This window comes from Lampris incognitus, chromosome 2 (assembly GCF_029633865.1).
Source record: "Lampris incognitus isolate fLamInc1 chromosome 2, fLamInc1.hap2, whole genome shotgun sequence".
Lineage (NCBI taxonomy): Eukaryota > Metazoa > Chordata > Actinopteri > Lampriformes > Lampridae > Lampris > Lampris incognitus.
Window position 1 is genome coordinate 120,903,155 of NC_079212.1, and position 72,089 is coordinate 120,975,243.

The 72,089-nt window shown below is 43.9% G+C and overlaps 3 protein-coding genes across 3 annotated transcripts; 2 read left to right on the top strand and 1 right to left on the bottom strand.

Annotated features, from left to right (window-relative positions):
* Positions 1-29,779: 29,779 nt before the first annotated feature.
* Positions 29,780-30,697, bottom strand: ppp1r3db (protein phosphatase 1, regulatory subunit 3Db). The gene has a single exon (XM_056301557.1). It carries the CDS (start codon positions 30,695-30,697, stop codon positions 29,780-29,782), a length of 918 nt encoding a protein of 305 aa, XP_056157532.1.
* A 3,775-nt stretch (positions 30,698-34,472) lies between these two features.
* On the top strand, positions 34,473-35,717 carry fam217bb (family with sequence similarity 217 member Bb). The gene has a single exon (XM_056301559.1). It carries the CDS (start codon positions 34,473-34,475, stop codon positions 35,715-35,717), a length of 1,245 nt encoding a protein of 414 aa, XP_056157534.1.
* Positions 35,718-44,151: 8,434 nt separating this feature from the next.
* On the top strand, positions 44,152-54,063 carry pdrg1 (p53 and DNA-damage regulated 1). Its single transcript, XM_056274700.1, has 5 exons — positions 44,152-44,425; positions 49,064-49,139; positions 50,648-50,722; positions 50,856-50,936; positions 53,158-54,063. Exons 1-5 carry the CDS (start codon positions 44,342-44,344, stop codon positions 53,238-53,240), a joined length of 399 nt encoding a protein of 132 aa, XP_056130675.1. The 5' UTR covers positions 44,152-44,341; the 3' UTR covers positions 53,241-54,063.
* The last annotated feature ends 18,026 nt before the right edge of the window (positions 54,064-72,089 follow it).

Consider the following 72,089-nt stretch of genomic DNA (forward strand, 5'->3'; position numbering starts at 1 on the left):
CACTTCCTTTTGTTATGTGACCTTTATTTGAAAAACTCTGGTCTCCCATGATGCTGTGCGCCGCTGCGAGAAAACGGCAGAACAAAACTGAAAGTTGAACACGATGGTCATGTTCGTTATGCACAGAACGAATTCACAATTTATAATTCATTGATCATCATCATTTATTTAGCACCTAGCTGGAAGGCGAACAGGTATGAGTGCCGATTGACTGTTTAATTCGAATTTCGTTGTTTTTATTTACAATGTGTTCTTTGTGATTTGGAGATCGCTAATGATAAGCTAATGCTAGCTAGTGCTATGCACCCCGTACTGGTGGCTAGCTATGGGGGAAACGTGGTCGCACATATAATTTAATGATTGTTTTATGTATATGCTTTCAGCTCTTACGGTGGTTCTATGGTGTGTCTACGGTGTGACTAGTAAAATGCTGCAATAAATGGTCTGATACCGCACCATGGACCCATCAGTTGTTATTGGAGTGCATCGTCTGAATAAAGTCCGGCTGGAATGCTACACCTAGCATTGTTGACCTATCAATCCTCACCTCTGGCATGTGCAGCATCGCATGCGGAGCTCCTCATGAACCGTAAACTGTGCAACACACTGCCATGAATGCCTGTGAAAAAGGAAAACAGGGAACTGACACAGAAACATATGCAGCTTAAGTGGGAACAGAAAAAGATACACGACAAGGCTGCCAGGAGTCTGAAACCTCTTACAGAACATGATGTGGTCAGAAACGAAGAGCCCTCTGCATGGAACAGAAAGGCAATGGTCCTGAAAGAAGTAAGTCCAAGGTTATATACCACTAGGACTGAAGATGGACAGGTACTGTGGAGAAACCGCAGGAGTCTGCTTTAAGACTCAGGAGACATTTCAAGAACAGGCAGGTGCTGAAGTGACATCTCATGCATCCTCCTGACATGCACCCAACTGAGTTTCCTCCACCTACCCCAATGACCGAAACACCAGCCATGCGCAGGTCTAGCAGGCCTAGAAAACAGAAAGTTGTAATGGACTTGTAGGATTAAAAACAAACAAAAAAACCAAAAACAAAAACAAAACAAAACAAGAGACTTGGAGTTTGGTTAGAAATATCCGACAAGACGAGAGTGTGGTGTTCTTTGAAAACTTATCAGAAAGTTACATTGAGTTGGGATACATGGAAAGGAAATAATGTGACTTACCTGTTTGTTGTTATACAGTATACCTGTACTGAAAAGAAAAGTGTTAAAATATTGTTTAATGTTTAAATGACTAGGTGTGGCAATAGCTTAATGTGACTTAGTCGTTTGTTATTTTACCTGAAAAGGAAAGTGTTAAAAATGTGGTGTTGTAGAGCCGAAGGAACGGAGAAGACCGTAGGTTCACACTTTAGCCGTGTAGGCAACTTTCTTTAATCCACGGTAAATCAGAGACAACCAAACCACAGCTCGACTGAGCGGAGGTGGCAAGAATCCCCAGAAAACTGGCTGGACAACCATAACTTAACCCTGCGTTAACCTGCCAGGGCAACCATGACTTAACCCTTAGTTCCTGGGTTGAATTCTGTCCCCAATACGTGTCCACCACATGAGCCCCCCCAGAATTCGCCCTAGTAATCGAAGTCAGGCAGGCGCGGGGGGACGACAGGCCGTCCGCGGCGGCTCCGGATAACAGGGGCCGGAGTGTCTCCGGGAGGCATTGACGCGGGCCTGTGGAGGTCGGCCTGAGGAGCAGAAGAGGCAGCTCGGGCCTCCACGGGGGGAGGAGGCGGAGCCGGGGGACGACCGCGACGAGGAGGTTGGGCTAACTCCAACGGCTGCGTCAAGTCCAGGTGTGCGGGTTTAACTCGGTCCACTGAAACATGCTCGGCCGTGCCCCCAAAATCCACCACCAGGTGCTTAGTTCCCCATTCCAGGACGCGGAAGGGGCCGTCATAAGGGGGTTGCAGAGGGGGGCGGTGTGCGTCGTGACGGATGAACACGTAGTCCGCTGACTGCGGACCTGGGGGCACCTGGGACACCGGCGCGCCGTGTTGGGCGGTAGGGACGGGTGTGAAAGCTCTGACCCCGTCCAGCAAGGAGGCTCGTTGGTCCACAGCTGACCAGGGACGCGTTGCATTGGGCATGAAATCGCCTGGGACTCGCAGCGGCGTGCCGTACACCAGCTCCGCAGAGGAGGCTTGTAGGTCTTCCTTCGGGGCGGTCCGCAGGCCCAGCATGACCCATGGGAGCTTGTCGACCCAGTTGCAGTCCTTGAGAGTAGCCCGAAGCGCAGCCTTCATGGACCGGTGGAAGCGCTCACATAGGCCGTTCGCCTGAGGGTGGTAGGCGGTAGTGCGATGAAGCTTGACGCTCAGAGCCTCACCCACAGCATTCCATAGCTCTGAGGTAAACTGTGGCCCGCGGTCAGATGAAAGGTCGGAAGGCGTACCGAAACGTGAGACCCACGACCCAATAAAAGCCCGGGCCACATCAGCAGACGTCGTGGATGCCAGGGGAACAGCTTCAGGCCAGCGCGTAGTCCTGTCCACCACAGTGAAGAGGTAGGTGAACCCCTGGGAGGGGGGTAGGGGACCAACCAGGTCGACGTGGACATGGTCAAATCGTCTCTCCGGCACTGCGAAGCGTTCCAGGGGCGCCTTAATGTGGCGGTGTATCTTAGCCCGCTGACAGGCAACACACGAGTCGGCCCACGCTTTCACGTCTCTCTTAAGTCCCTCCCACACAAACTTAGCAGAGGTCAGGCGCACGGATGGCTTACCGCCTGGATGAGAGAGGCCGTGCACAGCTTCAAATACGGGGCGTCTCCAGCTGTGCGGGACGATGGGCCTGGGCTGTCCTGTGGAGACGTCACACAGGAGGGTGACACCTGTGTCGCTGAAAGGAACGTCCTGCAGGCGGAGCCCCGTGTCGGGGGCCCGGAGACGGAGGATGCTCGGGTCCGTGGCCTGGTCAGCGGCCATCTGTGCATAGTCAAGGCCTAGGTGGACCGCTCCAATCACTGCCCTAGAGAGGCAGTCAGCTACCTGGTTAGACTTACCAGCGACGTGCTGGATGTCGGTAGTGAATTCCGAAATGTAGGAGAGTTGTCGCTGCTGGCGAGCGGACCATGGCTCGGCCGTCTTGGACATGGCAAACGTGAGGGGCTTGTGGTCCACGTACGCAGTAAACTCGCGGCCCTCTAGCAGGAAACGGAAATGCCGGACGGCGAGCCAGAGACCGAGGAGTTCCCAGTCAAAAGTACTATACTTGCGCTCTCGGGGTGTAAGCTGGCGACTGAAAAAGGCCAAAGGCTGCCAAGCCCCCCCCACCCACTGTTCGTGAACCGCACCAACAGCATAGTCCGATGCATCCGTGGTTATGGAAATAGGCACTGTAGGTGAAGGATGCGCTAGCAGGGTAGCCTGGGAGAGCGCAGCTTTAGTCTCGGTGAACGCACGGTCCCGCTCTGCTGTCCAGTCGACCGCCTGGTTGGGGGACATGCCTTTCAGCGCCTCGTACAGTGGCCGGATGATAAAGGCGGCTCGGGGAATGAAGCGGTGGTAGAATGTCACCATCCCGATGAACTCCCTGAGCGCACGAGCTGTTTGGGGGCGCGGAAAGGCCGCCACCGCTTCCACCTTTGAGGGCAGGGGGACTGCCCCGTCCCCAGTGATGCGGTGCCCGAGGAAATCAATGGCTGTCAGCCCGAACCGGCACTTCGCCGGGTTGACGATCAGCCCATGCTGGCTGAGGCGTGTGAAGAGGGCATGAAGATGGGACAGGTGTTCTTCCTCGGAGGCGCTGGCGATGAGTATGTCGTCCAAATAGACAAAGATGAAAGGAAGGCCACGGAGCACTGAATCCATCAGCCGCTGAAAGGACTGGGCCGCGTTTTTGAGTCCAAATGGCATTCGTAGGAATTCAAATAGGCCAAATGGGGTAGTCACCGCTGTCTTGGGGATGTCTGAGGGGTGCACGGGAACTTGATGATAACCACAGACCAGGTCGACTTTTGAGAAGACGCATTTGCCAGACAGGTTTGCAGAAAAGTCCTGGATATGCGGGACAGGATAGCGGTCGGGCGTGGTGGCGTCATTTAGTCGGCGGTAGTCCCCGCATGGGCGCCAACCTCCATCAGGCTTAGCGACGATGTGGAGTGGGGACGCCCACGGGCTGTCAGAGCGGCGGATGATCCCCATGCGTTCCAGGTGCTCAAACTCAGACTTGGCAATGGCGAGTTTGGCGGGGTCGAGACGCCTGGCTCTGGCGTAGACCGGGGGCCCCTTCGTAGCAATGTGATGCTCCACCCCATGCTTAGCGGTAGGTGCAGAGAAGGTAGGCTGGGTGAGGTCAGGGAACTCAGCGAGGAGGCGGTTGAACTTGTCTGCCTCTGAGAGAGAGTTGGCTAGACCTGCATAGGCCGCTTCCCTCCGCGTACATGCGAAGGAGGAGAAGGTTAAGGCATCGACCAGATGGCTGTTCTGAATGTCCACTAGCAAACCGTAAGCGCACAAAAAATCAGCTCCGAGGAGGGGAAGCGTTACATTGGCCATGACGAACTCCCACGTGAAACGTTGTCCACCAAAACACAGTTCTACAGACCGCACGCCGTAGGTGTGGATAGGGCTGCCGTCAGCCGTCGCCAACTGGGGGCCCCGCTCCCCGCCCATGATGTCGACGTCAGTAGCAGGGAGCACGCTTCTCTGTGCGCCCGTGTCACAAAGAAATCGCCGACCGGAGATGGTGTCGAGGATGAAGAGTAGCCTGCTCGTATCGCCAACACTCATGGCCACTACTGAGTGTTGGCCCTCTCGTTTCCCGTCGGCCTGTAGTTGCAGGGGGAACGGCACCGTTTAGCTTTCGCACCAAATCGAGCGTGGTACATACAGAGTCCAGAGGGCTTGTAGCGGTCTGACGCTGTGGCGCCACCGTCGGGCCACGCCCGCGATGTCGGCGGGGGGCCAGTGAAGGTAGGAGCCAGCACCCCGGCATGGGAGGAACGTTGTGTAGCGACGAAGAATCGGTCAGCCTCCTTTGCCAGCTCACGGGGATCAGTGATGGTGGAGTTAGCGAGCGCAGTCTGGACGTGGGGCGGCATGTTGCGCAGAAACAGCTCCATAAACAGGAAACATGGCTTTTCTTGACCCAGTAGGTTTAACATCCTGCTCATTAGCTCCGATGGTTTGCCATCTCCCAAGCCCTGAATTGCGAAGAGGCGACGTGCTCTCTCCGTTGTTGACAGTTCAAAAGTTTCAAGGAGGATATGTTTAAGTGCGGCGTATTTACCATCGGCCGGTGGGTCGGTTATACAACCGCTTATCCTGGAAGCCGTAGCGCACCCCAGCGCTGCCACTACGTAGTAGTACCTGGTCTCGTCTGCTGTTATGTCTCTGAGCGCGAACTGTGCCTCAGCCTGCGCGAACCATGTAGCCGCGGAAGACTCCCAAAACTCCGGCAGTTTCATTGCAACGGCGTTCGTAGCCATAATGTGTGTGGTTTCAGAAAACTTATCCGAAAACCGACGTCGGGGTCACCAGTGTAGAGCCGAAGGAACGGAGAAGACCGTAGGTTCACACTTTAGCCGTGTAGGCAACTTTCTTTAATCCACGGTAAATCAGAGAGACAACCAAACCACAGCTCGACTGAGCGGAGGTGGCAAGAATCCCCAGAAAACTGGCTGGACAACCATAACTTAACCCTGCGTTAACCTGCCAGGGCAACCATGACTTAACCCTTAGTTCCTGGGTTGAATTCTGTCCCCAATACGTGTCCACCACAGTGTAATGTTTAGATGACTAAGTTTGGTTATAGCTTAAAGTGATATGACATCAGAATCTGAAAATTCCTATTGATAGGCTGTGATCCGAGTTGGAATGTGACCATGGAGAAATTCAGTGGACGAAACAGCGTGTCTGCGGCCGCTCGAGAGAGATCTGTGATTGACTGTAGATGGTGTCCAATGTCAAATTGTGCCGGTGGATATGTAGACATCAATCAATTTACATATAGGGTGTGTCCGTAGCGAGATGCTATGAAACCACGGAGAAGCCGTTCTTTCACCCCCATCCTGCTAGCTACTTGGCTCGAGTTTGTACTATTTTGCTGAGACTTTATTATCGATCTTGCTACGATGTATTGCTATCTATCTATCTAACTAACAGTTATTTGTATCACCGAATCCTCCTCTTCGAAACTTAATCCTCGCAGAGGAACTCCCTCTCGCTCTCGCTATCCGACAATTTTTGTAAATAACAAGTGACGAGCGGTACCGAGCCCCACCCACCCAGGAAGACAGTAGCCGATAGATTTGAATTCTTAAAACCACACCTATTTTCGGTTGTGATTCAAGCCCCCAATGTTAAAAAAATGTGTTCAGAAAGGGCATGGCAGTCTCTCTTTAACAGTCTCTAGACTTTATACTTACCTTGTATTCTTATTATATATTTTTTGTATTAACTTCAAAGGAAGGAGGATGTAATGATATGTGCCCATCCGGCCAGTAGGTGGCAGTATTGGTATATTTTGATTATTGTAGAGCAGGGGTCAGGAAGCCATAAAAGCCAAATATTTCTAAATATATTTCATTGAGAGCTATATAGTATTTTTAACGTATAATAAATTAAATATGTCTTACTTTTAATGCGACTTCTGGTGCTGCATGGTTTTGCTGATGGCCTTGTAGTCTGGTTCATACGTGGTGAGGTTGAGCTTCATGCAGGCGTTGAGGCTTCCATCAGTTAAACGTGAGCGTAGGTTGGTCTTAATGTTCCTCATATGCGAGAATGACTGCTCACATGCATATGTAGAGCCAAACATGGTCAATACGGCAATACTCACACGGTGCATTGTGTGGTATGTCACAGGAAGCTCGTTCCAAGTTTTAAGAATCAGCTGGTCTTCAGGTTGAAGATTGTTCATTTCTGTCCACTTGTGTTCCCTCGCCAGCTCTGCTCGCTGTCGCGCAAGACTTTCCAACTCTCCATTAAGTGACTTGAACTTACTCATCCACATGTCTGATGCCTTCAGGTCAGCAACTTTCAGCTCAAAGTCTCCGATAGAGACCCCGGGGATGCATGTCAGGTCGATTTTGTCCACTGCACACTCATGTGGATGAGTGATGAACTTGAAAAGACCAGTGCGCGCACGAAATTCTCCAAAACGTGCTTTGAATGACTGCAGGAGATTGGACGTAAAGCCAGCTAGCTGCTGGAGATCCAGATGTTGAGTGGAGTTACTTGCTAAGCATGCATCTCTAAATTGTTGCAGTCTTTCAAAGTGCAGAAGACGACCTGTTTCAATGTCCCTGAGAAAGACTTCCAGCTTGCTTTCAAATGCAAACACTGCTTGTTGAAGGGATGAGATTGTATTTCCAATACCTTGCATTTTCACATTGAGCTGGTTCAGATGGCCAGTTATGTCTACGAGATAGTGAAACTGCAGGAGCCGGTCAGTGTTGTCTAGCTTAGGATGCTTGACGCCTTTCATTTCAAGAAAAGTCCGGATTTCACTCAGGCAAGCTGCAAAACGGCTGAGCACCTTCCCCCTTGACAACCAACGCACTTTGCTGTGTAAAAGCAGACCGGGATAATGATTCCCAACTTCTTCTAACAGAGCTTTAAACTGGCGATCATTTAAAGCTCGGGCAACAATAAAGTTGACCACTCGAATGACCAGCGACATCACCTCACCAAAACTTAGGATGGCTCTCTTTTCATGTTCACGGAGAAGCGCTACAAATCCTTTGTTCTTCCCCAACATACAGGGTGCACCATCAGTACAGACAGAAATAAGTTTATCCATCGGTAGTTTTTTTTCTTTAGCAAACTCCATGAAAGACGTGAATAAATCCTCTCCTCTTGTTGTCCCTTTCATTGGCAAAACAGCCAAGCTTTCCTCACGCAGTGTTTCACCTGCAGCATACCTGGCAATTATACTGCACTGAGATAGATGGCTAACGTCTGTTGACTCATCTAACGCGAGAGAAAAGTATGTCCCGGCGTTTATGTCCTTAATTTGTTTCCTCGACTTGATTTGCCATCATGATGCTACGATCGTGCACAGTTCTTGCTGACAGGGGCATGTCTTTTATTCGTTTGATTAGCTTGTCTTTATTTGGGAAGTCATCAAACAGTTCATTGGCCACATCAAGCATGAATGTTTTGGCATACTCGCCATCTGTGAATGACTTTCCATTCCTTACTATTGCCAAAGCCCCCGCAAAGCTAGCGGAATTCCCGTCACCTTGCTTGGTCCACACACGTAGTTGCTGCTGACTCGTCTGCACTCTCCGCTGTAGCTCCTCGCATGCCCTTTTCCTGCTGTCCTCCGCTGGATATTTCCATGCAAATGAAGCATAGTGCGTATCGAAGTGCCGCTTTATATTTGACCGTTTCATCGATGCAATTTTATCATTGCATATTAGACATACTGCAGATCCTGCTCTCTCCACAAATGCAAATTCCTCTGTCCACGCAGCCTGGAATGCACGGTAATCATCGTCTTTTTTTCTTTTCGCCATCTTTTCCGTTACAAGGGTTGAAGCGGATAAACTAGTTGGCTATCTGATAAAATTGATTTCTTCACCTTTACAATGACCCGGACATGCTCGCGAGCCATTGGTTCCAGACCCGACCCACGGGTGACCCGTGACCCGTGAAATTTATCTTCAAAACTAATTTCTGTTTACTTTAAAATGACACAGTATTATTAAGAAATATCACAAGTATTTTAAAATCAGTTCCAAACTGATTTTGAAAAAAAAAATTTTTTCCAATTCAAAATTGTCTGGGAGCCATATGCCGTCACCGGAAGAGCCATATATGGCTCGCGAGCCATAGGTTCCCGACCGCTGTTGTAGAGGGTTAAGGTTCATGCGCAGAACGTTCTAGGGTTAGAACATGTGACAGCCATGGAGCAGACAAGACGTGATTAAATACACAGACAAGATTTACTTTTCAGCTTGATTTATTACATAACAGAACATTACTGAAACTCTCTGGACTTATGAGAGAAAAAATTCTCCCGTATGAAAAAAGAGATATCTGGTCGTCGGGTGGCGTGACGGTCTTTTCCGTTGCAACAGGGGGATCTTCGAGTCGAATCCCCATGTTACCTCCGGCTTGGTCGGGCGTCCCTACAGACACGACTGACCGTGCTGTACCCCAATTAAAGGTCTGCGTCCTTCGGAGGGTGCATTCTTCGGGCGATTACGTCATAGCGCTGCGCGAAGGCTGTCCCAATTCGCAGGCTCCGTCAGATACAAGCCCACAAATGCGGCATTCTTTCCCTCTTTTCGAAGGATGCACTGCTACTATCCTTCGCGGACCTCCATATCCCCCCAATAAAATAAAATAAAAATAATGGACGGTGGACGAATGTTTTATTTTTTATATATATTTATTGAACATTGTTCATATTCTTGAAGAAAGTTCATTATAAAACAAACATGGCAAATATACATTCCATCCAAAAATACATAGATATATCCAAAGTGCCAAAGGGAACAGTATGTAAACATTTCTATACAGTATATCAGGAAGTACATAGAACCCAGCCACTGAGGATGCACAAGCCAGTGCATCCTTAGTGCCGGTCCCAAGCCCGTACAAATGGGGAGGGTTGCGTCAGGAAGGGCATCCGGCGTAAAATCTTTGCGAAATCAAATATGCGGATCATAAATAAGACTTACATACCGGATCGGTCGAGGCCCGGGTTACCAACGACCGCCACCAGTACTGTTAACCAGCAGGGTGTCGGTGGAAACTATGCTACTGTTGGGCGAAGGAGAAGGAGAGGGGGAAAGCATGTCCAGAGCCAGCTAGAGAGGCGGAAGGGTAGGCATGTGGAGGTGAGAGTTGGAACTTTGAATGTTGGCACTATGACTGGTAAAGGGAGAGAGCTGGCTGACATGATGGAAAGAAGAAAGGTAGGCATACTGTGTGTGCAAGAGACCAGGTGGAAGGGGAGTAAGGCCAGGAGTATCGGAGGTGGGTTCAAACTCTTCTACCATGGTGTGAATGGGAGGAGTAATGGGGTAGGGGTAATTCTGAAGGAAGAGTATGTCAAGAGCGTGCTGGAGGTGAAGAGAGTGTCAGACAGAGTGATGAGTATGAAGCTGGAAATTGAAGGTTTATTGCTGAATGTTATCAGCGCATATGCCCCGCAAGTTGGGTGTGAGATGGATGAAAAAGAAGAATTCTGGAGTGAGTTGGACGACATGGTGGAGAGGGTACCCAAGGAGGGGAGAGTGGTGATTGGAGCGGACTTCAATGGACATGTTGGTGAAGGGAACAGAGGTGACGAGGAGGTGATGGGAAGGTATGGAGTCAAGATGAGAAATGTGGAAGGACAGATGGTGGTCGATTTTGCGAAAAGGATGGAAATGGCTGTGGTGAATACATATTTCAAGAAGAGGGAGGAACACAGGGTGACGTACAAGAGTGGAGGAAAGTGCACACAGGTGGACTACACTCGCTGGCCACTTTATTAGGTACACCTTGCTAGTACCGGGTTGGACCCCCTTTTGCCTTCAGAACTGCCTTAATCCTTCGTGGCATAGATTCAACAAGGTACTGGAAACATTCCTCAGAGAGTTTGGTCCATATTGACATGATAGCATCACGCAGTTGCTGCAGATTTGTCGGCTGCACATCCATGATGCGAATCTCCCGGTCCACCACATCCCAAAGGTGCTCTATTGGATTGAGATCTGGTGACTGTGGAGGCCATTTGAGTACAGTGAACTCATTGTCATGTTCAAGAAACCAGTCTGAGATGATTCGAGCTTTATGACATGGCGCGTTATCCTGCTGGAAGTAGCCATCAGAAGATGGGAACACTGTGGTGATAAAGGGATGGACATGGTCAGCAACAATACTCAGGTAGGCTGTGGCGTTGACACGATGCTCAATTGGTACTAAGGGGCCCAAAGTGTGCCAAGAAAATATCCCCCACACCATTACACCACCACCACCAGCCTGAACCGTTGATACAAGGCAGGATGGATCCATGCTTTCATGTTGTTGACGCCAAATTCTGACCCTACCATCCGAATGTCGCAGCAGAAATCAAGACTCATCAGACCAGGCAACGTTTTTCCAATCTTCTATTGTCCAATTTTGGTGAGCCTGTGCGAATTGTAGCCTCAGTTTCCTGTTCTTAGCTGACAGGAGTGGCACCCGGTGTGGTCTTCTGCTGCTGTAGCCCATCTGCCTCAAGGTTCGACGTGTTGTGCGTTCAGAGATGCTCTTCTGCATACCTCGGTTGTAATGAGTGGTTATTTGAGTTACTGTTGCGTTTCTATCAGCTCGAACCAGTCTGGCCATTCTCCTCTGACCTCTGGCATCAACAAGGCATTTTCGCCCACGGAACTGCCGCTCACTGGATATTTTCTCTTTTTCGGACCAATCTCTGTAAACCCTAGAGATGGTTGTGCGTGAAAATCCCAGTAGATCAGCAGTTTCTGAAATACTCAGACCAGCCCGTCTGGCACCAACAACCATGCCACGTTCAAAGTCACTTAAATCACCTTTCTTTCCCATTCTGATGCTCGGTTTGAACTGCAGCAGATCGTCTTGACCATGTCTACATGCCTAAATGCATTGAGTTGCTGCCATGTGATTGGCTGATTAGAAATTTGCGTTAACAAGCAGTTGGACAGGTGTGCCTAATAAAGTGGCCGGTGAGTGTATATCTTATGTAGAAGGCACCATCTAAAAGGGATTGGAGACTGCAAGGTGGTGACAGGGGAGAACGTAGCTAGGCAGCATCGGATGGTGGTCTGTAGGATGACTTTGGAGACCAAGAAGAGGAAGCGAGTGAAGACACAGCCGAAGATCAAATGGTGGAAGTTGAAGAAGGAAGACTGTTGTGTGGAGTTCAGGCAGGAGTTAAGACAGGCACTGGGTGGTAGTGAAGAGTTGCCAGATGGCTGGAAAACCACTGCAGAAGTAGTGAGGGAGACAGCTAGGAAGGTACTTGGTGTGTCATCAGGACAGAGGAAGGAAGACAAGGAAATATGGTGGTGGAATGAGGAAGTACAGCAAAGTATACAGAGGAAAAGGTTGGCAAAGAAGAAGTGGGATAGTCAGAGAGATGAAGAAAGTAGACAGGAGTACAAGGAGATGCAGTGTAAAGCAACGAGAGAGGTGGCAAAGGCAAAGGAAAAGGCGTATGGTGAGTTGTATGACAGATTAGACACTAAGGAAGGAGAAAAGGACTTGTACCGATTGGCTAGACAGAGGGACCAAGCTGCAAAGGATGTGCAGCAAGTTAGGGTGATCAAGGATAGAGATGGAAATGTGCTGACAAGCGAGGAGAGTGTGCTAAGAAGGTGGAAGGAATACTTTGAGGGGCTGATGAATGAAGAAAATGAGAGAGAGAGAAGGTTGGATGATGTAGGGATAGTGAATCAGGAAGTTCAGCGGATTAGCAAGGCGGAAGTGAGGGCAGCTATGAAGAGGATGAAGAGTGGAAAGACAGTTGGTCCTGATGACATACCTGTGGAGGCATGGAGATGTTTAGGAGAGATGGCAGTGGAGTTTTTAACTAGACTGTTTAACACAATCCTGGAAAGTGAGAGGATGCCTGAGGAGTGGAGAAGAAGCATACTGGTACCGATTTTCAAGAACAAGGGCGATGTGCAGAACTGTAACAACTACAGAGGTATAAAGTTGATCAGCCACAGCATGAAGATTTGGGAAAGAGTAATAGAAGCTAGGTTAAGAGGAGAGGTGACGATCAGCGAGCAGCAGTATGGTTTCATGCCACGAAAGAGCACCACAGATGCGATGTTTGCTTTGAGAATGTTGATTGAGAAGTATAGAGAAGGCCAGAAAGAGTTGCATTGTGTCTTTGTAGATTTAGAGAAAGCTTATGACAGAGTGCCGAGAGAGGAGGTGTGGTATTGTATGAGGAAGTCAGGAGTTGCAGAGAAGTATGTAGGAGTGGTGCAGGATACATATGAGGGAAGTGTGACGATGGTGAGGTGTGCAGTTGGAATGACAGATGGGTTCAAGGTGGAGGTGGGATTACATCAAGGATCGGCTCTTAGCCCTTTCTTGTTTGCAATGGTGATGGACAGGTTGACGGACAAGATCAGGCAGGAGTCTCCATGGACGAGGATGTTCGCGGATGACATTGTGATCTGTAGCGAGAGTAGGGTGCAGGTTGAGGAGAGCCTGGAGAGGTGGAGGTATGCACTGGAGAGAAGAGGAATGAAAGTCAGTAGGAGCAAGACGGAATACCTATGCGTGAATGAGAGAGAGGACAGTGGAATGGTCAGGATGCAAGGAGTGGAGGTGACAAAGGCATTTGAGTTTAAATACTTGGGGTCAACTGTCCAAAGTAACGGGGAGTGCAGTAGAGAGGTGAAAAAGAGAGTGCAGGCAGGTTGGAGTGGGTGGAGAAGTGTGTCAGGAGTGATTTGCGACAGAAGGGTATCAGCAAGAGTTAAAGGGAAAGTTTACAAGATGGTTGTGAGACCAGCTATGTTATATGGTTTGGAGACAGTGGCACTGACGAAAAGACAGGAGGCGGAGCTGGAGGTGGCAGAGTTGAAGATGCTAAGATTTTCACTGGGAGTAACGAAGAAGGACAGGATTAGGAACGATTATATTAGAGGGACCGCTCAGGTTGGACGGTTTGGAGACAAAGCAAGAGAGGCAAGATTGAGATGGCTTGGACATGTGTGGAGAAGAGATGCTGAGTATATTGGGAGAAGGATGCTGAATATGGAGCTGCCAGGGAAGAGGAGAAGAGGAAGGCCAAAGAGGAGGTTTATGGATGTGGTGAGGGAAGACATGCAGGTGGCTGGTGTGACAGAGGAAGACGCAGAAGACAGGAAGAAATGGAAACGGATGATCCGCTGTGGCGACCCCTAACGGGAGCAGCCGAAAGTAGTAGTAGATATCAGGAAGTACATAGAGATTGAATGTCACATGACAAATATACGTTCATGTATTATGAAAATAAGGGTACAAACAATAATAAATTAAAAACATGACATACACTAATTGAAAATAATAAAACATAGTCCATCATACAAGGGGGAATTAATAAGGATATCAGTCTTCTGATTCAGTGGGAAAATGTCTTAACACCTCATAAATCTTTAGAGCTTTTGTATCGGTCATTAGTTTTAAAGATTTCAAGTATAATCTAAATTCATTTAAAAAAACAACAAATTTGGGTGATGACTTAAAGTATCTATTTTTATGAATAAAGAATTTGGCTAAGCAGAGGATTACATTACAACAGAGTTCATCGTTTTTGTTTTGCAAAATCATACCGAATGTTATATTGTCTCTAGAAATCGAAGTTGGAAAGGACAAAATCCTTTGCTTTATCCATCTGTGAACGTCAAGCCAGAACACAAGTACCACACCACATGAGAAAAATACATGGTCCGTAGTTTCTATGTCATTCTCACAAAATGAACATATATTATCGTCAAAACCAAACTGTGATCTAAGTAGTTCTTTGGAGGGATATATGTTATTCATAATTTTGAAGTGTGTTTCCTTCGCTTTGGGGGGGATAGGAAATGTTAGATACATTGTTCTCAATTTAATAATTGAATTTTTATCAAATTTGTGTAAAATGTCATTTTTGTTTTGTCTTTCAGGGAATAAGTTTTCAGTGAGACAGTTTGTAATAAAATGATTATCACATTTTTTGTCCAAGATTAAAAACCCTTGGATTGACAGTGGGGCCAATCGTGGCTGTATAGGTTGGTGAGTCATTATATTTGTTATCAGAGATACAAATTATTTGGGGAGTGCTTTATGTAATTTAGTAAAGTCTGATTTGGAAGGCTTGAAAGTATGTTTTGTCTGGAATTGTTCATAATTTTATAAATTACCACTAGGATCCATTAGATCAACTATTGACCATATATTTTCCTCATACCAATCCTTAAAGAATAAAGACTTGTTCCGATATAATATATATCTATTATTCCAAAGTACAGTGGTGTGGGGTGAATAGTTATGTACATATAACATTATCCAATACAGCAGTATCTGTTTATGGAACTCTGATAATGAAACAGGAAGTTTATCAATATTATAGTCAGTTCTGAGTATAAATTTCAATCCTCCAATTTTATTGAATAAGTGATTTGGAATACAGTACCAGAAGGAGTTACTATGTTTGATCCAAGATTTTAGCCAATTTATTTTTAAAGTTCCATTAAGGCAATCAAAATCAATAACTTTTAGTCCTCCATCCTTTACTTCTTTAACCATATGAATTTTCTTTATATAGTGTGGTCTGTTTCGCCAAATGAAATTTAGATTAATCTGATTGATTGATTTGATTAATTTTTTGGAATGGCGTGAGAATAGGCTGGGTAAATACACCTTGATAAGCATTCCATCTTAGTTAAATAAATTCTGCCAAGAACTGATAGGTCTCTTTGGAGCCAGATGTTTAGCTTTGATTTACATTCCTTTAACTTATTTTCTACATTCAAAGACTGACTTCGTTTTTGGTCTTTTGAAAGGAAAATTCCCAGGTATTTGATTTCTGATTTAATAGGAATATTACAGATTTCTTTTAGTGGGGTGTCATGTACAGCCAATAGTTCACATTTTTTTAAATTTAGTGTTAATCCTGAAGCTTTAGAGAATTTTTCAACTTTTTCAATAGTTGTTGGAATTTGGTGTCTATCTTTTAAGAAAATTGTCGTGTCATCTGCTAGTTGGCTGATGATAATATCTGTACCTAATACATTTAGTTGTTTAATATCATCACAATTTTTGAGGTACATTGCTAACATTTCTGTAACTAGTATGAATAAATATGGAGAAACCGGACAATCCTGAGGAATCCCTACATTAACCTTAAAACGGGGGGTAGTGCCAGCAGGTAGTATGACACAGCTGGTAATATTCTGATACAGTCCACTGACAAAATTCCTAAAATTAACTCCAAATCCAAAATGTTCAAGTACCAAGATGATAAATGGATGCTCCACAGAGTCATACGCTTTATAAAAATCTAAAAACAGGAGAAACCCATCATCTTCAATTTGGTTTCTGTATTCAATAATGTCCATTACCAGCCTTATATTGTTGTGGATTGATCTTCCTTTTAGAAAACCTGATTGCGTTTCTGCAATAAGATTCGAAATCCATGTTTGAAGACAAGTAGTGAAAATGTAGGTTAGGAGTTTGTAGTCTGAGTTTCTAAGAGTGATGGCCCTTCTATTATCTATAATTCTGGGGTCTTTTCCAGGTTTTGGAATTGAAATGATAATCCCTTGTTTCATTGTAGGTGGAAGTGTGCAAGTTTCAAATATTTCCATGAAAACTTGATGTAGTAGTTCTCTAATATCTTCCCAGAAATGTCTGTAGAAGTCACCTGTGAGGCCGTCTGACCCAGACAAGCGACTAATAACTGCATCAAGTTCTGCAATTGTTATTTGATGATTGCAAGTTTGTTTGAAACCATCTTCAATTTTGGGAATATAACTTGCTATATCCTTTAAGAACGCATGACAATCCTCATTAGAAAATTTAGAGCTGTAAAGCTGGCTATATAATTTATGGATTTCCGAGGAGATTAATTTTTCATCTGTGGTTTCTATATCATCAGTTATCAAGGATTTAATGTTATTTTTTTTCCTGCCTTCTTTTTTCAAGGTTACAGAAATATGCTGAGTTTTTTTCACCCTCCTCTATCCATTTAGCTCTAGACCTAATAAAGGCTCCTTTTGCTTTCTGAGTGTAGATTTCATCCAAATTGGGTTGAAGGTTTAATATTTTCTGTTTATCATCTTCAGTGGGATTAGGTTTATTGCAGTAAACATTAAGCTGTTTAATTATATCTAGTTCTTTTCTTTCAAGATCTTTTTTAATTTTTTTACTGAATGAGATGGTGAGTTGGCATATTTTATATTTTAGGAACTCCCATTTCTTGACAGGCGTTGATAGTTCTTCAGAGTTTATGATCTCTTGAATCAATAGTTTAATTCTTCTACAGTAATCAGAATTTTTATTTAGGCTGGAGTTAAATTTCCAATATCTGTGAGAATAAGTACTCCTGTTTTTAGGTTTAACATGTAGAGAAATAATGCTGTGATCAGTAAGTGGAGCAGCCGAGATATCAGAGTTGATATCATAGCACAGCAAGTGGCTTGCAATTAACTAATAGTCAATTCTAGATTTTAAATTTGAATTTGGGCTGAACCATGAGTATCTAAATATTCCTGGATTTAAATATCGCCATGCATCAATCAGATTTTGTTCATTGCAAAAGTTAGAAAATATGGAATTAGGGTGACTTGCAGAATGTCTAAGAGGATATTTATCAAAGAAATCATCCTGGACTAAATTCAGATCCTCTCCAACTATAATATTATCAGTTGAGTATGACAATTTTAAGTTGTCTAATTGTAAGCTTATTTGATCAAATAGTCTTCTGTTTTCTGTGCTATTGTTGTAGCCATAAACATTAATCAGGATGAATTTCAATTCATCTATGTTTAGGGTAAGAATCAACCAGTGGCCATGTTCATCTGCCTTGTGGGATATAACCTGACCTCTGAAGTTTTTTAGGAGGATGGCAACCCCTGCTGATCTTGAAGTGCCATGGCTGAAGAAAGCATCATCTCCCCATTGTTTAGACCAAAATAAAGTATCCTCAATCTTGGAGTGAGTTTCTTGTAGAAAAACAACTTTTGCATTTTTCCCTTTACAGAATAAGTAGAAGCTTTTCCTTTTTGTCATGTCTCTTAGACCCCTTGCATTAACAGAAATGAGAGATATATCATTTTTTAGACTAAACATAGAACACAGAAAACACAGAGATAATTAACTGAACTGTTAAAGAACAAGAAAAATGGTTTATCTGCTAGTAGTTACTGAACTTTGTGTAACAAAACCCTAAGCATTTATTCTATTTATAACTCACTTGTTTTAGGAATCAACATTCCAGGTTATTTAGGTCTATGGTGTGACTCTGTCCGTTAATGAACGCATATGGGCCACGGAAAAAAGTCTTCAGACCTGCCCTCCTTGCTTGCTCAACTTTCGGCCAAACAGCTTGCCGTGCCTCCTTTCTTCTTTGGTGAGATCTTCTGCGAAGCGGACGTTGAGATTCTTGCAGACTGGGTGAAGTTTGGTGGTTCGCCAGAGTTCATCCCTGTACAGCTGTCCAGTGAACTCCACGATGATCTGACGAGGGCGGCTGTTGTTGTTCGGCCCCAGACGGTGCACAGAGTCCAGGATGAAATCCATCTTCTCCTTCCAGTGTGGAACAATCTTCCCGATGATTTCAGCGACGAGCTGTCGTGTATTCTCCTCCTTTTCTTCTTTCAGGCCGTTAAGTCTTAAGTTCCATCTTCTCTTGTAGCGCTCCAGTTCTGCAGCTCTCTTTTCCACCTCTGTAGCTCTCTTGTCCTGCTCTGCGTTCTTCACACGGAGTTGTTTTATTTCTTCATCCAACTTTTTTTTAACCTTGCACTCTGTTGTGTAGTCGGTTCATTCATTGTTCATGCATTGCAATACCACCACGCCACCAGAGGGCGCAGTAGCCTAATGATTGTTGCTGAGTGTAGTGCGGTGCTGAGGGTGATGAAGAAGTGAGATAAAAAGAAAGGAGTTGAAAACGCACGGTGCTCGTCTCTTGCCTCGTTATTATTTTACAGCTATACTAATGTGATAAAGTCTAGTATAGGACAAATTGGCGACGAGAAATGGCGACTGCAGCTGTGCCCTTACCTGCTTTATTTCTGCCGTGTGCCGGACAACCTACAATTCCGTTCGACATGTGGGCTAGGATGTTTGAGAACTATCTGCTAGCCATTGATGCGGATGGTGATGACTGGCCAGACACGAGGTTACGTGCACTTCTTTTACATTGTCTGGGTACAGAGGGCCAGCGTGTGTTTTATACACTTGCAAATGCAGGTAGGACTTACAAAGAAGCAATGATGGCACTGCGTGCACACTTCAACCCAGCCATAAATGTTGTGGTGGAACGTCATAAGTTCAGACAGAGAATACAGAGACCGCAGGAGTTCATTACAGAGTACGTTGCCGCATGTGGGTTTGACAACAATAGAGACGAAATGATACGTGACCAGATCATCGAGCATATCCATTGTGCAAAGATATGCGAGAGACTGCTAGGACAAGCAGATGCAAATTTGACACTTGAAAAAACACGCCAGATTGCATGCCAGGCGGAAGCTGCCATCGGGTATGCGCGCACGCTAGGTTCAGAGTCCCAGGTGCCCGTGCAAGCTGTAACGGCAAAGCCTAAACGTCCATTCAAAAATAAAGGGAATTACAACCGCTCTGCAGAGCCTGCAAACGCCACTCCAAGAGAGGACAGATGCTGTTTTAGGTGTGGGTCGTCTACTCATCTTGCAAATGCTCCAGACTGCCCTGCCCTGAAAATGACTTGTCGGAAATGCAATAAAGTAGGTCATTTTGCCAAAGTTTGTAAATCTTCTGAAAGGTCAGGTGAAAAGTCTGCCAAAAAAGTAGGTGAAGTTGTTGTGCAAGTGCTGGGAGCTAATACAACCCAACCAGCTCAGAAAATATCATGTGAAGTGACTATTAATGCCAAGTCAACTTCTTGCCCAGTAGAGCTAGTGGTGGATACGGGCGCCGCTGTGTCCATCATTCCTGAACACGTCTACAGAGAGCATTTCAGCGATGTGCCCCTGACAGAACCAGAGGTTAAGTTAGTGTCATATATAAAGTCAGACATCCCAGTAATAGGCTGTTTATCCGCTACAGTGCAGCACGAAGATACTACAGTTCCGGCTACACTATACATTGTGAAAAAGACAGGTACCGCTGTCTTGGGGATGGACTTATTCAGGGCACTGAGACTTTCTATAGTAAATAATACTGTGCTCTCAACTGCGGCTCCAGTGAAAGAGGTTAAAACTGGACCAGTGAAACTGGGCTTAGCCAAGGGTTTTGTCCACCGTGTTAGAGTGAAGGAGGGCAATGAAGCAGTACAGCCCGTCCAACAGAAGCTGAGGAGACTTCCCCTCTCCGTGAGACAAGCTGTCTCCACAGAACTTGAGAGACTGTTAGAAATGGACGTGATAGAGAGGATTGATGCATCTCCATGGGTTTCACCCATCGTGGTCACGCGACGGAAGAACGGTGCGGTGACACTGTGCGTGGACTTACGTGAGCCTAACAAGGCTATAGTGATGGACAGTTACCCACTTCCACACATGGATGACTTGTTCTCCGAGATGAGCGGTGCTACTGTATATTCTTCCATAGATCTCGCAAACGCATATCAAGTCCTTTTAGCGCCAGAAAGCCGGGACTTAACCGCATTCATAACGCACGACGGACTTTTCAGGTTCAAACGGGTCCCATACGGGCTGTGCTCCGCCCCATGTGCGTTCTCCAAGATGATGTCGCTCGTACTTAAAGGCCTCAAGGGGGTCCAGTACTACTTGGACGATGTCATAGTGTATGGCAAGGTCAAGGAGGACCACGACTGCAACCTGCAGGAGGTGCTCGCCGCTTATCAAGGGCGCCGGCCTCCAACTAAACGAGGAAAAATGCCAGTTTAACCGGTCCAGCCTGCGGTTCCTTGGGCACACGATCTCTGCCCAGGGCCTGCAGCCACTCACCGAGCACGTCAGAGCCATTACAGAGGCTCCAGTGCCAAGTGATGCTACAACACTTCGCTCATTTCTAGGGCTCACGGCGTGGTACCAGAAGTTCGTAAACAACTATGCGTCGCTCGTGGAGCCTATGCGAGCATGTCTGCGTGAGGACACATTTCAGTGGACTTCAGCAGCTCAGGAGAGCTTCGAGGCGGTGAAGGACCGTATTGTAAACAGCCCAGCGCTGTCCGTCTTCGACCCCAGCCTCCCCACCTACGTGTCTACGGACGCATCCGATTATGGCTTGGGGGCCGTACTGACACAACTACACCCGGATGTGACAGAACGTACAGTTGCATATGCCTCACGCACACTTAACCCCGCTGAACGCAAGTACTCCATTGTTGAAAAGGAGGCGTTGGCCTGCGTGTGGGCCGCTGAAAAATGGAGGACCTTCTTATGGGGTACTAGGTTTACACTACGCACGGACCACCAGGCTTTGACCACACTACTTGCAACAAAAGGCCTGGGCCGCGCAGGGATGCGTATTGTGCGTTGGTCTGCGAGACTACTGTGCTTTACATACGACGTGGAGTACCGTCCTGGCTCACAAAACCAGGTGGCCGACTGCTTTTCCCGGTTGCCCCTCCCTGCAGACGAGGATACAGAGCCAGTGACCGAGCCGGAGCTTGTTGCTCTGTTGGACACAGAACTGAAAGCTCTTTCAGTAAAAGACTTTACGGAGGCATGTGAGGCGTGCCCTGAGCTCACAGCTCTTAGAGCACAAATAAACAGGGGCTGGCCTAAGACAGCTAAGTCCCTACCAGACGAGCTCAAACCATACTTCGCTACGAGAAATGAACTGTCAATACAGGATGTGATTATTTACAGGGGGCCTCACCGACGACTTGTGCCAGTTGCCCTACGGAAGCAGCTGGTGGACTTGGCACACGAGACACACCAAGGGGTGGTCCGCACCAAACAGAGGCTGCGGGACTTATACTGGTGGCCCAGTATGGACACATGTGTGCAGGAGACTATCCGCTCATGTGGATCGTGCCAGATGAATGATAAAAGTGCCAAGACGCATTCTGCTCCTCTCCAGCCCATCCCACTCCCGGATGCCCCATGGCAGAAAGTGGGGATAGACATAGTGGGACCGTTCGAGTCAGCTACTTGGGACTGTCGCTTTGCTGTGACGCTGACTGACTACTACACAAAGTGGCCAGAGGTCGCTTTCACTTCAACTATCACTACCGCTGCAATCACTACCTTCCTGTCTGCTGTGTTCTCCCGGTTTGGAAATCCTATCAAACTGGTGAGTGACAATGGAACACAATTCACCTCTACCGAGTTTGCAGACTACCTTGCAGCGAGAGACATTAAACACAGTAGCGTGTCTTTACTATCCACAAGCGAATGGAGCCGTGGAGCGCTGGAACCGCGTTCTCAAAGAAACACTACTCTCTGCTGAGCAGGAGAGAAGGCCATGGAAGCCATACGTACAGGATTTCTTGTCCACCTACCGTGCTACCCCACATGGCACCACCGGGGTGTCACCGTATGAACTCCTGTACAACCGACTGATGCGCACCAAAGTGAACATTGGCCCTGCACGAAAACCTGACCCACTGTCGGAGGAACAACTACGCAATCGGGTTGCTGCCAAACAGGAGGCATCGAAAACCTACACTGACAAGAAAAGGGGAGCACGTGTACCTAAGATCAAAGAGGGAAGCTTAGTCAGAGTGAGGAAAACTTTCCAGGTGAAAAAGGGACTGTCTAAGTTTCAGAGACCTACCCGAGTGATACGCAAAGCTGGTTCGAGTGCTTATGTGCTAGAGGATGGGTGTACATGGAACGCTGCCCACCTCTCTCTGGTCCCTGAAAGCGGAACAAACAGGGAATCTGATCCAGAGCCAGTTGCCAACCCTGCTCCAGTGCCGGAGTCGGCCCGACAACCTGAGCCGCCTCAACAACCAGTTGGCACTGGGGTCATGGACAGACCTGTGAGAGTAAGAAAGGAGCCTGCTTGGCTGAAGGACTATGAACACTAGTTAGTCCAATGGACGGTGAGAAATGAGGAGAGAATAAGTGGATGTGAAAATGTGAAAAAAATACTGTTGATACTAAAATGTGAAAAAAAACAATGCTGTGACTAAGAAAAAAAAGAAATGTTTGTTTTGCACTGATTTTGATTGATACCAGGTTACTGTGACTTTAGTGCCTTGTGATTGAAAGTGCCTATGTTACACTGATTAACATTTTTGGGATTACAGGTTCAAGATTTCCTGCTTTATTTTATTTACAGTAATATTGCAGTGGAACTGTGGTTCATGGTTATTGTGGTTCATGGTTATTATAAAATTTATATTGTGGGAAGTTGTGTTGATGCTGATAGCACTTGAGTTATTGTACTACTGATGTCTGTGACATGGGACATAGCTTCTTAAGAGAGGGGGAATATGTTGTGTAGTCGGTTCATTCATTGTTCATGCATTGCAATACAACCACGCCACCAGAGGGTGCAGTAGCCTAATGATTGTTGCTGAGTGTAGTACGGTGCTGAGGGTGATGAAGAAGTGAGATAAAAAGAAAGGAGTTGAAAACGTACGGCGCTCGTCTCTTGCCTCGTTATTATTTTACAGCTATACTAATGTGATAAAGTCTAGTATAGGACACACTCTTTGATTTCGGCCGAGTTAAACTCGACCGCTTTTGCGATGTTAGCAATGGTCAGTGTGTTTTGTTTCAACTCCGTCTTGAAATCCTCCATCATGTTGCGGAGAGTACCGATGGCAGCTAAGATAGCAGCATTCGAGGTATCCTCGGCATGGGCTCCCGCAGTTGTGGCCTCGTCTCCTTTTTGTTTTTGTCTGAGAACCTGGCGGCTTAGCAGGAGATGTAAGGGTGTTTTTTGTGCCTTTGGCGTTTGTCTCCATGTTCTCTGGATCGCAGTATTCGTGCATTTGGAGAGCCTTTAGCTTCGCGTTAGCTTTAGCCATTTTTAGTTTAGTGTGTTTAGAACGTGACCGAAATGACCTACTCAGTTCTAAGAGCGACTCCGATAGATTCCAACGCAAACAGAGAAAGTTTCCCGTGAGTTTTTTGTCCAAGTTTGTCGGTTTCAGGGTTTGTTACGTGAGCTGTTTATTCCGCGTCTGCTCCCTCCGCCATCTTGCTGCTTTTTTTTTCTTCCGGTGGACGAATGTCTATTCAAAGCATCAAGCAAGATTTCACTTATAAATGTAAGTATTGGGTTTCTACTCATTTGAACATCAAACGCCAGATATGTTAAACTTCCGGAGACCTTAAAACCTCAAAATTTCTGTTAAAATACGTGACGGAGAGGCTGTGGCGGAGCCATAGCGGGGGCATGGGGGCAGTCGCCCCAGGGCCCACAAGGTCGGGAGGCCCCGTTTGGAGCTCTGTTGCCGAGTTTACGAGCGTCCGTGAACGCACCGGGTCTCGGGACTCCGACGCATTCAGTGACACACTCGTAAAGTCGGCTAATGATAAAAAATGCAGTGCAGTATGGGGCCGCTATACATAGATATTAACGGCCCCTATAAAGGCTATTGCCTTTTTTACGACTAATCATGAATGCATCGGAGCTGTGATCAAGCTGTGATTGGTTGTGAGGTATAACTGCGTCACACTGCCGGAAGGGGGAGTAAGCATTTTTACACTTGACAGCTCCGCCCCCTTTGTGCTAAGACCCACGCTCCGCCCCTGCGGAGAGGCTCTTCTCTCTGCTGTTGGATGGAGAGGCTCTTCTCCCTGCTCGAGAGGATGAGAGTTGATAGAGAGGCGTTGATTTTATTTTTGTTTTTTTTGTGTGTATTAATTGTTATGAATAGGTTTATTGTGCAAAATGTTAGATGTTTTATAAATTAAAATATTGTTACTTTCTTGTATGTGCTATCTATTCTTTTTACTATTTACAACTAAAGTACAACCGTTTATAAAAGGGTTAACAAACATTTCACGGACAAAAAGGACCTTTTTTTCTTTTATTATAATTAATAATTAAGCGACAGTCTTAAAATTTCCAACTATTTACAAATTAGAGAAAAAAATTGATATTTACAAATTACATATTTAAAATTACATATAATTAACATGATTAGCTGAGTAGGAGTCCCTGGCGGTGCTGCTGGGCTGGATGGAATGCCACAAGAAAGACCCTGGTATCTTCTGGCTGCCAGTGGGACTCATCAAGGGCGGTCCCCAGAGTTTGTTTGGGGGGTGCATGTATCCACTGTCCACCACATCATCCATCTACCTATCTAATAATATTACCATATGTTAAAAGTTTACCTCTCCACGGTCCTCTCTCAGCCGGATATAAATCAGCCGCCGGCTACGACGGCGGCGCATCTCCTCTTCCTCCATCTTGAGGCAAATTAAAAAAACAAAAGCGGCAGCTCTGTCTCCATAATTTTTCAGTAGTAACTTCCAAGAGTAATCGTGACGTAAGGATAAGGTGACGCAACCAGGAAATCCACCGAAGGCTAGACCGTCCCATTTAACAACCGTTGACGCGGTATACGGAGGAGCCTCCGGAGAATTCGGCTTCGTAGACCGCGAAGGCTGCACCCTCCGAAGGATGCAGACCCTGAATTGGGACACAGCTCATGTCTGCGGGTGGGAAGCCGGATGTGGGTATGTGTCCTGGTCGCTGCACTAGCGCCTCCTCTGGTCAGTCGGGGCGCCTGTTCAGGGGGGAGGGGAATAGCGTGATCCTCCCACGCGCTACGTTCCTCTGGCGAAACTCCTCACTATCAGGTGAAAAGAAGCGGCTGGCGACTCCACATGTATTGGAGGAGGCATGCGGTAGTCTGCAGCTCTCCCCAGATCAGCCCCTCCCCAGATCAGCAGAGGAGGTGGAGTAGCGACTGGGATGGCACGGAACAGTGGGGCAATTGGCTGGATACAATTGGGGAGAAAATGGAGGAAAGAAAAAACAAATTCCCAACAATTATTTCAAATGAAAATGTCTAAAAATTTCGGTGTTGTATAATTTTGAAAGATGCAATATTTTGGCCCCGAGTAGTTTCTTGGGGTATAAAAAAACATGGTGAGTGTGAGTATTAGCTGCTCAGCATTCACGGCCGAAGAATTTCTAGATTTTTTTCTGCAATAAGGTTGATGAGATCGTAAACAAAATTAGTTCTTCAATTCCAGCTACCCCTACAGATCCTGTCTTACCAAATTCATATCTATACAACGAGTCACTGATAGCCCCTGTTATTACAGCTTTTGAGACTATCTTTCCTGATACTTTGACTAAGTTCATGTCAGCTTCTAAACAAACTGCTTGCCTGCTTGACCCCTAACCAGCAAAACGTTTTAAAGACCTCTGGCCTTTTCTGGTGACCTACAATGCTTGACATTGTTAATTTATCACTTACTACTGGCATTGTTCCCAGTAGTTTTAAGACAGCTGTGGTTAAACCTCTACTTTATTTTATTTATTTTATTTGTTTGTTTGTTTGAATAGGGACAGTGCATATTAATGAACATTGGTATCACAGATACACATGTAAACATGCCGGGTTGTAGCAATATTGCTAATTTACATCTGTTGTCCCTAGGCAGGGCAAAGCAAAAAATAAAAACAGATGTGGTACACCACAACGCAATACAATAAAACTAGAATACACAATAATACATACAATACAGCATTATACACCCCACAAAACCTTACACTGCAATACAATACAATACAACATAATACAATGAAACACATAACACACAAGTGAATGATATAATCAGCAGGACAAAGCTGGACTGAGCTTGCACCGATCAAAAATGATCACAAACTTGGTGTAATTTGAGCCATTATTTAAAATGGGCTTTAAAAGTGGGAAATATGGGCCATTCCCTTATTGCAGAAGGTATGTTGTTCCAGATCTTAGTGCCCTTAATTGATAACACTGACTGAAAGTTGTGCATCTGAAGGGTACCTCACAATACCCTCTAGTGGAGGCCCTTGTAGTTATTCTAGTACTGTTTATTCTTATTTTAATGTATTCATGTAATGGAGGTGGGGCAAGACCATGTAGTGACTTGTATACAGAGCAGGCATATTTGAATGTTTTAAAATTCTCGAAATTTAGTAGATTGTGTTTCTCTACAATATTGCAATGGTGGAAAGAAGGCTTTCTGTTGAAGATTTTTATGTCTTTTTTAAAGAGTGATACTATTGGTTTGAGTGTTGTTGCACTTGTAAATGACCAGTTTGTAAAACAGTATTCAAACTGCACTTCGATCCAGGGTCTCTTAATAACTATTGACCAGTCCCTAATCTTTCATTCTTTTCTAAAGTACTAGAGAGAGTTGTGTATCAACAACTTTCGACCCATATAAAAGAAAACCATCGATATGAACCTTTTCAATCAGCTTTCAGGCCCTGTCACTCCACTGAAACCACTCTGACCAGAGTAGTGAACGATCTTTTACTAGCTATGGACTCTGATTCCACTTATGTGCTTCTACGACTGGACCCCAGTGCAGCCTTTGACACCATTGATCACTGTATACTATCAGACAGATTAAATTGTAATTTTGGTGTCTCTGGTTTAGCTCTCTCTCGCCTTAAGTCCTACTTATCTGGAAGAACACATTGTGTCTGCTATAATAATTTTACATCAAAATTCTCTGACGTTAAATATGGTGTACTTCAGGGCTCAGTTCTTGGCCCTCTATTTTTCTCTATTTATATTTCACCTCTTGGCCAAATTATATGCAGTTATGGAATAAATTTCCATTAGTATGCTGATGATACTCCGCTGTATGTGCCTAATATTCAAACTAGGCAAACCCCCTCAAATGGCTGATGATCATACTCAAATGACTAATTTAGAGGCATGCTTGGCTACTGTGAAAAATTGGATGTCACTTAACTTTCTGCTTTTAAATTCGGATAAAACGGAGATGCTGGTCATTGGCCCTGCTAGACACAGACACCAGTTTGATCAAGTAACGATAACAATTGACAACTCTGTGGTTTCACAAAGTGTTGCAGCCAAAAATCTTGGTGTTACATTTGATCCCAGCCTTTCATTTGATAAACACATCAAAGAAATCACCCAAGACTGCTTTTTTTCACTTACATAACATAGCTAAAATTCGGTCTTTTCTGTCCATGGCTGTCGCAGAGACTCTAATACATGCATTTGTTTCATCCAGACTTGATTACTGTAATGTTCTGTTTTCAGGTCTGCCAAATTCTAGTACTAAAAGTCTTCAGATGGGTCAGAATGCTGCTGCTAGAATCCTAACAAAATCTATGAAATTTGACCATATTACACCAGTTCTTGCCTCCCTTCATTGGCTTCCTATCCATGTTTGATCGGAATACAAGGTGCTTTTGCTGACTTGTAAATTCCTAAATGGGCTTGCCCCATCATACCTGTCTGATCTCCTTAAACCGTACACTCCAGCTTGAACTCTTCACTCTCAAAATACAGGCTGCTGGGTGTACCCAAAGTTAAAAAAGTCAGCTGGTGGCAGGGCCTTTTCCTATTGGGCCCTATTCTTGTGGCATAACCTGCCTGCTGACATCAGACAATCAGAGACTGTTGAGCCTTTTATATCCAAACTTAAAACTCATCTTTTTTGCCTTAGCTTACATTTAGTTGCCTTTAAGTTGAATGCTTCACAACCTGTACTGCATGGCAGGTCAGTTTCCGTCTCAATGAATTTACCAACCATTGTTCAACCGATGAGATTATAGCGTATAGATTATGACTAATTCATGACTTAACTGATTATGACTAATGACTATTGCAAACTGTTCTCTTCTCTCACATGTATTTTCTCTCTCTCTGAATGATGTCTTCTTTTTTACGTGGTGATGCTGCTCGTGTGGCTTGGGTCCTGGGCTGTTCTGGTGGCATCTGGACATTGCTTGGCATCCTGCACATCCTATTCTTCATAAATTGTATAGTTCCATTATAGTTCTGTTATCCTCTTTAAATGTTGTATTCTGTAAATTGTGTAAACACAATATCCATTGCACGTTGCCCGTCTTGGGAGAGAGATCCCTCCTCTGTTGCTCTCCCTGAGGTTTCTTCCTTTTTTTTTCTCCTTGTTAAAGGTTTTTTTTTAGGGAGTTGTTCCTTATCCAATGAGAGGGTCTAAGGACAGGATGTTGTGTTGCTGTAAAGGCCACTGAGGCAAATTTGTAATTTGTGATATTGGGCTATACAAATCAAATTGACTTGACTTGACGGGAAGCTCTAGGGTCCAAAATGTTTTCAATATCGCCATCCATCAATTTCAACACTCAAAATCTACTCCTATGTTTACTTGGGTGTGATTGTATAAACGTATTATACATGACATGAACAGTATGAGACCTGAAGTAGGCCACTTGGGGTTTGTTTTAACTTAAACAAGGATGTAAGTTATGGGAACACTCATAACCAATAAGGGAAATTCCTTTTGCTCTGGCCATCCTAAGCTAAGGCTATCATACCTCAGGCCGTTGCTGTAATAGGAAATTGTTTTGTTTTTTTGTTGTTTTTTTTCACAGGCTGCCTTGAAATAGCTGATGTTTTTATAGCTACTGTCATGTTCAAACCCTGTTGTTTAAACCATATAATGTGACTGTACAGCTACAAGTTGGGAAAATGGAAGAATGCCCTTGGTCTGCCAGACATCCTTTGGTATGTTTGGCAAAAGGTCAATGACATCTAGATCCAAGGGAACAGGTTACACTCAAACAGGTGCTGTAGACTGTGAATCATATAAAACTGGGTCACTAGCCTTGCCAAAGTGGAAAATAAATCAGAGGGGTAATCAGGAATTCAAGATACGTATAAAATCACAGGAGAAGATAGATCCCACAATGATTTCAAATGAAAAGCACAATTGTTTAGATAAGCTTGGTCAAACTAGCCATAACTATGGCTATTGCTGAGCCTGCTTCAAATCATGTCAGAGTTACAACTATTTAGCCATTGTGTAATGAAGGCCACCCACTAACTTTACTTCATCCAGACAACTGTGACCAGGCAAAACTGTGCATTTTCTGGACATGTGGCTATTACATCAGCATAGTTAAATGTGAAACATGACATCCTTCTATGCTTGATTAAAGGATCGCATATCAAAGCAACATATATGTTCCTGAAGGGGAAATAGCATTATTTATTTCTCTCAGGTTTGTCTTCAAAATCTGCTTGCTGATGTGACTGCTCCCCTATGTGGCCACTCAGGTAAAGTGCAGCATGCTATCCTCGCACTCCTTTGGCACTTTGAGCTTGTAGCTATGGCATGACAGTTTAAAATTTTGCCCATCATTGTTGTCCCAGTAGGTAAATCCTTTCACTTTATAGCAGATGGCAAACTCTAGAAGGGCCCCAGGCTGCAAAATAAAAGGTGGGACAGGCAGACGAAAACAAAAGATATCCATGTCTGGCACATCACACTCCCCTCGGTACCCACTTGATACCCAGGATGCAGCTGTGTTAGTATGGGTCCTCCAGTTAGTGAACGAGTAGTGCACCGTGACCTCTTTCTCAAAAGCTAAATTAAGTACTTGAATGGTGCCAGTGATCCCCATCTCTGAGCATATGACCCCATCCAGGACCACTTTCTGGTCGCAGAGGCGTTTTAGAAAGCCAGGTTGAGCTCTCATACTGTCAGGGAAACAGGGTTTGAAGTAAGGCATGGACAGCTCCAGTGACTTTCCAAATGTGAGCTCAGAGCTCATCATTAGTTTGGTAATAACATGTGGGGGTATCAGTGGGTTCTCCTGCACTTTGAAGAACTTAACATCTTCTAACTCAAGGCCCAGTGAGTCCACAAAGCGTACCTGCAGGCTCCTAGGTGCCTTCTCCCTTCGTACAAACAAAGGAAGTGACTGAGCTCGTTTCCTCATAATGGGCATAGGATCATTGGAGAAGCTGGGCTGTAATGTGGGGCCCTTTGCCGGTGGGGCTCTTGGACTTGGAGGACGGATCTGGACGGGGGCTTTGGCAGGTTGAGGTTTTGGATCATAAAGGTCTCTTAGACGAATGGTAGTTCTCCCAGTGGTGGGTACGCTGCTAAAGCTGCTGATGAACTGAATATTTCTCTTACCATTCTGAGTGGGAGTTCTCTCCTGCCACCTTTCACAAGCCCCGGCCATGTTCATTACACTTGCAGGGCTAAAAGCATTGAACATTAAATCAGCCCATGCATGAATGAATTGCCCACTTTCTGAAACATTGCAAATATAAATACAAGGTTGCAATTGTTAGTTTTCTGAAATTTCAACAAAATAATACCTTCAGATTATTCAGAATCATATCATTGCCAACCAAATGCCTTAAATGTAAAATGTAAATGCTCTCATCAGCTTATTTAGTTGTTTGTTTGCAAATAGATGGGGCAAAGCTATTTTTAGCCCTTATAATTAAGAAATCTGGGTTTCAGTCACCTGGTTTCTTGCACTGACCTAACTCGGAGGCTCCACGTAGCAGCTAGCTCCACCGCCAGCTGCTACGTCATGACAGTTAAGAGCCTGCATCTGCCAGTAGATGCCACAAATACCTCACGGCAAACAACAAGCAACTTCACAAATGTTCAAGCTATTATAAACATCCTACAAAAGTGAAGTCAAATCAACCACAGACTCTAATATAAAGTGTAGCCTTACTTACTGAGCCACTACGAACCGGTTCGGGATCAGCTTTTTCAATGACAGGAGTAACAACTGCACATACAACATACCGTAATCTATGACTCCCTCCCTTCAAGTTCAGCCCATGACATATAATATGAGACGCTAAGTGTGGCTGGAAGGAGTGTCGGCAATATTAATAGATTGCGCTGGAATTGCTGGGCAATGGCCGTCATGTCAAGTGATGATATCTTCAGGTCTTGTTCCTGTATAGTTGCTGAAATGAAAATCTATTTCACACACACACACACACACACACACACACACACACACACACACACACACAATCTAACAATTGAAGAACAGTATTTCTGATTGCTGGAAGTCCTTGTTTTTTTTTTTTTTGTTTTTTTTTAACGTTTGCTCATAAGTACTCTGGTTCACCTTCTGTTTCGACTATATTCAACAGATTATTTGTTTTTTGTTTTTTTTAAATAGGTGTAGATATTTATACTACTTGCAACGATGTTTCTACATTCTCCTTGCTCTTTTTTCTGGTCAGGTGTTTTACTGTATTAGGTAGGCAATTGTCAGCATATGAATTGCTGCTTGTACTTATTCCAGCACTACTAGTTATTTGCTGTAAGCATAAGCAGTTGAATTAAATAATTTTTACTTAATTTTCATCCGTTCTGTTGTGAGTCACTGTGCACAATAGTCTATTTAGTGAGTAAACTTGCAAAATGGAAAAATCCCAAGATAAATTATGCTACATCGTGGCTTGATGCATGCTCAATAATCCAGGAAAGAATTGATGATTCAACCTTTGATATGCTACATCAAGCAGTGTTTTGAACGAAATGGTAATTAAGCTCCAGTGTGAGTACAACTGCGGATGTAAAGTTATTATTAGCATAAATAACATTCTCGAGGTAAATCTAGGTTGAAATAAGTAAAGGAACTTTAAAAAAATTTGAAGCACGTGACCATCTAAACAGTGCATTTTCCCAAAATTATTAATTTCACCCATACAAAAATCTATAGCATTACCGTAATATATGTTTGTTTTTTTCTTGTAAGCTTGTAGTGTTCTTGGCATTTTCTGCCATTGATGGTAGTACTATAATATTCATAATTTTCTCACCTATAGGATCTGGATTAAATACAGAAGCACTTAATACCTGGATACTGTTCCTGTGGTATTTTGATACTTATTTTTAAACTATTGGAATACTAGATTCGAGTAATTCATTGTATAGTTGACGACAGACATTATGTTGGTTTCAATAAGCTTAAAGTGTTGAATCATACCTCAGGTTATAGAATTCATAATAATTCCCAACACTTTTTTTCCTTCCCTGCCGAAGTATGATTCCTATATCTTGAAAAGCAGTGTTTTAAACACAGATCTATACATTTGTGTTCCGCAAGATAATAATTGGCTATGCACATTTTTTTTCATGTCATGCTGGATGGCATCATAAAACAAGTTAATACTGTGCCCCTTTCTATAATATACCAGCTCTAGAACCTCCTGGGCTAGAAGCTGGAATAACAGGTAAATGTGTTTAACAAGCAGACAGAAGAGAAAATCAGCAGAACCTTAAGACCTGACTGAGGCCCACTGCAAGGGCATCTTTGAGAACGCTGTGTCATGTTGACGAATGGTGCTCTTTTTTTTTTCAAAAACAAGGCCATCATCATCATCATCATCGTCGTCGTCATCATCATCGTCACCACCATCATCATCACCATCGTCATCTCCACAAAGCGAAAACGGTGCCACCTTTTGGACACATCACACTAGTGCAAGTCACCGCCTTCCATAACTCACGGCAGTAATGTTACGGCAATCCAATGGGACGAGTGACCGAAAACCAAACCGCTGAAATACCGCCGAAGATGCCCCTCTAACATTTAGGTTTACGCATGATAACATAGATATACATTAGTGTTTTTGTCATATCTAGCGTGGGACACCATCCTGCTCATTTGAATGGCGCTTTCTGCTGTCAGGCTCTATGGGCGCTGCTGTGCGGGAACGCGCGTCACAGCGCCTCCAGGTGGCGATCAGAGAGAGAGAAGAAAGGAGGAAGGTGTCCTGAAGCAACGACTTGACTAAGGTGGGCGGGTAGGTTACGACATTATTTACACCTAGATGATATTGATATATATTGTTGAGCCAATGATCGTCGAGAGATGTAGTTCTCCCTTTATTCCCATTGTTGCTCTCCTTTTGTCTGTATCTGCCTCTACTGTAGATGCGGTTGGAATATAACGTGTTGGTTAGACAATGTTTTTTTTTTTTGTGTGCGTATGGATCAATTTTAGCCATATCCGAATGAAAGATTGATTATCTGAATCACTATAGGTTAAGATAGGCCACTTATAATGCACCATGGGTTACTAAAAGCATGTCAAGCAATTTACCGCTTTGTTATTTTGTTGTGTAATATTCAATCAAGCAACAAAATGGGTAGGCGGCAATCACAAAGGAAGTCAGTGCAACCCCAGAACACATTTCCGACCGAAGACAGTGTTCAAGCTCCTGAGAAAGTAAGTGCGACTTATTGCAAATAAAAAAATGGTTCAAACAAGAAAATGGTTAAAAATGCGTTTGACATATATGATTAAAACAGGTGTGCATATGTTTTAGCTGTGTTAATCTTTTGATTTTTTTAATTCCTTGCAAATATAGAGGCTTCAGCAAATAAGAAGACACAAACCAAACACCCTCTCAACAAAAAGCAAAATTCCTCAACACAGGTAAGGTTGTTGTTGCTGCAAATGTGTTGCATGTCATGATGGGCAATATGGAAAATATAATCAGGATAATCACATAGTATTTTACTCAGTATTAATATATGTTTCAATATCTGCTTACATATGCAAAAATACCATGTTTAAAAATCCAACTGAAGTTCATCATATTGAACTGTTTCGTAATGTAGAATATAACATCAAACCACATGGATTCTCGTTACCCTTAATTTAAGCAACAAAATTGTATATCACGATGATAAACAATAGTATTATTCATTGCCCAGGCCTTGTTGTGTGTCCACCCTTGCTCCAACATCTGTAAAAATCGTCACTGACATGTCATATAAAGCAGAAAGTGTCTTTAATAATGATCTTTTAAGCCCTTCTGTAATGTCTTTCTATTAAGAGAGTTGATCTCCCCCCCCCCCCCCATAGTGCTCAGGATACATCCTACACAAAGTTCTACCCAGCGTCTACTACAGTGGAGCAAAAGGTTCAGCAGGCCACTCAGTGCCGCCACTACAGAGGACATAAGCATATGGACAATAGGAAGACAAAACATGTATCAACTGTTCAACAGCACCGCCTGTCTGACTCAAGTCCAGATCTGCTTATCAGTCAAACACCAAACCAGCAGGCTGCAAGTCTTACTGGCCACGGGGAAGGAGACAGCGACAGTGATCTGTCCGACTCGGAGCGACTTCATGTACCCCTCTCTGCCCATGGTCCACCACAGCTGGACCTTCGACCAGAGGTCATCAACCCAGAAGACTCCCCCTCCCCTGGTCACAGACTGAGAGGACAGGGCAACAGTGGGTTTAATTTCCCAGACTGCCTGCCACCACCGTTCAACTCCTGGAACCTTGGTCAACTGGCTGTTTTTTACAACACGGAAGGCAGGGGGGCCCCAAGGCCCAGGCCTGTGGGCCCTTTGGAGAGATATCTGGAGAGGATGCTGCAGCTGGAGTGGCACCAGATTCAGACTGTCCAGGAGGAAAGTGGCAAATCCACCGTGTCCAACGTGCTGGCCGCCTGCCACAGGTCACACTCTGCTGCCCCATCTCGCCTCAGTTCTCCCAAGAGCATTCTTCAGTGTCAGCGTGCCTTCCCTCTCACCTTCCTCTCATCTGTGGCAAGTCACTCTGCTCTGCTGTCCAGCTGTGCCTGCACGGCCTGCTACAGACGCTACACGGCATGTGGCATGATGTGCGGACACTCTGTCTATGGCCGCCAGTCTAAAAGGAGTCCCTTGCTTGAGCGCAGGGGTCCTTCGGGCCCCTTGTCAGTCCCCAAAAGAAGCTACAGTGAGACACGTGTGCTCTCCTCAGACAAGACCTTGGCGTCCCGGGCTCAGAAGTTCAACAGCCCTGTGAGGGGAAACAACCATATGAGACATATGCAAGCTCTGGGTAATATTCGTAACCCTGTACAAGGTGCTACCACAAAGTCTCATTCCACTGCCAGAGACTCAGATGATGTGGCCCAAAGAGAGTGTATGCAAACTGGACATGTGTTGTCTGGGGACTGCAGGTCAGTGGGTTTGAGGAAAAGGAGTGGCTCAGAACAGAGACGAGGTAGAACAGAGATATGGGGAAATGGATGTGGAAGGAGGAGTGGCTCAGAGTGTAGAAAAGACGGGACCGAGAGAAGGAGAACATCGACGCTAAAGGAGCAGGAGATAAAACCAGATGCTATCACAGCAATAATGGACAATTTACCGGCTTCCAAACACTCTTCTCTAAGCAAGCCAAACAGGTCAAAGCAGGTTGAATTTGTTACCTAGTATGAACTTTACAAAGTGTTCTCTGTACTCCACAGATGTTAAAGGAATTGTATCTGACAAAGTCACACACTGCCACTAAAAATATGAATGTGTTTGTAATCATGTTCGTTTCAGATTTTAAAAAGGTTAAAACAAAGTTATTTTAACTCTTTTATAGTATTGTTTTAAACATTTAGTTGTATTCGTTTGCTCGCTTTTGTATTGGCTTTCACGGCAGTTTTCCCGAGTTTTGTTCTTTTCTAATATTCAAATGTTGTGACGAGTCCAGGAAGTTACTGCTGTGCCCAGGATGTAATGCACATTCCCTTTTGATCATATATGAGTATTTTCTGACTTCTGGGTAGCGCTCGACTGTAATGTACGCGTAGCTCAGTAGCTGGTCCTCAACAACTCCTAAACTCCTTTTTTTAAGTTACTCTTTCGACCAACACTGGTAACACATCGCAGCATAATGTCTCAAGGAAAGCCCGGGGCAAACGGGAAGGCGATAGTATGTCGCCGTTAAAGAAAAAAACCTGTGGTTACGATGCCAAAGGAAGAGTTGGACGACGCCATTGCTAACGCTGTTGTAAACTACTAATAAGACCCACTGGCCGTTCGACTAGGGGGGGGGGGGGTCTGACCCTTTAGTCGAGTGGTTAGTGATGTCGCCCTGTGGTGCAGTACACCCCGTGTCGAATCCCGCACCGGGCGAGAAAATGGCTCGGTTACACTGTTAAGACCGCGTTGCTAGAACAGCGGAGTGACCTCAACACGTTAATCCAGTCGGCAGTTAAAGAAGCGCTCAACAATGCCCTCATCCCACAGTTAACAGAACTAACGCGTCAAATTGAACATCCATCCATCCATTATCCAAACCGCTTATCCTGCTTTCAGGGTCGCAGGGATGCTGGAGCCATTATATTGCAGCGAATTCAGGGGGCAGTCGGGAACCGCCACCACAGCCGAACCCTTGTCTCCTGCACCGCGGGCGACAACGTTAACCAGTGGACTAAAGGGTCCGGCCCGTTAGCCAACGTGTCTACTTATCCGTTACACTACTCGCCTCTTTCGGAAAGCGCATCCCCGCGCTTCAGCATATCAGCTCCCTCACGCCTCTGATCGCACGCGCTTCCGATGACCTCACGGTCTCGCCATCCCACTTCCGACACCAATGTAGCGAATTCAGGGAGCAGCCGCGGGAACCGTCACAGCCAGGACGCGAACCCGTATCTCCTGCACCGCGGGCGACAACGTTAACCAGTTGACTAAAGGGTCCGACCTTATCCGTTACACTACCCGCCTCTTTCGGAAAGCGCGTCCCCGCGCTTCAGCATATCAGCTCCCTCAAGCCTTCGGACGCACGCGCTTCCGATGACCTCACGGTCTCACCATCCCACTTCTGACACCAATGTGGCAGCCCGAGGACCGCCACAACGCGAACCCGTATCTCCTGCACCGCGGGCGACAACGTTAACCAGTGGACTAAAGGGTCCGACCCATTAGCGAAGGGCCAACGTGTCTACTTATCCGTTACACGTTACACTGCCCCCTTCCTTCGAAAAGGGCGTCCCCGGCCGGACCGTCACAGCCGGGGCGCGAACTCGTGTATTCCGCACCGTCGGCGACAACGTTAACCAGTCGACTACTGGTTAACGTTGTCGCCCGCGGTGCAGGAGATACGGGTTCACGTCCCTGGTGTGACGGTTCCCGCGGCTGCCCCCCGAATTCGCTACATTGGTCTCAGGAGTGGGATGGTGAGACCGTGAGGTCATCGGAAGCGCGTGCGCCCAGAGGTGTGAGGGAGCTGATATGCTGAAGCGCGGGGACGCGCTTCCCGAAAGAGGGGTGTAGTGTAATGTGTAACGCATAAGTAGACACATTCCTGGGCTAATGGGTCGGACCCTTTAGTCCACTGGTTAAATTTGTCGCCCGCGGTGCAGGAGATGCGGGTTCGCGTCCCGGCTGTGGAGGCGGATGCCACTTCAGGGTGGCCCAAAACAAGGGCCGCTAGGCCAGGATTATGTAGACACACTACAGTACCGGATGGAGGCAACTCCTCAGCTGGCTCGAGAGAATATGGCTTCTGCAGGGGAAAGGCAGAAGAGAACCTATGACGTACGTTGCCACCGCAAAGAGTACCAGCAGGGGGACAACGTATGGGTGTATAACCCACGGTGAAAGAAGGGACGGCCCCCAAAGCTGGACAGCAACTGGGAGGGGCCCTGTGTCATCCTGAAGAGGATCTCAGAGTTTACCGACAGAGTGAAGCTGCACAGCCGCCCTCGGATAGTCATCCTTCACCAGGATCACCTCGCACCTTATGTCAGCCGGGACAGCAACCAAGCTGGGACTGAAAGTGCGGTGGGAGGAGGTGGGGTGCCGGACCCCTCTTCCTCTGTAGACCAAGCTACCGGTGTCCAGGGAGGGGGTAAGGACACTGTTGGATCAGAGTCACCCTCCCTGGATGTCAGTAAGGAGCTACCACCAGAGGACCTTGTTTTGGGCCAGGGAGGGGGCGGGGAGCTGGGCTTACAGAGCTGCCCTCTCTGGCCAGGAACGGAAACAGCGGTGATGTCAAGGGTGGGGGCTGGGACCCAGCGGATAGAGTGCCGCCCCCCATCATCCATCAGCAGCCCACTGCAAGGAGTAGCACGGGATGGGAGGGTTGCTCGGCGGAAGAAACCCTCATGGTGGATAGACCCATCCACACGGGATTTGGGTTAGGCCTTTCAAGCCTAACCCAAATCCCATCGTTGGTCTTTCAAGGAAGGGGGCAGTGTGGCAAATTCTATTTGAGTGTTCCTGCTGGGAGTGGGGGGTCATTTGCATATTACCCACAATGCAGCAAATTCAGGGGGCAGCCAGGAACTGCCACCACAGCCGGGACGCAAACCCGTATCTCCTGCACCGTGGGCGACAGTGTTAACCAGTGGACTAAAGGGTCTGACCCGTTAGCCAAGGGCCAACGTGTCTATTTATCCATTACACGTTACACTATCATAGACAATATGTGTGAACTGGCCAGAGACCTCGAGTCCTCTCACAAAGCTATCTGGAGCAACACGGCTAAGTTTGACGCACTGCAGGCTACGATGAGAGCTAGCAAGCAACAAGCTAATGCTCTTCAGCATCAAGTGGGGGAACTCACCTCAAAAATCACTCAGATGGAGGACCATAGCCGGAGGTCCAACATGAGACTGATCAAGCTGAAGGAAGGCGAGGAAGGGTTGGATGCCATTGGTTTTCTGAGCAAAAAATATGCCGAAGTGGATACCTTCATTGGGAGAACGGGTTATCCGCATAGAGAGGGCCCATAGACTTTACAGCAGAGTTAACACAGATGCCAAGCAGCCTCGCATGCTGATCTTCAAACTGCTGGACTACTCTGACCGTCAAGCCATTTTGAAGGGAGCTAGAGCTCAGCCTGTTAAGCATAACAAGCAAATATTGCTGTTCTTCCCGAATTACAGCAGAGAAACGATGAGCAAACAGAAGGAGTCCGCCCTGGTCCACAAGAGGATGATTTCGCTTGGGCTCCAGCCGTTCCTGCTTTACCTGGCCCAGCTGAAAATCACCTATCGTGGGCATACCATCAACTTTGGGATGCCACATGAGCTGAGAATTTTCTTCAAAACACCTTTCAACTTCCACCAGCCCTACAAAACCAAGAAATGCTCCGGGAGCTCCAGGAGCTGGACAACGGCGACATGATGGGCGCCTCATCACTGCCACCATGAGTTAATGTTGCCTACAGCTAAACAAGCTTGCGACATTATGCTGTACACTCTTGCGTCTTGACTTAAATCAGCGAAGACTAATGATGGCAGGCCTTACTGCAGCAAAAAAGACCATACTGACACTGTGGATTAATCCCAAACTTCCTTTAATTAAGTGCTGGATGGCGTCCTACCAGAGCATAGTTTCTCTTGAGTGTACAACAGCATGACTCAAGAGAGCCAATCTTGCCACTGTGCAGGCATGGTCAGGCATAGCGGTGTCCCTAAGCGACTACCTTAAAAGAAGGGATCTCCCCCCTCCACACCCAGTAACATCAGCCCTGAAGCAGGCCAGCTTTGGAAGTTAGTAGGAATGGATGGTTGTATATACAATGTATAGTTTTGTTTCATTGTTTTTTTCCCCCTCTTTCTTTTCAGTCCATTATTATTTGTTTTTCCCTTGAGAATGTCTGTCTCTTACTCTCAGCTACTATGGATACGGTTTCTTATTCTGTAAATTTATTTTTCCCCCTTTATTTCAGTCCTTAAATATTGTTACGAATGTGCCGCCCTGTTGTTCGTGTGTTTGTTGTGTCCTGTTTTTAAAAAATAAATATTGTTGATCACAAAAAACCAAAAAAACAAAACATGGGTATTTTCTGTGTATCATGTATGTTTCTTGTTTATTGATTTATGTAATAAATGAAACTCACATTGTCGAAAACACCAAAAAAGGCACTCCTAAGTGTAATGATCTGTGCCCTCTGGCTCAAATATTACTAGCAAATATTACACTAAGAAGAATCATAAATGCTGTCAAAACCACACACACACACACACACACACACACACACACACACACACACACACACACACACACACACACACACACACACACACACACACACACACACACACACACGCACACAGATGACAAAGGAAAAGCCTGAATGTTTGACCCCTACAGTGAGGGGGTCTGGGGGCTCTGCTATGCTGTGGGGGACATTTTCCTGACACAGTTTGGGTCCATTTGTCCCCTTAGAGGGAAGGTTCACTGCCAATCAATACGAAGTTATTCTGAGTGATCACCTTTATCCTATGATGAAACATTTCTATCCTGATAGGAGTGGTCAATCAATCAATCAATCAATCAATCAATCAATCAATCAATCAATCAATCAATCAATCAATCAATCAATCAAGTTGCATTTTATGTAGCGCTTTTCTAGCTGCAACAGTCTCCTCCAGGATGACAATTACCCCATCCACAGGGCACGAGGGGTCACTGAATGGTTTGATGAGGAGGAAAATGATGTAACTCATATGATATGAGCTTCAGAGTCGCCAGATCTCATCCCAATTGAACACATATGGGACATTTTGGATCGATGTGTTACAGTGCTCTCCACCACCATCATCAAAACACCAAATGAGGGAATATCTTTTGGAAGAATGGTGTTCATGCCTCCAGTAGAGTGCAGACTTGTAGAATCTATGACAAGGAGCGTTGAAACCATTCTGGAGGCTCGTGATGGCCCAACACCTTACTAAGAGACTATGTTGGTTTTCATTTCATTTCATTTGACACCCATCTGTATATGCAGTACATAATTGAGCCAAAACAAACAGTCACACGCACAATTGCAAATACTCCGGTCTTGGAGCTCCATTGAGTCAACAATAGCTCCAGCTACCACAATTCATGAAATGTTCCTTGAGTCTCATTCATTAACCTTTTTTTCTGAAACTCCATGTGCCATATGTCAGACTGAGCATTCACACTAAAGACAAACTTGACTCATCATACTCATCAACTAATATATTCATCCATTTCCTGACCTAATGTGCTGACCTGTCAGAGGTCAACATATAGGACATCAGGCTAGGATGTAATGAATCTAGTTTCCAATCTCACACTTATTGAACTACCAATAAAGGAATCTTGATGCAAATATCAATGGATTAGATCAATGGTACTCAGTTTGACTTGAGATAATGGATGACGTCTTTCTCTACACAATTATTAAACATGCACGTTTATGTATCGTTTAGGATGAAGGATTTAAGGACTTCGTGGGACTCCTAAACCTAACTTACATCATAGGCTCTGAAAAGATGGTTAAATGAGATTTAAGGCAACCAAGGAGAAAGAAGGCTGAGGTGCAGGTGGCCACAGATGTGAGTCTTGCATCAGACATTTGGACCTCCATTAATATGGATACCTACCTGTTTTGAACTTTCAGTAGATCTGTTGAGTGTGGAGAAAACTATTCTGTTCTGTGTGTTGAATCACTCACAGCTTAGAATATAGATGTTGTTAAAACAACTCCTAGAAGAGTTTTGTGTCCAGGGGATGCCGAGGTGCCTAGTGACAGGTGTGGCAGTTAACAAGATTTCATGTGCTACAACTTCAAAGATGTGTTGTACAATCTGCATTGCACGTGCACTCAGTGTAGTGGTTAAAAAAATCTATTCATCTGACCCTAAGGCTGGCGGAGATTCAACAGAAGGCAAGAAAGCTAGTGGGATGCTTTAAATCTAGTCCTATTGCAAGAGAGCTTTGACTCTGAGCACTGACCATAGCCCACTGAGCTCAAATAAGTTTAATACAGCTGGGTATCATTGATGAGTGTCTGGGTACGCTCTCTGCTCCGAGCTGTGAGTGGAGAGGCAGGTCACAGGTTCAAAGGTTATTTCTCTTGTGAAAATTCTAGCAAATTCTGTCAACATTTTTTAAACCAAATCCTGTTCATACATTAAAAAAAAAACCATCTAAATTCTTCCTAGTCTCTGAAAGCATTCGCACCGTCTTGTTTTCTGCGTTATTTTACTTTGGTTACAGACGTGTATATTCATTCATCCTTCTTTGCTACTGTTTGCTTCAAAGGGTCCAAACATTTCATTTCGTTATTATTTATTCTGCTCATGGTAACGCACAGCTCCAGAAAGAAACAAGCAATTCATGATCAAACACAACTCAATTTACACATTTCATGATTGAAAAGGAGCAGGGAGAAGAAAATCTTACTTTACCTGCCCTTACTCAAACATAAATAAACAACAGAATATATGGTCAGTCAGTCAGTTACTCAACAACTAATACTTACAGCAACATGAGAAATGAAAAAGAATCAAAAAGCCATACTCAATAATTCACCATCAACTGAAAACCCCATTACCTGGCAACTCCATATTTTCTAATTATTCTTTCATTATATATTTTCTTGAATCAAAAGATATTTATACAACCCTTTAGATCATTCTCTAAAGAATTCCATAATTTGATGCCACATACTTAAATACACATCTGCTTTAAAGTAGTACATGCATACTGATGTTTAAAATTAAATTAGCTTCTGTGGTCCTCATCCTCTGAACTGAAAACAATTTTTTTTTTGTAAATCTTCTGGTAAAACTCTGCTTTTTGCCCTGTATATAACTAACACGGTCTGTAACACAACTAAATCTTTAAGTTTCATTAATCCTGACTTAATAAACAGTCTGCTGGTGTGTTCTCTTGGATCCACTTTATGAATAATTCTTACTGTTCTTTTCTGTAATATAACCAGTGGCTTTATGTTGCTCATGTACGCGTTGCCCCACACTTCCACACAGTAACTGAAATATGGCAAAATAAGTGAACAGTACAGAATTCGCATGACCTTGTAATCTAACAAATCATTTGCTTTATTCAAAACAGAAATATTCTTAGACAGCTTTGTTTTTACATATGCTATATGAGATTTCCATGTCAGTTTGTCATCCATTATTACACCCAAAAATCTAAACTCAGATACTCTTTCAATATCAAGTCCATCTATAGACAGTAAAACATTTTCATCCTTTTTCTGTTTCGCAAAAGTCATAAACTTAGTTTTGTTCAAATTTAATGATAACTTATTTTCATCAAACCATCTTTTCAGGTTGACCATCAATGGTATAGTCCTTTTCTATATAATGCATCAAAAAAAAACCCTGATGTTGTTTTATGTTTAGATACATTTTAAAGGTCAATATTGAAATCCCTACAGATTATAAATGTTTTACTTTAATTTAGCCTATTCATTAATTCTTCCATACTATATTTAAACGTTTCTACATGTGACCCTGGTGTTCTGTACACACAAGTGACAACGATATTTCTCATCCTTTCCATTTCAATTTTCACAGTTATACATTCCATTAAATCATTGATTACAGTTGTCATGTATACAACTGGTCTACATTTAAGTAACTGTATACATATAGGGCCACACCCCCTCCCCTCCTGTTGACTCTGTTGATATGATGTAACTAATAACCCTCAATAAGAAAATCAATACCTTTCTCTTGATTTAACCATGTCTCAGATAAGGGGCTATCAACTCTAATTCATCAACATTAATTAATTTCCCAAGATATTGGATAACGACATCGAAAATAAGCGGATACAAATGTGCTAGAACAAGAATTCTATACTTTAAAGCAAATAACCACAGTAATGGACATGAACAGGAGTGAGGCCAAATATTGCCACAACAGGCGCATATTTGAGACATTATTTGATGCATTGAATTACGGATGATCCGCTGTGGCGACCCCTAACGGGAGCAGCCGAAAGTAGTAGTAGTAGTGGATTTGATGCATTGAATTAGTTTCATCACCAGATGCCGCTAGCTTCTTGGGCGCGCTGTGTTGAACGCATTTCCCCCCTTGCATAGGTTGAAAATCTTCACTCTTCCAGAAAGCTTTGGTTTTTAACGTTGTATACAAATATGTGACCTATCATAAATAATTCACTTGCCGGTATTTCTTTTTGGTTTCGGTGTCATGCCCAAGATGTGCGCTTGTGACTCGTCGTGTCTTTAGGAACCCTTTTTGTCCGTCTTTGTTTTTATTTTTGTCTTTGTTTCACGCCGGAGGTATTTTATAGGCACACCTTCAGCCATGAACGCGGAATCCAAACATGTCTTGGAATACTTGACAGAAGTCGAGGAAGCAGCAGAAGAAGTCCTCACCACCAAACAGCAGGTACATAATACATCACATGATCACATCACTTTAATAACGTGCAGAGTATGAGCCTCTATGATAGCATTTTGGAATCCGAGCAACGTTTGAATCATTGTAGTCTAGTTGTTAACTCGCTATGGCTAATGTTAGCGTAAAGAAGCTGTAGTGATTGTTTGATAACTAACATTGAGTTAAAAAAACCAAAAACAAACTGGTAACATTGCGTTTGTAGACTCGTCCCACCCTGTTGTTTCTATTTCTAATTTATTCTTTCCTTCACTACGTCTGCATAATCGCTCTACTTTATATGTAAATGTCTATATTGGAATTTGACAGCAACGTTCATTTTCTGTCTCAAATTGTTGACTAAACATCATTCAGCAGAGCAGAGTAAAACAATTAAATACAAACTAATCATAGCTAAAAGACACGTACGCCAATCACAATCACTAATTTCTCTATTTTCAAGATGCTATCCCAATTAATCAATAAGTGGCTTCAGAAAGTATTCAGCCCTCTTCACTTTTTGTACACTTTGTGTTGTAGATTTACTTTCAAATGGATAAAATTGCGGTTTTAGCCCATCAATCTACATTCAGTAACCCATGACAGTGAAAACATGTTTAGAAATGTATGCAAATTTATTAAAAATCATAAACTGAAGTCTCACAAGTAATCAGACCCTTTATTCAGTACTTTTTAGAAGCCCCATTTGGCAGCAATTTCAGCTTGGAGTCTTCTTGGGTAAGTCTCTACAAGCTTTGCACACATGGATTTGGGCATTTTATCCCATTCGTCCTGGCAGATCCTCTCAAGCTCCGTCAGATTGTCTGGGAAGTATCTGTGAACTGCCATCTTCAGGTCTCTCCGCAGGTGTTCTATGGGGTTGAAGTCTGGGCTTTGTCCGGGCCACTCAAGGACAGTCAGAGGGTACATCTCAAATCTCTTAATTGCATCCACAATTCCCTCACTTGCATCTTTTCCTTGCATTTAAGTCCCTCCCACCGGGGATACGAGGAGAGGAGAAACAAGGAAGTGTTCTTGGAGAAATGAAAGCGATGTCAGTTTCTGATGATGGTGGCACAGCTGAGTTCCTCATGCATTAGGCACTTACACTTGTGCCAATCTGGCTTTAAACCTTACATGTGAATTAACTATCAATTTATAACTCCCCTCTGGTGACAAGTCATAATATCCCTGTTAAGTCAAGCATGAAATACCTAGACATACACATTACAAAGGATAATAATACTCTAGATAATCCCAATCAATATTAGGAATAATCTAGATAAATGTAAATCTTATCTGAATGTATGGTCTCTGAGAGACATCTCTATTATTGGCCGAATTTCTTACAAAAATGGAATGCATTTCAAGTTCATTTACCCAGCTTACTTGATATGACATCCCAAAAATACAATAAAAGCTATGAAAAGGTTAATTATATTGGGAAAAGAAACACTTAAGAAAGAATTATGGTTAGACTATGAGGAAGGAGGGCTAAAAGCCATTGATATTGAATGTATTGATGGTACTATTAAAACAAACTGGCTAAGACTCTTTTTGAAAAATAAACAGCTTATGGTTCCATATCCCAAGCCAAATTTTTATGAAACTAGGAGCATTAACCTCCTTCTTAATTGTGATTATGACTGAAAAAAGCTTCCTGTTAAATTATTTCATCAACAGATATTACGCTATTGGAAAATGAGCTACAAGCATAATTTTAGTCCCCATAACTGTGGACTTGCAGGTATGTGATATTTAGGAATAAATCCTTATTTTACAAAAAATGGCTAGAGAAAGGAATACGGTCTGTAATGTACTTATTAGAAAATACCAGAAACATTATACCCTTGGAGATTTGTTCAAAGTTTAATTTAAATGATGAAAACAGTATGATAATGTTATCAAAGCAATCCCACAATCTATAATTGTGATGTCTTGTAAATCCGCATTTACCTAAACTTTTGATGAATGTACATGATCTTACTAAAATTGTCCAACACCAAAATCCAGAAAGCTTTTGTTAAGAAATTATATCTTTTTTCATCAAAAAGAAACTCAATTTTACAATATATATCCAAAGATGAAACTGATACATTAAGAACCATGTTTTTATGTTTCTAATTGCACCAAAAGCGGAACAAGAAAAAAAGAAAAGAAAATCCACTTTAAAATTCTTAATGAAATGTATACTTCCGAAGATTTTTAAGGTGGTGATTTGGTGTAGATCTGGGGTTCCCTTTGATGGGAAGATTTTTAAAGGAATGATTTGTTAGGTGGATAATTTGTCTCCGTGTTGGGAAATGAGTGTGTACAAAATACTGACAGAAAATTAAAAATTCATTAAGAACTGTTTAGTTGTATATTGCAGTAATGTTGTATGGTTTCGCAAAATCCCACGGCACACCTGAATTTGCCTCACAGCACACCAGTGTGCTGCGGCACACCATTTGGGAACCTCTGGTCTAGATCATAACAATTGCTCAGCTCCAGCATCTCCATGACCCTGAGAGCAGGATAAGCGGCTTGGATAATGGATGGATGGATGGATGGACATTGAAACTGCAGAACATTTGTTTTATGAATATACATTTGCTAGTGCCTTTAGGGAAGATTTGCATTAATGGTTATTTCCTAAATTTGACAATTTCTCTGAATTAAAATAATTTGATTTTTGGTATAATTATGAAAGAAGGGACACATGAATTGGCACTTAATGTAATTCTTGGAAAATTATTTACGTCAAAGATTCCTGAAAACACAACTGAATTTCTACATATTCACAAGGAGCTGTGTCATTTATCACTGAAATTAATGGAGAAAAGGAATGCTTTTAAATTCTTAACTTAATAGAAAAACGTAAACTTGCAGAGAACCCCTAGGGCTCATGTCCTTTATTTTTAATTGTGTTAATTGTATTTCTTTATTTTTCTGTCTTTTTTTTTAATATTACCCCCTTTTTGTTTTATGCAATTGTTATGATGCTTGTCTGTTGCCTGGAAAAGTAGTGTTTAATACTGTACCATGCCAGACCTTTTGACACACACACACACACACACACACACACACACACACACACACACACACACACACACACACACACACACACACACACACACACACACACACACACACTTCAGTACATGTTTAAAAAAAGAACAAAAAAAATAACTTGCGGGGCAGAGTTTTGTCATAGCATTTAGCTGAAAGTCTTCCAGGGAGGCTGCTCTCGTGTATCCTCGCTCATGGCTCCTCAGATCTCTCTTTACTCCTCATAGCAGAAATTAGAGTTTTGGGACGGCCTTCAAAATGGCGCACTAGAACTTCTTCCGGTTCAAGCAAGGAAACATCAAGAGACTTGCGATGTACCCAGAGACTTGTCCCGAAGCCACACCAGCGTTGTCTTGGCTGTATGCTTTGGGTCACTGTCATGCTGAAAGGTGAACCATCGCTTCAGTTTGAGGTTGTGTGCACTCTGGAGCAAGTTTTTTTCAAGGACCTCTCTATTTGGCTGCATTCATCTCTCAGTTCTGACCAGTCTCTCTATCCCTGCTGCTGAGAAGCACCCCCATAGCATGATCCTACCACCACCATGCTTCACCGTGTGGATGGTATTAGCCAGGCAATGAACAGTGCCTGGTGTTTGCCAAACAGTGCTTGGAGTTCTGCCCAAAGCGTTCAATTTCTGGCTCATCAGACCAGAGAATCTTTTTCCTTATGCTCTTGGCAAACTCAAAGCAAGCTGTCATATCCCTTTCAAACGAGAGGCTTCCATTCAGCCACTCTACCATGAAGACCTGATTGATGGAGTGCCACTGAGATGGTCATCCCTCTGGCAGGTTCTCCCGTTCTCTGCAGAGGACTCTGGTAAAGTGACTGTTGGGTTCTTGGTCACCTCCCTGACCAAGGCCCTGCTCACCCGGTTACTCAATTTGGCTGGACGGTCAACTCTAGAAAGAGTCATGGTGGCTCCAAACTTCTTCCATGTCACAATGATTGAAGCCACTGTTCTCCTGGGAACAGTCAAAGCTTTAGAAATGGTTTTTATAGCCTTACCCTCATCTATGCCTCACCACAATTTTATCACGGAGGCCTACAGAGAGTTCCTTGGATTTCATGGCTTGTTTTTTGGCCTGACATGCAGTGTGAATTGTGGGACCTTGTATACGCAGGTGTATGCCTTTCTAAACTATGTCCAATCAATTCAGTTTGCTAAAGGCGGACTCAAATCAAGTTCTAGACACATCTCAAGGATAATTAAAGCAATCAGGACGTACCTGACCACAATTTGGAGTGCCACAGCAAAGGGTCTGAATACTTGTGGAAATGGGAGATTTCAGTTTTTGATTTTTAATAAATTTGCAAAAATTTCTAAAACCGTGTTTTCACTTTGTCATCATGGATTATTGAGTGTAGATTAATGGGCACAATGGCAATTTTACCTATTTAAAGTTAAGTTACAACACAAAGTGTGCAAAAAATGAAGTGGTCTAAATACTCTCCGAAGCCACTGTATGTACCTTTTTCTTCGTCTGGTCTCAGTTGTTTGAGAAAACAACAAATTAACATATTTCCAACTGTGGTGGTGCATGCTCGCTTTTTTTGAAAATGAAAACCTTAAGAGCATGATGAAATCTGTTCCTGTTTTAGATTGTGGACCTAGATGTGAAGAGAAATAGGAATAGGGAGGCAATCAATGCACTGAAAAATGACATGTCTGAGTCAGGTGAGTTACTGGACGATGAACAATTCATGACATGATGTCGCCACCAAACATTATAATGTTGCCAACACAGACAGCGTTAAGCCTGCATGGCACCTTAGAATTTGAGAGTTAAAATTGAAGATGAAGTTGATTAATGTTTCATAAAGTTTTCACTTACAATCCTAAAGATAGGTAGAGCAGTCAAATTTAGGTAGGTACCTGCCAAAAAGTACCTGCCTCCTTATCTCTGTTGCAAAAACTGACAAATTCATTTTCAGGACTTAAAATAGTAGTCATCAGACTGATGTTTGTGGATGACATTGTAATCTGTAGCGAGAGTAGGTTGCAGGTTGAGGGGAGCCTGGAGAGGTGGCGGTATGCACTGGAGAGAAGAAGAATGAAAGTCAGTTGGAGCAAGACGAAACACATGCGTGAATGAGAGGGAGGACAGTGGAATGGTGAGGATGCAAAGAGTAGAGGTGATGAAGGTGTATGAGTTTATATACTTGGGGTCAACTGTCCAAAGTAATGGGGGGTGCAGAAGAGAGGTGAAGGAGAGAGTGCAGGCAGGGTGGCGTGGATGGAGAAGAGTGTCAGGAGTGATTTGCGACAGAAGGGTACCAGCAAAAGTTAAAGGGAAGGTTTACAAGATGGTGGTGAGGCCAGCTATATTATATGGTTTGGAGACAGTGACACTGACGAAAAGACAGGAGGCAGAACTGGAGGTGGCAGAGTTGAAGACGGTTTGGAGACAAAGCAGAGAGGCAAGATTGAGATGGTTTGGCCATGTGTGGAGGAGAGATGCTGGGTATATTGGTAGAAGGATGCTGAATATGGCGCTGCCAGGGAAGAGGAAAAGAGGAAGGCCAAAGAGGAGGTTTATGGATGTGGTGAGAGGGGGCATGCAGGTAGCTGGAGTGACAAGAGGAAGATGCAGAGCACAGGGAGAGATGGAAATGAATGATCTGCTGTGGCGACCCCTAACGGGAGCAGCCATAAGTAGTAGTAGTAGTAGTAGTAGTAGTAGTAGTAGTAGTAGATGGAAGTATAGTGAAGTTGGTCAAAGAGCTTAAATTCCAAAGAAGAGAAGGAAGTCAGGTTTCCACTTTATTACTGGTGAATACAAATAAAGCCAAATTTAGACAAATGTCTGTCCCAAAGCAGAAAACAATGAAAATGTTTTTGATACTCTGACAACACACTGGAATAAATGGCTCTTTATTTTCACCTGGTCTTTTAAGAAAGACGGAAATCTAGAACTTAGCCTCTTTAAACTGTACAAGAACCTCATGTTTGAAAAGCACAGCTTGTGACTTAACAATCATCTTGGTGCCTATTTCAATGTAAAAGTCACTGCGTTCAACTGGAAGTGTATGATTATGGTTAAAAAAAATAATGGATTGTCAAGGATACCTTACGAAACTCCTTGACATTGCATTATTTGCCAATGTAAACAAAGTTCATTTTGCTTCATGGGCCTCGTAAAATGTGTACACTGTTGTCAAAAGTAATATTGTCCCCTTTTGCAGACAAAGTTAAGGTTTGCTTCGGAAACATGTTCATCAAATTTCCCAAATCAAAGACCAAGGAGATGATTCAGAAAGGTAAGAGCTGACCAGTTGACAATGTCCACTCCTTTACTTGGTAATTTGGCTTTACTGTATAGTTCAGTCATGAAATGGCATTATTGAATATGAGAGAGTTCTAAACTGTTTTAATATTTCTTATTATTTATAGACCAGGAACAGTTGGACAAGGAAATAAATGACCTTCGCAAAGGACTGAAAGCCAAGGTTAATCATCTCAATGAGACACAAGGTATGATCGACCTGAAAGAACAATCTGGTTTGTAGTACAACTCAGTAGTTGTTCAAATTGCATGGTGATGAAATTGGTGGTAGTTTAGGAAACAAGCTATCTGCTGTAACTATTTGGGTTTGGGCTCGTTATCCATTTGGAAAGGATTTCATTGATTGCTCCAGGTTCTATTCAGTTGGTCCACTTTCATTGTTGTGACACATTATTGAAGTTTGTCCAAGATTTTAGTCTGACTTGCATTCCTTTTTTTACTATCTTTTATAACAATTCAATGACTGTGAAGGGTTTTGTCCTCATACAAAGAGATAGCATTAGAAACAATGTAGACTGAAGTTTTTGAATTGCTATTTCTGTGACATCTCATATTGTGAATAAGTGTCCTTGTTAGTTAATTAATTAAAATGACCAGATAAAACAAAATCCTCTTTGCTCACTATCATCTAAGATAAAACTTTTGTATGATGAATGCAATTTGAATATCAGTTAAGAAGTACTTTTCCAAGAGCATTGGAATAGTAGCCTACTAGACATAGTCAAGTAATAATAATAATAATAATAATAAACTGTGTTTGTATAGTAGTATTATGGACTTCTGAACAGAGATCAGAGTAGGCATTATAAAAACAAAGATGCAAGATAAAAACAAAGATGGACTGCAAATTGTATTGCCAAGATCTACTTTATTTTATATCAGCGGTTTTAATTTTCTACTACCTTGGAGCTTATACTTATGTCAGCAGATGGAGATATTTTGGATATTGTCTTAAATGTTTCCATCTGAGTAGGAGCACATGTGCCAATAAAAAATCCAGCCCAAGCAGCAGCCCTCCCCCAACAAAATGACAGCTGTCACTGCTCTGAACCAATGTTGTCTGTTGAAAAAAAATCCGTGATCCACTCATCAGCTTAAAGGGATACCACTTTCCCTACCAAAAGAAAAATGAAAAAAAAAAAAAAACAAAACATCAAGAGTGAACACGCAGGGTGCCTCCGTAGCCGATGGTTACAGCGCATATCACATGGCCACAACGTTGCCAGTTCGAATCCAGCCGGCGACCTTTGTTGCATGTCATACCCTCTCTTTTCCCATCTTTCCTGTCTATATTGTTGCTGTTGAATAAAGCAGACATGCCAAAAAAGAAAAAAAAAGTAACCACATAGTGCGGTAGATACATAGCTAAAGAATTCAACAGGAAGCTGCCTTGGGGTGTCCACAAATGAAGACTTGATGTGGGTCTGCTTGGAGGGGCCTCAACTAGAGCAATTTGATCCCAGTCCTGCTGTGAACCACTGGTTGAGCTCAAAGAGGGCCTGCTTACAAAAGCTGCTGGGCCATTGATAACTTTTGTGTCAAAACCAACCGAGCAGACTTTTGTTTTGGCTTTTAGAACTAAGAACTATTTTAATATAGATGTGGTCATACCTTTCATACTGTTTATACAGTTTAAAGCAGTTTAAAGTATAGATAATTGTTAAATAAATACAGTTTGAAGCAGAAATAATTAAAAACCTAGTGTACTTTTTGTATTCAAAGAAATCAAATCATTTTGCTTGTCCGCTCATATCCCTTTATTAAGGAAAAACACATTATTTGATACATTTTCATTACACCCCTGAAGTTCTTTATGTACTTGTAAATTTTTCAACTTGGGTGAAAAAAGTTGTGTCAAGCCCCGATTAACACAAAAGTCCATGAAAAGCAGGACTGCAAAGTGCATGAATATTATACATAATCTCTAATGCAAAACTGAAATGCTAATCAGATAACACTGGTGACAACACCAATGTTATCTGATTATCTGTATGCCATTTATTGGCTAGGACAGCAGTGAATTGTCCTATGACTTTTGAGCAGAGAAAATTAGGTTTTGAAAGTGACAGAGAAAAAGAGAAAAGACTTGAATGGGCATATGATCCTTTCATTTTGTTGCCATTCAGCTTCAAGAAAAATATGGTGATGCTTGAATTTCACAAACATGAGCAGACTGGTTGACTCATTTCCTGAGTTTTGCAAATTGCCTGAAAAGATTTAACGGTCATAAAACTTAGATGAGTGAAAGATGGCATGAGCTATGGAAGTGAAATGTCCGGCTTCTCGGTTCAGAGGGGGAAAAAGGAGCAGAAAATGCTGCAACACAATAAAGTGTCAAAAAATCTTGGCATTGAATGACGAACGCAATTTGCACTGATTTCTGGGATTTTGTTTTATTTTTTTGTCCAGGAAAACCCGAGCTGAGAGGCTACAACCTCTCTCCCCTCTCTGCTGATGAAACGAGAGCCATCAACAGCCTGTTAAAGCGATGACACCGAGTGACAAACATGCTAAATGCTCAAAAGCTCCTTTGGAGAGTATGAAAGCCCTGAAGAGCACACGTTTTGAAGTTGCCAATTGCTCCAGCAAGTTCCCGCAGCAACGATTGTGCTTACAACAAACAGTTTGATGGATGGATATGTAATTGTGCTTTTGGAGCGGAAAGCTCTGTAGTTTGCCATATTTACTTTTTTCATTTTCACCAATTTTCCATTTAAATATTTAAACAAAAACACCTTGTAAAGGCCGTTGCATTGTGGAATGCTAAAAAAAAAAGAAAAAAAAAGGACTGCATAACGTCAACTAGGAGACTGAAACATGTTATGGCTACTTTGTCTTGAACCTTTAGGTATGTGGTTGATTTTATAGCCTCAAGGTGGCAGTGAATCCTATGAGGTAAAATGATCGAAGTACACATCTGTGATACCAGCACACATCTCAACAGGCTGTTTAACAGAAGTGCAGTGCGGAAGTGGGAAAAAAATCAAATTTGGTTGCCGATAATTTCCATAAGGAGACAAGTATTATCGGTTCTTTTGTGGGGGTGGCTGCTGGGGGGCATTTTTTTGCCTCTGTCAGTCAGGCAAGTGGGGAATGACAGGAAATTATCAAGAGAGGGAGGTGTTGGTGCATTTAAGGTAAATGTCTAGATGTGAACCCAGGATGTTATGCTTAGTCTAGTTGAGACACTAGGAATTCCTGCCATAGCATCTTCCCATAAAGAGCTATAGTAACCAGTTTTGTTTTTGATTTGTTGTTCTTTATTGTTTTACCATTGTTTGTTGCTTTAATTAAATGTTTTGACATAAATTGACTTTCTGAGGAATTTATACGTTGCTCCTATCATTAAGAAGGGTGCCGGTAGCATCTGAAAGTGATTTTAATGACACATGCTTGGGGTTTTTTTTCTCTGCTCTCCGAGAAGATAGACAATGCTTAAATGAGCCAAGCAAAAAACAACCGGTGGGGTATCCTGAGGGGAAATCAACTGTAAATATCTGTAACAGGGTAATTTTGAGGTTTTACATGCCACATTGAGCATGAGAAGACTTGAATAGCTTAGAGCAATACGAATATGGGAGGGACAACAACAGTCGCATGATGGGTACGTCTGTTTTTTTGTTGGGTTTTTTTTCCGGTGTGTGTGTGTGTGTGTGAGGGGGGGGGGGCGTTGTTGGTCTGTAGACAGGTTGCATGTCAAAGCGAAAAGACGTGGATCAAACTTGGTGTGATGAACTCATGACTCAGTGGATGGGAACCTGCTGTTTGTCTCAAATGTTATGCAATTGTAACAACCGAGACATGCAAAGGTACATACTGCATGACGGAAAAATGAAAATGACGCCGAGAATGTAAGGGTGTTTACACTACGTGTGAAAAACCGCAAATTAAGACAACCGGTTCTAAGATATTTCTGAATAGTTAAGCAAGACTAGAATGGGCCTAGAACTTCTGTATAATTAGTTTGTTCATAGACACCACATGAGTGAACATGAATCAAGCTAAGTCTGTTGTCCTGTCACTGCCTTTGCTGTACACTGACATCGTAATGATAGCTTGTGAGTCCCACACCCTGATATTGCTGCAAGTGTTAGATCTGCCAGCCTGCAGAATTCATCATCTATTGCTTTCACCAGTCTGCCTGAAATTGACTTTGTAAGTCTTGAATTCGAGATTACAAATAGTTATTTTTGAGTGGGGGATGTGGAGTGTAATAAAACGGATGTACAGGAACGTCCTTCACTACTGACCACCAAAAAGAACACACATTTTGAGGATTACTTGTGATGGAGCTCTGTTGTTCTCTTGCAGATTAGCAGTGTGCGCAGTCATCCATCCATCCATTATCCAAACTGCTTATCCTGCTCTCAGGGTCACGGGGATGCTGGAGCCTATCCCAGCAGTCACTGGGCAGCAGGCAGGGAGACACCCTGGACAGGCTCCCAGGCCGGGCCGACATATACACACACACACACACACACACACACACACACACACACACACACACACACACACACACACACACACACACACACCTTGGGACAATTTAGTATGGCCGATTCACCTGACCTACATGTCTTTGGATTGTGGAAGGAAACTGGAGCCCCCGGCGGAAACCCATGCAGACATGGGGAGAACATGCAAACTCCACACAGAGGACAAACCGGGACGACTCCCAAGGTTGGACTACTCCGGGGCTCAAACCCAGGACCTTCTTGCTGTGAGGCGACTGCACTAACCACTGCACCACCATGCTGCCCCTCTGTGAAGCAACCGCACTAACCACTACGCCACCGTGCTGCCCCTGTGTGCAGTCAGTCCTTTTTAATTAGGCAAACAACTATTTACTCGTTACAAGAGAAGCTCATTTTGAGCCATCTTTATCACAGCCACCTGCTTCCTGTTTGGCTGTGTGAGCTGAAGTTGTGACTTGATGTGAATCATTTCTTGTTTTTTGGCCTTGAGTAAAGATCGTAAATATTGTAAAAATCAAACATTGAGTAATGATCTTACTGGATAAATACAGTGTTTAAATTGCCCTGTGGGATGAGTGCCTTGAGGGGAAGAGACTTTGCAAGCAGTGCAAGTATAAAAAAGGTGCAGACAGGATCAAATACTAATTTATGGCTGTGTTTTGTATTTACATGAGAGTTGAGCTTCTCTTGGTGAAGTTATTAATAGCAGGTCTGTTTAAGACATTAACGTTCTGACCTCCTCCCAGAGCCTTATCTCATTTCCTCATGCTGCAAGTTTTAACTCTCTTCTCTGCAAATAATACCAGCTGTCAAGAAATCTGTTGCTATGAGAAATGACATCGCGGGGCGTCCGGGTAGCGTAGCGGTCTATTCCATTGCCAACCAACACAGGGATCGCCGGATCGAATCCCCGTTTTGCCTCCGGCTTGGTCGGGCATCTCTACAGACACAATTGGCCGTGTCTGCGGGTTGGAAGCCAGATGTGGATGTGTCCTGGTTGCTGCACTAGCGCCTCCTCTGGTCAGTCGGGGCACCTGTTCAGGGGGGAGGGGGAACTTGGGGGAATAGTGTGATCCTCCCACGTGCTACGTCCACCTGGCGAAACTCCTCACTGTCAGGTGAAAAGAAGCGGCTGGTGACTCCACATGTATCAGAGGAGACATGTGGTAGTCTGCGGCCCTCCCCAGATCGGCAGAGATGGTGAAGCAGCGACCGGAACCAGAACCAGATACAATTGGGGAAAAAAGCCCCCCCCCCCCCCCCCCAAAAAGCCCCTGAGAGCAGGATAAGCGGTTTGGATAATGGATGGATGGATGGAAATGACATCGCCAGTTCAGGCTGGTGTCATAATGCGGAATCAAACGCATCTTGTAGGTGAAGCCCGCTTTTTTTAGGGGGGGGGGGGTGAAGTGTAATCGATCAGAACCCATACGAGACTTTTCAAGATTAGGTTTGCTGAATTTAAAGCAGTTTTTGTTTGACATATTTGACTTTAAGCAGCCCAGCGCTGACCTTGTTCTGTATGTGCTGAGAAATTCACAGGGATCCAGAAGAGTTACAGCAGCTGGGGGAAAAGTGACATCGCTGCACTTTTGTGTAAATCAGTCATTTCCCTCAGCTGGGAGTGTGAGACTGTAAAATGAGATGTTTAATGAGCACACAGGAATATATGGGTCCATACGAGGAGGTCCTGATACTGAGTCTTGACGCCCAAGGACAATAACAGCTCCTCTGGGCCCCAAATTCTCATATAGTCTAGATGCACATCGCTCAGTCTTGTTTTTGAAATCCTGCTACTTTTGTAGGACCAGCGCCTTGTATTTTACAATATGCAAAAAATGTGCCAAAGCATAAAAAAATGCACAATGGAATGCATTGTATAACATCACATATAAACTGCTTTTAAGACATTCCTTTTTTACAACGTTACTTTTATTACTGCAACAACAATATATTACTTGTATTGCTAAAGATAATTCAGATTTACTTTCATTTTGTCTCCAGCATGTTATTTTCTTCAGTGTCCTCCCAGCAAAGTTCAGTGTTTTAGAATCGGTAATCCTACAGGAATTGCTTATATTGTTATCATATGTACCTGAAGAAATTACTTTGTAGACTATATAAAGAAGCCCAATTATTTCCTGGTGAGCTCTGTAAAACAGATGTTCCTCAGAGTCAACAGACACGTAACCTTGCGATATGAAGTGTACTGTGGGATTAAACCTTTGGCATGACGCTGGGAAAGAGTATCAAGGACTCCATTAAGCAAATAAAGCTTCTCCATCAAAGTCAGTGGAAATGTCACGAGCGTTGAGGTGGCTTGTCCTCTCTAGTGCTAAAAGAAAATAGCTTCTGAATCTGTAATAATGATGAGCCCGGGTTCTGGATGTCTTATCACTCCAGCATAGTCTGTGAAGTTCATTTGTCATTTAGATGGGTGCGTTCTGACTGAACAAAAGAAAAGCTAACTAATAAAAATACTAAATAGCCATTTCGGGGGGGGGGGGCATGTTCATCATTTAATTCTCAACTTAGCTCAAACCTTTATTGGAGACTCAGGGTCCACAACAGACAAAGACATGGTTTAAATAAATAAATACATAAATAAAACCGAAGCCATAAAAGATACGAACCATTGGTAAAAGATAAACCCAAGACAATACATAAAATAAACACAATAAAATAACATAAAAGGAACAAATCAGTGTCTTATAAGAAGGCAGCTATACCAATGGTCCCACTGCTGGGATTGGTAGCATGCGGTACTGAATCTTATATTAGTTAAACCCTTGATGATTACATTATCAGAGTCATTGAGCCCGCAAATACATTTATACATGCGATTTCTTAGAAGAACCTAAAAGGTATTGACTCCTGCAGCCACAAACATTTCACTTGCATTACAAAATCTAGGCCTTATTGATAATAATAATAATAATAATAATAAGTCAAACTTATATAGTGCATAATAATAGTATGCTCCTTGCATCATTATAAGCTGCTCAAAGCCTCTGTAAACTTGCTTTTTTGTAGTTTGTTTTGCAAGAGAATTTAGTCTATTACAGGTTGTGTTTTGTCGATCCAGAGTGTGTCACATAAAAAGCAAAGCAAAAACAAAAACGTTAATTTGTAAAGTAATTTGCTAAGACTATAGGTTTTCCTTTAGTTCAGCTGGTGGATGTCTCATCTTGCAGAAAAATACCAGCAAATGGAGTACAGTAAATGCTTACAGTAAATGCTTTAAAAATAAAGATGAAAAAGTCTGGATAAGGCTGAGATTGTATCCTTTTAAATGCTGGGATGTGTTTACATCTGTGTTATGGGTAGTGTTGGCTGCTGCTGTCAGAGGAGCTATCAATGCTGCTGTGCCACTGCAAGCACAAAACATCTGAGAAAATCTGTTGAACCCGGGGCCAGGGGCACTGGTTTAGCTCATGCCTACATCAGGTTTTTGTTATATCTGTCCTTGAGAATAGGCTTTGAAATATCTCCACCTTGGAGAGAGGCAACTGTCTATTCTCCAGATGTTTATTTACTTGCTGGGCTTTGCTTGACAAGGGATATAATGCCTACTCTTGTACTGATTAACACACGGTCAGCAAAATATCATCCTCGAGGCAAAATCTTTTGTTTAACATAGACTTGAGCTTTTATTCAAAGCAATGTTTTCGAATAATACAATGAACAGGCGTGACAACAGTACAAATAACAGAAACGGGCCACACACAAAAGAGGAGGAAACTTGCAGTTACCGCGTTATTCAGCTCCAACTGTAGACCCGCAGCAGGCAATTTCAGGATGCCCTCCAGCTGTGTTTCTGCAGATTGGTTTGAAATGACGTTTTTTTTTTTTTGTGTTCCAACTACACATTCTTTTGAAATTAAGAGATGCTAAAAAGGATTTTCCCCCCATCAACTTGAAATGACCCTGTCAGTCTTTACTTTGCCTGTGTGCTGTTCCACTGTGACCCATCGGTTTTTATAACGTCTCCATTTACAGCCTCTCGGCGCCCTGCCAGGGCCAAATGCTGATTTATAAATGAGGGTACATGGGAACTGAGTAGTAAGTGGATTGAAAGCTGGACCAGGTACAAATCCTCAGACACTCAAATACAAATTTGGTATGTTTCTGGTTGTTTACTCAATCACAATTTATGATTAACAATTATGCATTTTGGTCTTTATTTGCACACTAATATACAGGTCTATAGATGTGAATTCACAATTACAAATATGACTACCCCCCTCCAGCTTCAGAAATATACGTTCACAAATATAGATAAGAATTCACGGTTTGTCATGAACTAAATTTCCGTAATGTCCTAATTTAATTTCCACAACTCTGGAGTCATAAAATCAAGGATAACAAACACTGGGAACAGTCAGTTTCACAATATCAAAGCCTGACCATGTTACATACATAGAAAAAGGCAAAGAAAAAAAATCCCTAAAACAATTGTTGTTTGTGGTGGTATGACATGGAAAAAAACTTTCAATTTAATATGTGGTTTTTCCAGGAAAGGTTACAATTTCATAGGCAGAGCAGTTGACATTTCCAAGATCACCTTTGGCAGTACAGTCGAAGCCACACTAACTTGGTGAGGGGAAAGCCCATTCCAAGCTGTTGCAATAATACATTCTGTCTGCCTTAAACATCATTGAAGTCCAGTCAAAATGCCTACCGCCAAAATAATACCCATTATAATTACCAACCTACCTGTCGTTCATTGTTAGGAATAACCCCCAGCATCTCCAGTATAGGCCACTGCAGTCCACCAAACCATGGACATCAGGGGATGCTGCAAAAACAAAAACATTTCCAATGAATATTATGCCCATAGCACAATTGCCAATCTCTAAAGATCTGCTTTCTTTCAAAGGTATGCCTCATAGATTCCTGATCTGTCGAAGCCTACCCCAGGAGCATGCTGCTATTACTATTGGTGGGCATATGTAGTTTCATTGCCTAGTTTTAATAGGTCCTTCCAGTTAACTTCAGTTTAAGTGTGAAGAATTCTCCGTTGCACAGGATGCAAGTACAGGCATGCTTTAATGAAAGCATAAAGAGTGCAACAGTAGGGGAGAGGCAATAATCAAAAGCAAGGAACATAAATAGAGTTTGGTATACGTAAGCATAAAAATAGTTAAGCTAGGAGAACATTCATAGGAAGGTGACTACAGCACCATACCAACTTCAGGGGAGTCATGGATCAATCTTGTATCATTGTATACTGTAAAAGTGATGATCCAGAGCCTGTTGTCAAAAACAGCTCACAGCAAGGAAATGGACTGCATTTCATTTTGAAAAGAACCACCCACCAATCTGGGTGCACCATAAAAGACCAGCGGCAGCCAAATGCTGATTTGCAAGTGTTGATGCATAGGAAATGAGTTGTAAATATATTGAGAGCTAGCCGTAGACAGGTGCAAAACTCATGACATCTGAAAACAATTTTGGTGCTATGTTTTCAGTCATGTATACATATTCACAAGGGTTCATTGTGATTGCTAATTTAGTGTTATTGATACAAGTCTAAAGACTTGAATGCATATTTACAAATATGACAGCACATTATAAAATTTGGGGGTGGCGCGGTTAGCATGGTCGCCTCACAGCAAGAAGGTCCTGGGTTCGAGCTGGATCCAACTTTGGGGTCATTCTCTGTGTGGAGTTTGCATGTTCTCCCCATGTCTGCGTGGGTTTCCTCCAGGTGCTCCAGTTTCCTCCCACAGTCCAAAGACATATAGGTCAGGTGAATCGACTGTACTAAATTGTCCCTAGGTGTGAATGTGTGTGTGTGTGTGTGTGTGTGTGTGTGTGTGTGTGTGTGTGTGTGTGTGTGTGTGTGTGTGTGTGTCGGCCGTGTGATGGCCTGGCAGCCTGTCCAGGGTGTCTCCCCGCCTGCCGCCCAATGACTGCTGGGATAGGCTCCAGCATCCCTGCGACCCTGAGAGCAGGATAAGCGGTTTGTATATGAATGGATGGATGGATGGATTATGAAATTTGACTACATACTATACTCCCAGCTACTTCTTACAGGTTGTTCGTTACTCTCATCTGCTGTTCCAATTTTTCCAGCCTCCACCTTCTACCCTTCCACCTGACAGGGCATATTTTTAATGTTGCCTATACCACATATGTGTATTTGATTACTCCTTTTCTCAACTTGTAAAATTAGTTTACCAGGGCGTCCAGGTAGCATAGGAACCTATTCTGTTGCCTACCAAACTGGGAATCTCCGGTCCGAATCCATGTGTTACCTCCGGCTTGGTCAGGTGTCCCTACAGACATAATTGGCCGTGTCTGCAGGAATCCGGATGTGGGTATGTGTCCTGGTTGCTGCACTAACACGTCCTCTGGTAGGTCGGGGCACCTGTTTGGGGGGGGGGGGGGACTGGGGGGAATAGCGTGATCCTCTCACGCACTACGTCCCCTTGGTGAAACTCCTCACTGTCAGGTGAAAAGAAGCGGCTGGTGACTCCACGTATATTGGAGGAGGCATGTGGTAGTCTGCAGCTCTCCCTGGATTGTCAGAGGGGATGGAGCAGCGACCGGGAAAGCTTGGAAGAGTGGGGTAATTGGCTGGATACAATTTGGGGGGGGGGACTGGATGATACAAATAATCCCTGCCCTCATAACTCTTGACTCTGCAGACTGTTCTGTGTTAACTGTACCAACTACTGTGACCTATGGCTCACCTTTCCCTGTTGAGATACGCCACGGAGATCAAATGTGAGGCAAAAAACAATTACTTCAAGTGCAGCAAAAACATACTTGAACCTTTGCTCAGGAGGCTGCTTCTGGCACCATTGTCATTCCCATTTGATATTTGGCAGTAGATAAATGAGTTCCTTTGGAAGTCTTACAGCAGCCATTTATTGAAACATGGATGTAAAGCCACGAAAAACCATTTCAGGGAAGAATCCCTTGACATTCGCTGTTACACAAAGAATTCTATTGTAGGCACAATTTTGAGATAGTACTCATTTTTTTTCATAATTTACATTATCAGAATCAGAATCAGAAACACTTAATTTGTCATTTCATTTCATGCACTTGTGAACCACATGAAACGAAATGAAACAGTGTTTCCTCCAGCCCACAGCAGTGCAACACAAAGACAAAAACATAAACTTAGCACAAAAAGTAAGGGAATTTGTGTTTGGTAGATTATTTCTTTGCTGTAACAATGCTTCTTGGCAATAAAGCTTATATCAGGCACCTGATTGTCAGCACCTGGGGTACCAGAAGCTCAAAACAAGAGTCAATAGCAACAGCAAAATAAGCTGTTTGGCATTGGCAGAGAAGATCTGGCAAATTTTTCATGGGTGCAACCCACATACTCAGCTCTGCTGCTCATCCCACAAATGCATGTTCCTTACAAACCTGGCACCATTTAAAAGGGAAATAAACAGGCTTTCCAACGGTATCAGATTTATTGCCAAGAAGCATTGTTACAACAAAGAAATAATCTACCAAACACAAATTTCCTTACTTTTTGTGCCAAGTATATATTCAAAAACTACAAGAACTAGAAGAACACATATATCCAAACTACCACATATATCTAAACTAAAAAAAAATCACTGTCCAGGAGAAAGAACGCCAGCCAAGATGACTGTTGGAACTGTGTTAGCAGTTAGCTTAGCCTGCCCTGCTTTCGCGTCCTGTCAGACCACCATCTGTGTTTTTCCCCTTCAGGTGCAGCTTCGGTCAGGGCCGTGGTCCTTGGGCCAACAGGGCACAGCAGACCAAGCTCCCTCAGCTGATGCACCACTAGCTCTCCCAGCCAGACACCTCCCTGCACTCTATGCGACAACACTAAAAACACAGTCAAGGCTAGGCGAGGCTGCTGCCAGACTGCCCTCAGTGTTATCAGAACTGCTGGTCTGCATGGGCTAGCAGTTAACTTAGCTTGCACCACTTCCGCAACCTGTCAGACCGCCATTGATGTTACATCTTCGGGCAAAGCTCCAGGCAGGGTCGTGGTCCCTGGGCACACAGGACGCAGCAGACCAAGCTCTCCCAGCCATCAAATGAAGACAAATTTAGATGCAGATGTGGCAAAGACACTGCATGGATGGTACTGGATGAGGCCGCCGCAAACATGGATTTGCATCTCCATCTTCACACACCAGTACTGGGTGAGGCCGCTGCAAATGTGAATTTGTGCCACCATCTTACCCATCCTGTTCATCCTTTTTTTTGTGAAACTTTTCCCCCTTTTTCCCCCCAGCTGTATCCGGCCAATTTTCTCACTCTTGGGAGCCATCCCGGTCGTTGCTCCACCCCCTCTGCCAATCTGGGGATGGTTCCAGACTACCACATGCCTCCTCCGATCTCCAGCCATTTCTTTTCACCTGACAGTGAGGAGTTTCGCCAGGGGGACGTAGTGTGTGGGAGGATCCTGCTACTCTCCCCCAGTCCCCCCCCCCCCCGAACAGGCGCCCTGACTAACCAGAGGAGACGCACATTCCCACATCTGGCTTCCCACCCGCAGACACGGACAATTGTGTCTGTAAGGACGCCTGACCAAGCCGGAGGTAACGTGGGGATTCGAATTGATGATCCTCATGTTGGTAGGCAACAGAATAGACTGCTACACCATCCTTTCCATCCTTGAGCCCTTTTAATGGCTCCACCTTTTGATCAGCCTTAGAAAGCTGAGCTCAAAAGATAAATACTCTCATGTGTCCGGATACCCTGTGCAAAGGAAACATCACTATCCGCCTCTCCATCTATAATCCTTAAAAGGTCAAATTGAATGACATGGCCGTTCATACTCAGCACTCACGAAAATTAAGTGGCACAATTACAGTATGCCCTTAAAAACACAAAAAGTTCTGAAGTGTTGAAAATAACATCTGGCTGTTGTCCTGGATCCATTACTCTCTCTGTGGTCCTCAACTCTAAACGCCGCCTTCATATCTTACGCAGGTGTTCATGTGCCCCTGGGGGCTTTTAAGAGCACACTCACAATGTTATCCAAGTGTCAGATATTAAGCAAGATCGAAAGTATGTGCAGCCTAAATTTATGTGGGCTAAATCTTATCTGAAGGAGATTCAATGTTGCCTTTTTTCCCATGTAAATATCTGTAGTTTTCATGATTCATTTTTGGATTCATGACAACATGAACAGGTAGAATCAATCTTGAGTGGTTTCAAGCACCAGCAAAGATTTTGTATGATACATTTCAGCGAAGCTTGAGATTATTGCTTCTTTTACTTGTCTTGAGTTTCAGTACCATGTTATCTATTTCGTTCGCTACTGTTACTGTTACTGAAATTAAAATTCTGTAACGGTGTGTTCAGCTTTCTTGGATACACAGACACACCAGCTTGATCGGTCATTGTCCCATAAGTCCTGTCACTACTTACCATTACATTTTTCCTTTGCCTGTTAATTTCGATCTTGCTTGCATGCTTTTAGTTACACCCCCCCAAAAATGTGGGGATTGTTAACAATGAAAGCTAATATTGAGAGAGAATTCAAAAATATACACTTTCCTGTCTGAATGATAAATAAATGTCTAAATTCTCAGGTGCACATATTTCTGTATGAAGCCCAAAATGAAATAAAAGCAGGAGCAAGCGAGGAGAAACTGGTTTGTCCTCCTTTTGCTCTTACTATCGGGTTAAATCCAACCTAATCCAGGCCCAGAGCTGACGCAGCTTTAAACACTTGAGGAGTTTACTACTAGAAATCGAATATAACTTTTTCATCTCAATTTACACACTCTGATAAATGAAATGGTCTCAAAAAGAATATGGGCTGACTCGACTGACTCCGACAGTATGGTCTTTTCTGAGACGTGGCTAAAAAGGTCAATCACAATAATAATAATAACCAGATCCTATCACCTTCGGCAGCCCATCGAAACGATGAAGACTGTGATGAAGTTTAAGCTCGGCAAGCATGTCTGTGGGCCATCAGGCCCACATTAGAGCAACAATATCGTCCACATTTGTCACAGACGAATGTTGTTTGAGTTGGTCTGTTATATCTTTCATTGTGGGCCTTATCATAGGCTTCTTGTCTCTTTTGTTCAACAGCTGTTCTTGATTGTCTTATGATGGAGAGCCATCTCTGTCTGTCCAGGGCCACTGTCTCCTAGCTGGCGTCATCTATGCCACAGATCTTCATGTGGCGCTTGATCACATCTTGGAAGTGTAGCTTCTGGCCTCCCTGATTCCTTTTTCCCTGGCACAGCTCCCTGTAGAAAACCTCTTTTGGTAGGCGGTTGTCTGGCATTCTTCTCACGTGGCCAGCCCATCTGAGCTGGGAGGCTGTTATTAGGGCTTCAAAACTGACAGGACCAACACGTGTCAATACTTCCACATCGGGCAACTTGTCTTCCCATCTGATTCGCGTCAGCTTTCGCAGATGATGAAGCTGTATGCTGGTGAGCTTCTTGATGTGCTTGCGATACAGGGTCATGCATTCAGTGGAGTATAGTAGAGACAGAAGAACAGCTGTGTTGTAGACCTTGCCCTCCAAAAGGGCATCAGAACAGCCAAACAAATATTCCCTACAAATGGAGGACCACTTTCACAATAACTCCGATCCCCAGCGAATGTGGCAAGGCATTTAGTCTATCACAGACTACAAAAGCTCCATTAGCAGTCCCACTGTCCATGATGCCTCCCTGCCAGACAAGCTAAATCATTTCTATGCCCACTTTGACAAGGACAATACTGACCCAGCCACAACAATCCCCAGCCACCCAGAAAACCAGGTGCTCACTCTATCGATCGCAGAGGTCAGAGAATCACTGCGCAGAGTGAACACACGGAAGGCTGCCGGACCGGACGGCATACCGGGTCGGGTCCTCCGGGAATGTGCCGACCAGCTGGCTGAGGTCTTCACAACTATATTTAACCTCTCACTGTCCCAATCCATAGTCCTGGCATGCTTTAAGACCACCTCTATCATTCCTGTCTCCACGAAACCAACATCCACATGTCTGAATGACAACTAACCCATAGCACTCACCCCCATTGCCATGAAGTGCTTTGAGAGACTGGTTCTGGCTCACATCAAAGACATTATCCCCTCCACATTCGACCCACATCAGTTCGCCTACCATCCCAAAAGGTCTACTGAGGATGTCATTGCCACTGCCCTGCACTTTGCTCTGACCCACCTTGAACTCAACACATTCATCCAGATGCTGTTTATAGATTATAGATCTGCCTTCAACACTATCATCCCTGCCAAACTAACCATCAAACTGCTCTCCCTTGGCCTCAACCCCTCCCGCTGTAACTGGACCCTGGACTTCCTGACCAACAGACCTCAGTCTGTTAGGTTAGGTGACCATACCTCCTCCACCCTGACCCTCAACACAGGTGCCCCTCAAGGCTGTGCTCTAAGCCCCCCCTTTTTTCTCCCTCTTTACCCATGTTACGACCCTCGGTCTGGAGAGGGTGCAACAATTAGTGTACTGGGTAACAGTGAGGTGAGGGTGCAACACAGTGAGACAAACGTATAAATATAATAAAATAATTGTAGTGGTTATGGGGCTACATAATTCCCCTTATTGAGCTAGTAGGAACGTTAGTTTACAGCTGCTGTTTCCTCGGTTCGGGTTTACAGTGACACACTTCCGCTGCGCGGGTTTTTTGTTGTGGTTGTAATGGTGGAAGGAATAAATGGTGCACGTTGTGTAGCCGAAAGAGAAAGTTGTCACGACTCCTGGTTGAGCTCCTCTACATAATTATATTTATTGACACTGACAGGACAAGGGAACCGAATGGTTGCCAAAACAATAAACTACTAACAAAAGTAACCCACCCTTGACAGTGCTGAAAAGCACCAAAGCTAAAGACAAGGTGGCAACCGCTGCTAACCTAGTGTGTCTAACAGAGGTAAGCCATGTGATGGGTGTTTTCCCATGGGCATCTTACCTTGATTCCCTAACTAAACATAACTCAAAAATGCAAACAACTGAAAACGGGCCATACATTACAAACACAAAGTGGCTACAACACACAAACGAAGCTGGTGAACTGAAGACATGTGGGGGTTTAAATGGGAGACTGCACAGCTGATGAAATTTGGATTCGTTGACCGGTTGATTAGGTGATGAGGAGCACCTGGCGGATACCTGAATGTAGAGTCAGAGTGAGGGTTAGATACAGGAGGCAACAAAAAACTATACGGACACACCCGTGGCCGTAACACCCCCACCCATAAAAACAAGCCCCTACAGGCTTGTTAAAAAAAACCCACAAGAACCAAAAAAAAAAAAAAGCTGACAATGTGCTACATAACAGTAACATGTGCCAAACAAAAAGGTGGAGCACCTCAGCCACAACACAAAGGGTCACCACAAGTAGCTCCGCTACATCCAAGTGTGACCCAAAAACGGCCAGCACCTTCCCACCAACACATGGTCACCTACAAAGTGGCCCTCAACCACAAGTTACTGACAGACAACACAAAGTAGCACACACACCGTCACGGTGGCGACCCACGCCAAATGACGTAGCTGCGTTCGACCCGCAGGTGAACCAGCTACAACTCGTGACCAAAGTCATAACACAAGGTGTGCCAGCATGGACCAGTTGGTGGTGGAAGCAGAGAGCGCAGCGCACCCCGCACTCACAGCTCTCAAGGTCTACCGTCCGCAACTCCCCTCGCGTTTCTCTCTGCCACAAATCCCCCCCCCCCCCCAAATCTCCCACTGGAGACTTGACTCAGCCTGCCTCTTAGGCGGGCGTCAGCACCCACGTCGAGTGCAACACAGGGGACTAGGAATCGAACCACAACAGCCTGGCCGGCAGCTCCGCCCTAGCATCGGACCTCGTCCGCTTCTGCACGAAGCTCCGCCACTAGGATCACTAGGTCAAACACCATGGCAGAGGACGAAAGGAAGTCGACCAGCAGCCACAACCGTACACACCACCAAACCAAGAACACACCAACAACACCTGTTAACACTGAACACAATAATGAACACTGTGCTTAACACCACCCAGCACCAAAGGTTAACACAGCACACAGAAAATGACAACTAGCCAGACCAAAGCCGTTAATATCCCGGACGAGCCCCCCATTTGTTACGTTCCCCGTTAAAATGTCCAGGGGATGAGTGGAAGTAAAGAAAAGTGTCCCGGGGGAATAAGAAAGGTGGGAGGCGGAACCAGGTGTAAAAACAGATTTATTGACAAAACTAACCCTATATACAATAAGAAAAGGCAACTGAAGATGTTGGATCTTAACTCTAACAATAGGAACTATTGTTAGGAACCATTGTTTAGTTCCTTGTTTACACAGGGGTCGTTTATGTTGTTGCACCGTAATAACGGACCGAGCATGATGCATAACCTTACGTGCCGAAGTTATTATTAAAGTTTATAGCCCAGTGGGGTTGAAAGGAGTTGTAAAGTCTCATTAGTAGAAGGAAACAACACACTTTAACATTAACTATCCAGGCTCTCTCTCTCTCTCTCTCTCTCTCTCTCTCTCTCTCTCTCTCTCTCTCTCTCTCTCTCTCTCTCTCTCTCTCTCTCTCTCTCTCTCTCTCTCTCTCTCTCTCTCTCTCTCTCTCTCTCTCTCTCTCTCTCTCTCTCTCTCTCTCTCTCTCTCTCTCTCTCTCTCTCTCTCTCTCTAGCTGCCAACGACAGTCCACTGGCCCTGTTGGGCGGCTCTCTCCGAGTTATATACACAGCTGATGAGCAATTGGGGTCACATGGGCTCAATCAGCAGTTCCACAGGAGGCGGGGCACTACCTAGAGAGGGAAAATTAGACACACGGCACTAGGGCCGTAACAACCCACAACTGCCTGCCAACTCACCCTTCAAATGTTATCGTCAAGTTTGCCTACAGGGACGAGATTCAGCACATCACATCATGGTGTACTATCAACAATCTTGTCCTCAATGTGCAGAACATGAAGGAACTGATTGTGGACTTCAGGAGGTCTAGAAGCTGCAGCCACTCCGCCATGCACGTCAATGGGGTGGAAGTGGAACGTGTTTCCAGCTTTAAATTCCTTGGAGTCCACATCAGCAAGGAACTTTCCTGGACATTAAACACACAGGCCCTTGTTAAAAAGGCCCAACGATGCCTGCATTTCCTGAGGAGGCTGAGGAGCGCCCATCTATCTCCCAAAATTCTTACCAACTTCTACCACTGCACCATGGAGAGGATCCTGATCAGCTGCATCTCAGTGTGGTATGGCAACTGTACCTCAGTAGTCCAGAAAGCTCTGCAGTGGGTCAAGGTGGCCCAGCATATCACCGGTACCCAGCTCCCAGCCATAAAAGACATTTATCACAAACGCTGCCTTCGAAGGGGTCTCAGCATCAGCAGAGATCCCACCAACCCAAACCATGGACTGTCCTTCCCTCTGTGCTCTGGGAGGCACTACAGGAGCCTCAGAGCCCGCACTACCAGGCTCAAAAACAGCTTCTTTCCACAAGCTGTTGCCCACCTGAACCTGGCTACCCGCTGAATGTCTGTAAATATTTTAAAATATTTTGTACTCTTGCTATTTTTTAACTTATTTTTAGCTTTTGGTCTTCATGTGTGTACGTATATCTTATACTGTGTTTGCTGACTTTTTCTTTATTACCGCATTTAAGAATTATGACTATATGCTTAACACCCCTTGAGTCTCTGTGATGAGATCTGGGGCTTTGTTTTTTTACAATCTTTTGTTTAAAGCCTAAAGACACCTGCAACTCAATTCATTCACAGGATGCTTGATTTTTTCCATTTCACCACAACCAACCAACATCTCCAGCTTTCCAACCATATTCAGTTTCCCAAATTTCAACAACATGATCAAGACTGGATTAAAATTGAATTTTCTATTGCATCATTGTCATCTCGCAGCTCATGGTGGTAACAACGAGAGGACTAAGCTTTCCTGTTCTGGGTAGCATGGTGGCCCAGTGGTTAGCACTGTTGCCTCACAGCAAGAAGGTCCTGGGTTTGAGCCCAAGGCCATCCCAGGTCCTTTCTGTGTGGAGTTTGCATGTTCTCCCTGTGTCTGCGTGAGTTTCCTCTGGGTGCTCCGGTTTCCTTCCACCATCAAAAAGACATGCATGTTAGGGTCAATATTCCTGTCTGTGCCCCTGACCAAGGCAATGGAAAGTAGAATTGGAGCTGGTCCCAAGGTGCTGCAGTTGCCCATTGCTGCTATACAATAGGATGGGTTAAATACAGAGAACTAATTCATTGTAACTGAACAACTGTACAATGACAAAAATAAAATGGCTTTCTTTCTTTCTGGCTCATAAAAGGATTCTGATTCTGATTCTTATCTGTGACTGGATTGCATTTATTGTGCCGCTTGTATGCAGCCGGGGCTGATCTGACCCCAACCTAGCTTGTCTCCCTTTCACTGGGGATGTCTCACCTACGTCCTGAGTTTGTATTTTCAGCACCCCAGTAGGGTCACATTTCTAAGGCAAACTCAGGAGGAAAGCCATGAATGGGGGTTTGCTGGTATGCGGTCCATTGTGAAACCTTCACCTCTCAAACCTAGTCAAAGGCATAGGGTTGCTAAAATAAACACCACTAAAATGAAGGAAGAATTATCCATTTCATTTTGTTTGTAGCACAGGTGAAACCCTTCAAAACTAAAGCTAAACTTAATTAAATTTTTTTCCGGCACTTAAAGACACTTCACTGGGTAAGAGCTGCTAGTTCATGACTATCATCTCTTAGCAGTCTCCCATGTAATGATCTACTGCTGAGGACTTGAGATATACAAATTCAAACAGGAAAAAATAAAATAATTCTGTCAAATGAAATCAACTAAACACAACCACAGCTGCGTGACTGGCAATTTAAATGTGTAATTTAAATGTCTGGCATGAATGTTTAAATTCATATCAGTGTCAGCAGTTTAAAAGGAAGGAAAGGAAATTAACGATGAATCGGGGGTGTTGCTGTTGGCAAGATGGGTATAAGGATTTAGTCTGAATGTAAGACGACCACCTTAGCATGACCAATCAGTTTCTAGTGAAAAACATTCATTATCCACATAATGAACATCACCCAAGCTGGTCTTTTCTGTTGTAATTCCATTGTAGGTATAACATTCAGTTTTGTGCTGAACGTTTATTAAAATGTGTTTATTTTGAATGTGATGCGGGTAGAGGGGATGAGAAAGGAGCACACAGTGCATTATGGCATGCATCAAATTGCACCACACACCACTATTACACTCTGTCTTCCTCAGAAATCAAGTGAATTTGTGTTGCTTTGTTATTGTTGGAGATTTATGGATCCAGTTGGAATGTGTCAAGATAAAACTACGAAATAAATAACTATGAAATATGCTGATGCTCAAGACGAGTAAAAGAGGCAGTCATCTCAAGCTTTGTTTAACGTTGTTATGCAAAAACTTTGCCAGTGCTTGAAACCATTCAAGAGTTAGTCCACCTGTATTTCTCTGTCTTACTCACCACTGAATTGGAGGCTGTAAGCATTTTCAGAAGGATCAGATCTAATAAAATAGCTTTCCACAGACAAAACATTTGAATTTAGAGAGACTTTGTTGGACAGTTTTGGACTCTGCTGATTTATGACCATTTATCACGCTCATGTCAGTGAAAACCTTTTAAGTCAACTGCCAAGATGGACCAGGCTTTTGATTTATAGTTTGCTATATGACCAACTGGTACTCTTTTATGTGGTTAAAGAAAAGCTTCAGGGTTCTCGTAGGGTCACGGACCTTTTGCTTGGCTTTCCTTCACTCTGACGACTATCTCCCTCTGTCTCACAATTGCAGTATACATATGTTACTGTAGGTGAGAAAGGCCTTGTTCAGACTGCAGGCAAATGATTTGTTTCTCAAATCAGATCGTTAAGACAGACTGTCTGCACTGTGATCACCGCATCAGATCGG

Excerpts from the sequence above, each read along its gene's own strand:
- fam217bb (XM_056301559.1), top strand. The coding sequence starts at position 34,473 with ATGGACAATAGGAAGACAAAACATGTATCAACTGTTCAACAGCACCGC.
- ppp1r3db (XM_056301557.1), bottom strand. The coding sequence starts at position 30,697 with ATGGCCGGGGCTTGTGAAAGGTGGCAGGAGAGAACTCCCACTCAGAAT.
- pdrg1 (XM_056274700.1), top strand. The coding sequence starts at position 44,342 with ATGAACGCGGAATCCAAACATGTCTTGGAATACTTGACAGAAGTCGAG. Across the intron at positions 44,426-49,063 it reads TCCTCACCACCAAACAGCAG|ATTGTGGACCTAGATGTGAA; the intron begins GTACATAATACA and ends TTCCTGTTTTAG. Across the intron at positions 50,723-50,855 it reads CAAGGAGATGATTCAGAAAG|ACCAGGAACAGTTGGACAAG; the intron begins GTAAGAGCTGAC and ends TATTATTTATAG.